The following is a 70,184-nucleotide window of genomic DNA, read 5'->3' as shown; positions in this document are numbered from 1 at the left end:
TGTGTGTGTGTGTGTGTGTCACTTACTCTGACATGATATGTGCAGTCTTGGATTGTTGACAAGGATGACTTCCTTCGGCGGTGGACTCGAGAGTATCGTGGAAGGGATGCGGCCCTAGCGCAGTACCTTTCAAAGCTTTGCGAGTCGCCGATAGTAGTTTTTCACAATTCCATGTCACAAGAGGGTTCAATAGCAACTTACACATTCAAGACACTATCACGCTTCTTGGGTGGACCCGTGCTGCCCAAAAGTGCAGATAAAGTCATTCTTGTGGACAAAGTGTTTGCTAGAGATTGTTTTGGTTACTGCCTGGGCTATACAGGTGGTCGGGCAGCGTATTACTACACTTACACAGCAATGGCACTAGCTCTTGCTAGACAAAACCCAGATGAACTTTTAGAGTATGGCAAACATCTCATGATTCGTTACAAGGGTGATGTGCCAAAAAACAAAATTGAACCTTCAAAATCTTGATACACTTCAAGTAGCAATTGTATAAGATCATGTATTACATAAATTTTGTACAATGTCATCCACTCAGAGTATCCTTCTCCACTTGTGGTTCACATACACCATTGTCTCTCTCCACCTTCGTTGACTTTCACGAGCACCGGAGTTGTTGTATGCCATTGATCTTTTAACTTTTTGTTGTTGTAAATGTCTGATGGCTTGTGCTGTTGCTGAAGAGGCCAAGACTTCTTTTGCCTGCATTCCATGAATGATTCTACGATAGAACCATTCAAATAGTTCTCTCAAACTGTTAGCCTTGATTCGAGAGCCACCATGTCGTGTGTGCCTAAAATAAGCATTTCTCGCCATGTAATGAGACTTTTCCATCCCTTGGGTATTCCATATTGCCGGGTTCCCATACTTTTGTATAAAATATGGTAAATGATTGAAGATGATGTGTTGGATATGAAAACAGATTAGTTAGAATGTTTTACACTCACATAGTTGCACATAAAATAGAATCAAATACACGATAATACCATGTAGTGAGTAATTTGGGTGTCTATCCATGCTGTCTTGAATGATTTTTTGAGAAGGTTGAGATTCTCCTTGAACTTGTTCATATCACCTTGTGACCAGTCATCTTTTTCGCACATCAAAAATAGGATGTCTATTGATCGCCAAACCTCAGCCTTCACGTTACGAGTAGTTGGTTCTTGGTCTTTGACTGCAATATATAGCTTTTTCCAGCTCTGATACTCTACCTTGCTAACATAAGATGTGTTATATATTTTTCCATGTTTTGTTAGCTTCGGATCTCTTGTACCTTGGGGTTTAGATAAAAACCTCCGTGCCTTCACCCCACCGATGGATGGTTTGCATGGGACATCCTTCTCAGCAGTTCATCTCTTTTCATCCCGTTGGATTTTCACATTGCCACCATGAAGCCCTATATCCGACAGTACCAATTCTAAGCACTACAGGGCTACTTGTCGCTCTGCTGAGTTCTTAATCTTCCAAGCAAACCCGATATATAAGTAGACCAATTTCTCCACAAATCTACAAAGGGCATGCATTGTATAGATGTGGACATTCACAAGTGGTGTTTTCAAAACCGGTCGAAAAGCAGGGTCCTCAATGTGACGTGTTGGAGCTTTTCTCCACCACCTCCGGAATATTAGTTCGATGGAACACCCAATATAGAATCTCATGATCTTCTTTCTTTACCTGCAACACAAAATAAATGAGACTGAAGTAGATGTGAACATTTGAGCTTACCTGAGAATCTCGCTTACCTCAAACGCACCAAGACACCATATATTAGATTCTGATTGAACACTAAAGTACAAAGGATCATCATTGGGACACTTTGAGAGGGCTCTATTTCATTAAAGTAATCATAACACGCTCTAGCTTTTTCTCTTTAACAAGTCACACTCATCCAGTTTTAACACAAAAAGTAATACCCCTCGTGACTCTTCAAATGTGATGTTGTAAAACTCCACCATTCTCTTCTGTAACATCTGCAGGTCCATAAAAATATTATTGAACTCATCATATGCCATGTTTGCTCCATGGCCACTGTAAGTTGCTTTAATATGAAAGGGCTGTCCAAGATAGTCTCCCTGTGCCTCGTTAAGCTGAGGATGATGGTAAAAGTTTGGATTTTATACCCTTCTTAACAAAGACGGATGAGACAGATTTTTGTATAGCCGAATATCCTCTTTTGCTTACACCAAGTGAATCAAGTGTGCCTTGTATCTCTTTTGCAGGCACTGAGTTCTCTGAAATAAAGCGGTCCACTACATTTCGTTGTAGGACCTTAAACTTCTTGTCATGTACTATATCTGCTGCTAGGCTTCTACTTATGAGTGGCTTCAATCTCTTTCCTATAGTGGCGTTGGGGTCAATGTTTTACTTGTCAGGATAGATTGAATCTCTACATGAAGACAATGCATAAGTAAATAACAGAAAATTTGCTTCACTAACACTATTTAGGCACATGAAAACAATGCATAACAAGAAAGAAAAAAAAGATTACTTAACTAAGACAATGTAGCCAACCAAGAAGCATCACCTTAATGCTCGGATTCTTTTCTTGAGACCTCTAGATGCAACCTGCAATGTTTCAAGATTGCGCAATTTCTTCTTTCGGATACGACCACCCAAGATGGTGTCCTTCATTTGACAACTTCGTACCTTTCCTTTCAGTTCTTGTACCTCTGTTTTGTGTTGAAAAATGGTAACCTGATCTGTAGAATGTAAATGTGAAAGGCGAACAATCTCACATTGTTGAGCTTGGAGAATGCCCTTATAAGTTTCAGCTTCTCTTGTAAGAGATTTACAATAACCCAGAAGGCCCTTTTCTCCATCACTAGCAAAGGTCAATAAGCTTGTAGGATTGACAAACGGTGGAGACGCATTAGTCATTGGATTCTTAGGGTAGAGAGAGCCTCTCGTCCAGATATCTATGTGTTTAGCTCCCTGAGCTCTGAGCGTGTCTATGGAAGCGGGAGGTATATGTGTGTTTGTTTTACTACGCTTAATCAATGGTTGGTACTCATTGTCCAAATCAATGTGAAGGTGATATTTGGCTCGTTTCTGGGTAACATTTGTGCCATTTGAGGAGTGCGCCATTAGCCAAATGTGCAGGTTTAATGGAAAGTGAATAGCGGCTGCGCCTTCGTCCCTCCATGTTAGCCTCATTCCCTCCATGTGGACGAGGTTCATTCAATGCAGCTGAAAAGAAGATTATCCCTCAATCATTACGGACGAATGTTCAGAAGAGTAAAGAATCTACTTAAAGTACACTTTTTGAACTTTTACCATGAAAGACCCACCTCTATTATTCGCCATATTTTCTAGAGAGAGAGAGTGCGAAAAATACATTTTCTTAGAAGGCCCTCCAAATGACCTCCGAAATTTCCTAATGATAGATTGCTCCTTTGAGTACCTACAAAACCATTTGCAACAGTATGAGGCAGTCACTTGTGACAATTCCATGACAGTTGATGGCATGAGATATGTGCACCCTGCCGACCTTGACCCTGACAAGAGTGCTTCAAGGAGACTGAATCGCTGTCTTGAAAAGTGTCCCCCCAATGCACTGCTTGTACAAGACAGGTGTATGAAGCACTTAAAAAAATGTCGCTTATTGAAATTCTACCATGGGTTTGTCTGTTACTTATACTTGCAGACGGATGGTGAGTCAGAGACTTCGCAGTCAACAACTTTCGATAGTTGTCCATTGGCGCCGGAGGAAGAGGTAGAGGATGTGGAGGTGCAATTCAACCCAGAAGAAGAGCGGGAAGAGGTACAAAAGGAAACATTTGATGTGGGCTTAACTGTTGTTTCTCTTGCGGATGCAACAATAGGGTGCAAGCAAGAAAGCCCAAGTATGGAAGCGACTTTGCCTCTGAATTGTGCTCCCAGCTTTGCTATGGTGGGCGACACCCACTATGTTCTGCTCACAGATATCATGCATGAGCTCAATATACGGGAGGACTACTGCCTAGCGGAAATTGTAAATTTTTGTGAGGCAAACATGGGGTTTGTGGACGATGATGGAGTGGACCAACATCTTATTGCTGACACAGCTGTCCGCGACTCACAGTTCACTTCAGGGTCACAACTGATTAAAGATACGTTCAATGAGGCGAAGTCCGGAGAGGCCAATTTGCCAACAGATGAGCAGTTTGAGTTGACAACAAAACAACTCGGCTTGGAAAACATGGGTAGACACGTGGCACCCGAATATCATGTAATGAATAGTCAGTCTATTCACTTGTGGGGGAGGTCGATGCTGGAAATGGACGAGAATCAGATGTAACTTTTGTCGTGCATTCAGATGGTATTAGAGATGGCCGAGTGATAAAATATCACGAACATTTTTTTTTGCTGCCAGGTGCTAGTGTATGACGATAGTTTCCTTAGAACGGGAGGCTCACGGCAAGGGCTTGTCAATGGAGTCGAAGGCAAGGATGCGGCGTTGTCTCACTACATCGGGCGTTTCAACCACAAAGAGGTTTGTAGAAACAATTCAAGTACTTGACAATTGTACTCATCTCACTTACGGTCCATAAATTCATTGCAATTATTATGTAGATCATAATATACCACAAGGAATACTCCGATGACAATGCAAAGTTCCCACTGTTTGCAATGAAAGTTATTACAAGATTGTGTGGTGGGCACCCCCTCCCACGAAACGTAGAAAGAGTAATTCTAATTGAAAAACAGGTTGCTCTACGTGTATTTGGCATTGGGTATGGGTGCCAGGCACTCAGAGCCCCCTATTTCATGTTCTACACAGCTCAGGCTCTAGCTGCAGGGGTTGAAGACCCGGAAAGCTTAGATCCATACAATAAGCGGCTGTTTCTGAGGGAAAGAAGACGCATGATGCCCGAGGGGATGCTGCCATCAACAGAGGAACGAGCTCGTCTACAGAGCTTGCACATCGAAGAGGTACAAAGTGAGGAGGAAGGAGGTGCATCGAAGAGGATAAAAACGACGGGCTCAGGTCCATCTTCTCCCGTTCCTGACTCGTGACCGGTGCCACCTCGCATGGCGCTCCGCTGCATTTGGAGCTCCCCAAGCCATTTGTTTCTTCTCTTTGCGGATGTGTTGTAAAGACCGTGTAATTTCTGAACTCTTAAGAAGTTCCTTCTGCCTTGCTCTATGAATTAGGCGTCTTTAAGTCCATTGGTGTAACTCTAATAGGCTATTGACCTTTTCTTTTCCTCCCCCATGTCGAGTGTGCTTAAAATAACTTATTCTTGCCATGTAGTGGGTTTTTCCATGCCTTGTGTGGACCATATTGATAGTGAGCCATATGTCTTGGCAAAATATGGACCATGGTTGAACAATATGTGCTGCATTGAAATAAAACAAAATGGTCAGTTGAGTACAATTTAAAATTTTGTTTTGTATACGTAGAATGCCAACCTACCATGTAATGTGTGATATGTTTCCCACCCCACCCTGTAAGGTAAGCCTTTTTTCAATCCAGCAAGGCTGCTTGAAATGATGTGAGCTTACTTTGGTCCCAAGAATGTTGCTCAAGGTAGTGGAAAATTTTATCTAGTGATTTCCACACGTTCGCCTTGTGATTCTGGATTGCTCCACCACCAGCATTGTCTTTAACCACTTTATGTAACTGTTTCAATTTGTTGAACATGATTCTCCTTTCTTCTCTATCTGAATCTTTGAGGCTAAACCCAAGAAACCTTCTTGCCTTCACTCCGCCTATCGATGCTTTCCTCAGTACCTTGTACCAACTTTGAGACATCTTAGGGTCCTCTTCGATTTTGACATTGCCTCCATGCAAAGCAATGTCTGAGAGTACTCCCTCTAATGCTTTGATCACTCTTTTCGACTCGCTCTCTGGCTTTAATGTCCATGCGAAACATATGTACAAATGAACCACCTTTTCAATTATTCGACAGAGTGCATGAAGTGTACATATGTGAACTCTACTCAGAGGAATATCAAGCACTGGTTTAAAAGTTTTATCTTGAAGATGTTTGTTGGGAGCTCTAATCCATTGCACACTCTCAAGTGATTGTGCATCTGCCATGCAATATAAGCATGGATTTGCCACAGCTGCTCCGTGTGTTATGTTGTACATACACTTAAGAGTCTTTAAGTCACCTGCCATGTGCCATTCCACTGTGTAGTCGCCAAATCCTTCCACTGAAAGAACGGCTCCGTTTCTTTGTTCACTGATGATAGAAGGAATTTGGGTTTGACTAAAAACCCAATCGAGGATTTCAAAATTTTCCTTATCACCCTGCAACAGTGAAAAATGAAAACACAAAATCAACAACCAAATAATCAATATTTTTGTTATCAGAGATTGAACGAAGTATACCTAAAATGATCCTAGAGATAGAATGTTGTTTTCTGATTGCACGCTGAAGTATCGTGGATCCTCTTTCGTTATTGATGGATCCAGAGCTCCGTTTGTGAGGGTAAGGGTGACTCTCTCCAACTTCTTGTTCTTCAGGACCTCGCACTCATCGAGCTTCAAAGAAAACTTGAGAACCCCACCGCACTCTTCTCGACTGATGTCAAAGAAGTGAACTGCATACCTTTGCAATGCTTCAAGATCAACGAAGAGGTTGTTGTGCTCGTTAAACTGTACCTCTCTGCCGCCCTTGCCTAAGAACGTTGCTTCAATATGGAATGGTGACCCAAGTTTCTCAAACACCTCATCGTTCACGTGCCGACGAGCAGCCTTTACATGTGATGGCTTTGGCAGCAATGATCCTCTCTGTAGTTTATTTTGAGATTTTTTAGCTAATGCTTTGAAGAGTGCCCTGTATCCCATCTGCGAGATGCCACTCTCATCAAGTATTGCTTGCACTTCCATTGGTTCCAACTGATTCTCGTTCATGAAGGAGGTAAGTAGCCTCCCTTTCAACTTACGAAATTTTTTCTGAGTTATCATCTCTTCAACTACTTCTTTTGGAACTAGACGACTGTAATGCACTCTGGCATTGAAGCCTGCACCGTTCGAGTTTGGATGCAGTAAAGACCTGCCAAAAAAGCATAATGCGTTATGATCATGTATAGGAAAGTAAGTGTATCCACTTCTTAATGAAGCACATTGAAGAAACAAACTTCGAGTTACCTTAAAGCTCGTATTCGTTTTTCCAAGCCACCACTACCAACCTTCATGTTCTCAAGGTTGCACAGATATCGTTTTCTTTTCCAACTACCAAGCACGGTGTCTTTCTCTCGCAAACTTGTGATCTTCTTCTCAAGGCCTTGGATTGTCTCTTTGTTTGATGAAATCTTTTGAGAGCATGCTTCATTTAGTTTCTTAAGCTGCATGTTCTCCATTGCCAGGAAGTTTCTTGGCCTTTCCGCATTCAATCCTCTCATTTCCAAATGTTCGGTGTATCCCAATAGCCCATCCTTGCAATCGCTTGTGAAATGTAAGAGGTTAGTGATATTAGCAAAGGGAGGTGGCGCATTTGTCGTAGGATCCTTTGGATAAATAGACCCATCGGTCCACAAATCCAGATGATGTTCCTTGTTTGTCCTTCTAAGTTCTTTCTCCCGTTGAGATAAGAAAGACTCCCTCCTACGTTTCTGCAACGGTGCGTACTCTTGCAATACATCAACATGAAGATGATGTGTGTTGTTTCTTTGGGTAAGTAATAAAGATGAAGGGGCCGAGGATTGTAAGTTCAAATTAGTGTTTTCATCAGGAAAAGATGCGTTCTCCATTCCTAGAGTTGATAGAGAAGAAGACGGAGAAATGTCTCAGGTTTTGGGAGGAAAAGCCATATTCAGAGTTGATAGAGTTCGTGTGGCTTATGTTTCTGGAGGGAACGCTTGTAAGTTGGCATTTCAAATCATTAGTCATACGGTTAGTTGGATTCCTGACAAGAGAACGAAGGATAAGAATGATAAAGACGGCGGCTACCTACCAAAGAATGTCATTTTGGCTTTTTGTTGCGCAGAAAAGTATCACATAAAATGCACAAGTTAACATTTTCATTTTCTCTCTCTAAGCCGACGTGGCACTTCTTACAAGGCCCAAAAGTGAGTCCAACTTTCTCCTAATGCTTTGGATCCATGGAGATTCCCTTTTCAAAAATTACATAACCAAGAAATTCCACCTTAGATTGATGAAAAGAGCACTTCTCCAACTTTGCATATAACCCTGATGCACAAAGCTTTTCAAGCACTAATCGTACATAGTGCTCATGCTCTTCTTGATCCTTGGAAAATATCAAGATATCATCCAAATATATTACCACAAAATAATCCAAATACTCCCGAAAGATATCGTTCATTAAATGTTGAAAAACAGCTAGGACATTTGTGAGACCAAATGGCATGACGGTATATTCAAAGTGGCCATACCTTGTCCGAAAGGCTGTCTTCCATTCATCACCTTCTTTGATTCTGACTAGGTTGTAAGCACCACGAAGATCTATTTTTGTAAATATTCTTGCCTTGCCAAGGCGCTCAAGAAGCTCTGGGATCAAGGGAAGGGGATAGTGATTCTTGACGGTGATCTTGTTTAGGCCCCTATAATCCACGCACATCCGGAGAGTTCCGTCCTTCTTTTTTACAAAGAGTATTGGAGCTCCTGCTAGGGACTTTGAATGCCGTATGAACCCCTTATCAAGATTCTCATCAATATTTTTTCGTAATTGTACCAATTCATCTTTAGATAGCTTGTATATGGGGCCAAAAGGGGGTTTGGTTCCCTCCTGAAGCTCTATAGCACAATCATAGGGTTGATGCTTCGGTAAGAGGTCTGCATTCTTCTTCTCAAAAACATCATTGTAATCTTGATATTGACGTGGCAATGCGTCCATGTTTTTTGTTGTCGACGTGTCGGTTGGTGTTGCAAATATCAGAAAAGTTGGATACTTTTTGGCTACACGCATGAAGACCTTGGCTCCAAGATATATAGGCCTATCATGCCTTCCCTTCTTCTTTTGGACTTTTAGTGGTTCAATTCTCTGAGCCCTCCAATCGATGTCAGGATTATGTAATTCAAGCCACGGTAGCCCAATATCATTTGGATTGCTTGGGCTTTGTATAATATTGAACGCTATTCTTGAAACATGCTCGTGTAATGTTACTTCTATGGGGCGAGTTTCATACCTGACATCCCCTGAAGCGAGGGGACGACGATCAATGACTTCTACAGTTGCTGGATTAGACTTCTCCACAAGTGGTATGCCTTGTTCTTTTGCAAATTCTTTGTCCATGAAGCACACCGTTGCACCTGAATCTAGTAATGCTTCACAATCCATGTGCCTACCCGGCATATGGATCTTGATTGGTAGCATAAAACTTGAAGTGGAGTCAGCGGGAAGAAAGAGACCTTTTTTTGCTTGTCTTTTGTCCAACCGGTCGGTCTCTATTGGGGTTGGAAACCATGTTTTACAAACACGTTGAGGCCATTGCACCATGAACCTTCATCCTTCTCTTCCTTGGACACTGTTGAACTAAGTGCCCCTGCTCTCCACAATACATACATAAGCCATTAATGCGTCGCCTTTGCTTCTCCTGGGCCAAGAGAGGTTGAAACTGTGCTGAATCAATTTTCATGGGCTCAATGCTTGATTCATGGCCCTGTTGAGGTGTGTAGCCATTATGTGTCACTTCTATTTGGGGTCGCAATGGTGCCCCAAGACGCCTGTCTTGTCGCCTCTCAAATAGTCGATTATCACATTCTATTGCTTGAGAGATGAACTCCCTTAGTGTGTGCGCCTTTGGCATAGTCAATAAAAGATCTTTTACGTCATCCTTTAATCCCCACCAAAATTGGCTAATGAAATATTCCTCATGCCAAGTCAGATCACAAGTGAGCTGTTGAAATTCGGATGCATAGACGGTGTTAACCCTCACGGCTCACGGACACCCCATCACCTACGACGGACGTGTTTTATGTATTTGGTAGAGTCAGGTACCGGGCTTGTCGGTCCAATAGGGAAAGGTAGAGTGATCGCCGATGAGAGGCGCACTCTAACACGAACATGCTAGGGATTAGTTGGCTAAGCATGGGCGCCCAAGTGTGAATGGGGTGAGCTCCTATAAAAGCCAACTAAACCTAATTTTTACTCATTCTCTCATTTGTGCAATAGAAGAGTGCTCTTGCTCCATCTCCATCTTCTTCTTCTTCACCTCCTTGTGTGTGTGTGTGAGAGAGAGAGAGAGAGAGGGAGAGTGTGTGTGCGATCGAGCATTACGAAGGCACGACGGCGGCGAAGCGGTTGAGCGCGGCACGACTGCAGCTTCTTCTTCATCGCGGCGAGGAATCCACCACGAAGGCGAGCGTAGAGCGGTGAGTGACACACCCTTTGTTCTCTTGAGCTTGCTAGTTTAGGTTTGTTGTGTGCTTGGAGCCGTTTGTGGCTCGCACACGGTGTATTGGCAAGTCCCTTGCTTCGACAGTGCGGCAAGGAGCGCACATTTTTGGCGCCGCTGCCGGGGATATGCCCTACACTAAGCTCGGTTAGCACTTTACGCTTCCTTGTGGTGCAATTTCTATCATAGGAAAGGCAGGGAAGGAGTGTGTGGAGATTTTTGTTTTTTGCGTTTTCTGCATTTTCTGTCAAGTTTCAATTTCTGCTATTGTCTGTGCTTTTTCAATTTTCTGCATTTCTTGCGTTTTTTCAATTTTTTGCATTTCTGCATTTTCAATTTCTGTAATTTTCTGCGTTTTTTTAATTTTCTGTATTTCTGCGTTTTCAATTTCTGCAATTTTCTGCATTTCTGCGTTTTTTCAATTTTCTGCATTTCTGCATTTTCAATTTCTGCGTTTTCAATTTCTGTATTTTCAGCATTTAAAAAAAAAAAAGTAATTTTTTTTAAAAAAAAAACCGGAAAATAAAAACGCGAGTGAGCGGGCGGTTAAATTTTTTGAAAATAAAAAACGTGTCTCTTAAAACGGACGGGTTGGTTTGTATAAAAGATAGATCGGGATCGGGATCATTTCCCCAAGCCCAAGCCCAAGCCCAGGCCTCAGGCCTCAGGCCTCAGTCCTCTGATATATACTAGACTCACTCTTATATATATACCCTACTCCCTCAAGAGAGAATGAGAGCATGTGGGACAAGTCCTCCACTATCCTCCTTTCTCTTCCCACTTGCACCCTTAGACTTTCTAGTTTGGGCCTAGTTCCCTACTGGAAATTGACAGTTTTAGGGATTCCGAGGGCATAGAGTGACCAAACGGAGGGCTGTAAAGCACGGCACGACCCTCTGATCGATACGCTCGTTTCGAGCTATCACACGGTCCATTCCACGACACGCTCTAAAAAATCTAGCAAAAAAACAAACAAAAAACACGCTAAAAACTAGTCACAAGGCCTCCTAGAGCAGCTTTTTGACACCTTAGGGTATCAAAAGCACATGCACTTACGCTCTGGGCGGGTGTTAGAGCACGATCACATTGGTGGTGCCTCTGTTCATACGGACACCCATTACCCATCCACGATAAGCTCTAGACCCTCAGCGGGGACACAAGGTAGCACCACCCAAGACCCTAAAATAGCCGCTAGTGATTCCTCCTCCGACTCAGAAATCATGGAAGCATACCCTACCCAAAACACTGAGAGAGAAGGCCATGCACCTCCCGAAGCTCCACAGCCTAGTACTAGTATGTTTAGCCGTTTCATGGAAACATTAGGTAGAGCTACTCGCTCGGAACCTGATGCAAATGAAGCACACGAAGGGGGTGGGGAAGTGGAATCTCCTTTCACATCGCACGTGGACCCCACACCCCCAAAGAGTGTCCATGTGGATATCCTACCAACTTCTTACCAAGAAGGCCCTGTTGAGCTGCCTCCTTCAGAAGTTCCCTCTAGAGTACCATTGGTGACAAGTAAAACCATGGGGAGCAACATTGCTTCTACCTCACAAGAAACCGTTAACACGTCGACTCTAGAAGGATGGTTCATTAATGATCATTGGACATACGACCTCCACACTGAGGTGTTGACGGATCTACACTCTGGCCACGCCTACCATGTAGGATGGATAGAGATTGTACAATCCACCTCTAGTGCCACGAGCATCGAAGATCAACAGAAAATGATCTGTAATGTTATCCATGGCATTATTCAATCAGAAAGGCAAAACCGAGGGATAAATATACTCTCAACTGGCCCCATGAGATTTCTGGATACGAGCAAGGCTCAACAGCCTACTCTATCACAAATGGAGACTCCTCTAATGAGCCCCATGGACCCATCTTACGTCATTTCACCTGGGGTCTCTATGCAATCTGAGCCTCCGAGCGAAAACTTTAGCTTCCCTAACTTGGCTCAACCCTCTATCAAGGAAAACATAGTGCTCACTCCAGGGATAAGCCTGACAGAGAATGTACCGATGACATCTACGGTTAGCGCAGTGCCACTACCTAGTGTCGTAGTACCTAATATGGGGCCTCGACCATATGTGCCTCTAGCCCCTTATGCACACATGGCCCCCACACCTCCAATGGTACCACTTGCTTATGCTCCTTGAGTGCCGCTCCCTAGCTCTTATCCGAGTGGACCTATGCCCGGTTATGTTCCATATCCTGCATCATCCACACATATGCCAAGACCGGTACCCGTTCCTCTCCCACATATGATTCCAAGAGTACCTCCACCAGCCCTGCCTCCTCACATAGGTGACTTGGCAGCGTTTGCTCAAACCATAGGTCGATCTATCGCGGAAAATATGCGTCACGCATCTGATAGAGAGCCTAGAAGTAAGGCAGTACAAATTTCCAAACTCACGCAAAAATTCAATGGGGACGAAGATGCTAGGAAACACATTGAAGTGTTTGAACAAGTATGTGATTCCTTAGGGGAACGCAACGAACTACATAAGTGCAATGCCTTAAGCTTGACATTAAGTGGGAAGGCTGGAGATTGGTATAGGACCCTAAGGGTGGACGAGAAAACAATCTACCCTACCCTTCGAAGGTTGTTTCTAAAGGAGTACATACGAGAAGGTGTGCTTTGGGGTGTAGCATCTCAGCTACAGAAGGCCGAACGTAAGGAAGGAGAGTCAGTAAGGGACTTCATTAGTCGTCTAAAGCACTTAAACTCTCGCTGCCCTGTAAATGAGCGCTTCAACAATAACCAACTGCTTGATCAATTCATTCGAGGGTTGAGGAATGAAGGAATCTATAATGGACTAGTGATTAGAGGTATCACAACCTGGGAAGATGTCACTGCCAATGCAATCCAATTAGAGGACAACTTGATGATAGCAGGCATGAGGGTGTCTACTGACACGAGATCCACTAGCTCACAAGCCATTGAGTATGAACCCATGACTGCAAAGCCCATTGCCAATGAGCCAAAGGTATTTGAGACATTCTTGACAGACCTCACCAAGGCAATCCAAGAGTCTCTTAAGGATAATCGACCCCCTCAAAATAGTCACATGTATCCAAGAAGGGAGCAACAATGGTGTTCCATTTGCTTAGGTCCACATAGCACTAGTGAGTGCCCTACGTTTAGAGTAAAATTTAATGGAACTTGCAACGCATGTGGTAGGTATGGTCACCGAGCTAAGGATTGTTTAATGATCAAACGTATGATGGCAAATAGACCACCTGTAGCCTGGACGGATGCGCCTCGAGCTCCTGTATTGATGCCTACTCCACCTGTTGAGCAACTACAGCAACACATTGTCCCTAGATCTCAAAATGTTGTACAAGCTACACCGCTACCACCTCCTGTGCTAGGACCGCAGCCCCCGCATCCAAGAGTCGCCCCTATGAACCAAGTGGGTTGCGAGCCATCAAATGCTTATCCAGATGGCTGTGAGGAGGAAATAGACACTAGTATTGCCTACGGACTTGATACATTGGAAGAGTGTCCTATATACTACATGGAAGATTGTTGGGGGCAAGTCAAGCCGGTTTATCAAGCTGCTGCTCTCGCATCCAGAGGTCAAAATATCAACACCCAGGCTAGGAGGCCACCTCTTCAATGCTACGAGTGTGGTGGACCACATCGAGCAGCGGAGTGCCCTATTAGGCTGCAAAAGAATGCTGCACAGATGCAAATGAATCAAGGGAGCACGTCTGCAATGCCAATACTGACATGTAATCGTTGTGGCATAGATCACTTGATTGCCCAATGCCCCTATAACCCAAATGCGCCTAAAATCACACCCCTGAATTTGGTCGAAATTGCTAGTGTGACGTCGCCAATACCACCCGTCGCACCCGCTTATGCGATTACACGGTCCATGCTTCAAGGGCCAGGCCATATCCTTGAAGAGAGAGATGCAAAGAAAAAGAAGACATGAAGGAAGAAGTCGCAGAATACGGAAAATTCAAATCCAAGTTCCAAAACAAACATAGGAACAGGAGATGACCCCGTGTATATGAATGACCTCGAGGATGATTCAGATTCAGTCGAGACAATGGAGACTAGAACCAATACCACAAAGAGAAAGACCGACAAAGAAAACCGTAACATGGAACCAAATGAAAACCAAATAAGAGAAAATCATAAAGAGCCTCTGAAAACACCACAAGTGTTTCCAAATCCAATCCAAGACCCCCAAGATAAACCGCAGGGGCAAAAAGGGAAGAATCGTAAAAAGAAGATTGGGACGTACCCAAACCCAGTAGACGAGATTGAGCAGGTGAAACATCTAAGAGGTTTAGTGGAGGAAACTCAAAGGAAACTAGAACCAGAACCCATGCAGGTCAAAATTCATGACACAGTGTTTCCCACGCAAGTTCATCCACCCCACATGAACCATAGACCGTTAGCCATATCTAGTATCATCCAAGAAGGGAGTGAGGACGGGACATCAGAAAGTGAGCATACACCCTTCTTGTTGGAAAGGATGTTTAACGAAGGAATACCTGATCCCATTGAGGAATATGAGATTCCATCCTCACCAGTTCCTAGTCAAGGACCTACACCCTGCAAAACGCCAATGAATGTTGCCAAACTAGTGGATTCATGTCTTCTGAGGTCCGAACCACGATCATAGCAAAGCTGTATGGAGATCCTGAGTTATTCCTTGCACTTCGAGCATTCCTTAACGGAGAGCTACGAACGGGATTACCGCAGTTTGCGCAACCAAATAGGCCTGACTCGATTATGATTGATGAGGAAAATCATGTGCAATCACTTGACTTAGATGGACACGAGTCTGTGATCGAGGTACCCATTAACGAATTAGGGCAGTATTTTGAAGGCGACGAGTCTAATGCGACCCTACCCATCACTACCAAGGGATTAACTATAAAGGGAATTCTTGATGGTGGTGCGGGAGTTAGCATCGTTACAAAAGATTGTTGGGAATCCATGGGAAAACCCCGCCTCAGTGTTACTAACATTGTGGTAAAGATGGCAAATGGTACCATAGCCAAACCTATGGGGATGCTCAAGGATCTTAAGATCAAAGTTCTAGGACACAAGGTACGACACACGTTCATTGTAATGGATTTCTCTAAACACCTTATGTCATATGAAATGATTTTAGGACGACCATTCATGAGGGAAGCACAAATGGTTCACGATTGGTCTAAAAATCATGTCTATTTGCAATTCCAAGACTCTGTCCTTAGAGTGGATTTGGTGACTAGTAAGGTACACCCCTTAGGGAGTAAAACCATTATTGATCATCGCTCTGACACCACAGTTCACTCGGCCCCACTACAATATTGTTACACTTGTAAGAAGGATACAGACATTGGCCAAGATTCTCCTTATATGGATATCCTACCTGGGATGACTGAGTCGGACAATGTGGATTGGGTCCACCTAGCATCAACCATAGATACTTGGGGAAATAGGGGGACGACCTGGGTAACACCTGAGGGGGATGAAATGCATGTACCCTTAAATATGCTACAAGCAATGCATATCGCTTCTGACAAGACTCATCCTAATGTAACGAAGAAAACATACAAGTGGGTCCCTAAAGCTTCTTTAGTAACCATAGCTAGTGCTAAAAAACAGAAGCCTTGTAAGAAACGTACCACTCGCTCCAAGAAAAGTAAGAAAATGTTGCGATGGATCCCTAAACGACTATTGGAAGCCCAAGGCTACTATCAAGGAAATGATCAAATCTGGGTGCCAAAACGTAGATTGTGCTCTTACCTATCACCTGACCCAAGTGAGCCCAATCCCGTAGCTCCAAAACGAATCAATGATCGTGGAAAGAAAAAAATCACAGAATGCTACACACCCGCTCCCGAGCTAGTTTGGGTACCAAAGAAAGAACGATTTGTTCCACCTAGCTCAGGAAGGGGGGAGTCCCATGAAGCTTCTAGCTCCTCATGTAATACATCCATAGAGGTAAAAGCTTCTACACAGTCTCCATCTATAGTAGTGGACCTCCATGAAGCTACAAAAGAATCCACACCTCCCAGTGTTCAAGAATCACCTGATGAACCACTTCAAGTTCGATCCTGGGAGAGTACCTTATCACCCTTGCAACTCGACAAGGCGCCTAGGGTAATAGAAAACTACTGGCAAAAATCCTCACCTATTACCAACTGGAACAATTGGTTTCAAAGGGTGACAAGCTCATTTCAAATGGTATGATCTACCCAAGGAAGGGGGGAGTGTTTGTGGACATCCATCATTCACTTGTTTCCCTCTCAACCTTTTTCCCTGACCTCTCAATCACCAATCTTAGGGAATGTACATATAAAGCTTTATACTCACAAAAACAAAAAATAAAGAGCAAGAGCAATTAGCAAACGAGTATGCACATTAAAAGTCAAAACATTGACTCAGACCTACACATGTCACATCTGGTACAGTGAAACAGAAACCTATGCCATAAAACACCTTCGATCCTCATCACTTGAGTGATGGAGGGTAGGTAAGATTAGTACGATAGGAGTGTTTCTGTTTTAGAGTTGAGAGATTAGCGAAGTTCTCTTTTCCCACTGATGTGCCTCCTGGAGGTATTCCTTTTGTTTCCTAGTGTGTACAGGAGCGTGTTGCTATTGATAGGATTTGGACCTTCATGGAACCTTTCTCTCGTTCACACTTCAAATCAAGCGCGACCATCGACACAAACAGGTGTTTTATGTCCATTATCATTGCCCCTTATCTTTTTTGCATCTATGTTTGTCTGCTTTGATTGTGATTGGTAGCATAATATTCAACGCATTGGCTTAGTATCAAACATTTAATTCAATGTAATGTTTTGTCATAATCACTTGTCTAGGTTTAAAACTCAAGCAGTCTGACTAAGCTAGTTTGACCAAGCTAGGTATTAGAAATCTTCTCTTAATACCATGGGGAATGCCTTCCTAATAAGCAATGGTTACTTAGGTTCTTAATCCGATTTAGGCAGCATTGTATGAAATGTACTAGGGCTTTCTAGTGGGCTTAACCCTAGTGACCTTTAGCTTAAGTATTATAAAGGGATTTTACTACTGTGATGAGATTGGGGAGGGTAACAGTGTTATATGACCCCCCAAAGTTACAAAATTAAAATGCTGAAAATGAACAAACAAAAAATCAAAGTGCCACACTGTAAAATCTTAAGCTGGAAGAGAAATCTCGGCTTGATTTGGTACTTCACTCACATGTATTGCCTATGGTACTAGAGCCCTAGAGGTTCCCAGTGTGGGCGCTTTTCCTTGAAAAGCAAAAAACCCAAGGCATACAAAATAAGCACACACATCAAAATTGAATCAATGTGAAAAGACTTTGAGGGGTGAAAGAAAAAGTAATCAGTCAGGCGATGATTTCATGAGAAATTCCTTTTATGGTAGCTTAACTACAAGGTTTTCTAGATATAGCCTCTAGTCAGCCCTCGAACATCAATACTTGGCTCTCGCGATTAAACAACTTAATTGACCACAGATAATTAAGAAGCTTACCCATGGTATTAATATTCGATCTCTAGTGCCTTTCCACCGTCAAATTAGCGACCCCAGACTTGTTTAATTTTTTACCTTTACATCTGTTTATGCATTTGATTACATTGCAATTTAATGTTCATTGCTACCAAATTGTTTGAAATTCTTTGACCAATCAATTTGTCTACCTAAAACTGCATATGCTTTTTAAGAGAATGCAATTACTGTGCCAGTGTTGTTTGATTTTGCAGTGACTGAAGAAGGCTAAGGACATTCATCTCAAATGCTCTTCCACCTCCACGAACCAGCTTCAACTCAATAGCTTCCGAGGACGGAATCTACATCAGGAAGGGGGGCATGTTAACCCTCACGGCTCACGGACACCCCATCACCTACGACGGACGTGTATTATGTATTTGGTAGAGTCAGGTACCGGGCTTGTCGGTCCAATAGGGAAAGGTAGAGTGATCGCCGATGAGAGGCGCACTCTAACACGAACATGCTAGGGATTAGTTGGCTAAGCATGGGCGCCCAAGTGTGAATGGGGTGAGCTCCTATAAAAGCCAACTAAACCTAATTTTTACTCATTCTCTCATTTGTGCAATAGAAGAGTGCTCTTGCTCCATCTCCATCTTCTTCTTCTTCACCTCCTTGTGTGTGTGTGTGTGTGAGAGAGAGAGAGAGAGAGAGGGAGAGTGTGTGTGCGATCGAGAATTACGAAGGCACGACGGCGGCGAAGCGGTTGAGCGCGGCACGACTGCAGCTTCTTCTTCATCGCGGCGAGGAATCCACCACGAAGGCGAGCGTAGAGCGGTGAGTGACACACCCTTTGTTCTCTTGAGCTTGCTAGTTTAGGCTTGTTGTGTGCTTGGAGCCGTTTGTGGCTCGCACACGGTGTATTGGCAAGTCCCTTGCTTCGACAGTGCGGCAAGGAGCGCACAGACGGATGCAGGTCTTGATCCTTGGCGGAGATTTCTTAAGTTTGGTTTCATCAACCCTTGCTCTATCAGTATCCCCAAAGGTTGCAGAGAACTCCCGCACAAAAGCTTCAAAGTCATGAAGAAGAGGATATTCTTTTTCAAGTAAGGGAGGAAACCAGGAGAGAGCCGTACCCGAGAGGAGGGTCCCAATAAGGCCTACTTGAGAGGCATCATCTGGATAACGCTCTCGTTGCATTCGAATGAAGAGACACACTTGTTGGAGAAAACCTCTAAACTTTGATCTAGTCCCATCAAATTTTTTAGGCATGCTGACCTTTGGCTCCTTCTTATGTTGTTGAGAACAGCTAGATCTTCCAGCTTGTGCTTGATGTGTGCTTGTCTATTGAAGCTCTTGAATTTGACGTTGAAGATTTTGCAATGCCGGTCCCAAGATTAGGGGTTGCCCTGCTTGAAGTTGAGCGTTACTCTCGCGAAGTTCTTGTAACTGAGCTTGGATGCTTTGCAATGCGTTGATGACACCTTCCATCGTCGGCTCCATGATGGCTTGAGAAGATTAAGAGATGGTGGTCTTGCCAAACTGTTATGAGCGCGTATGGAGCTAGAAGAGAGCAAGAGGAGGTGCTCACAATGTACAAGAAACTTGGGACTTGATAATGAGCTTAATCTTGAGTACAAGGCTTAATACTTTATTAAGAAAGCTTGATACAAGACTTGGATTACATGACTCAAGTACAAGGCAAGGCTTGACTGCAAGGATAAGACTTGAACAGAAGAACTAGGACTGGTGTTGGCAAGACTGAGGGGCTTGTGGCCCAAGACCCCTATTTATTCTAGTGCTTGAAGAGGTTACTTGAGGAGGTTAGGACTTTCTAGGTTCTTCTTGAGGAGGTTATAATCTTCTAGAACCTTCTTGATCTAGAACCTTCTGGATCGTTTTTCAACTTTCTAGAGCTTTCCAGAAACTTCTAGATTCTTTCGAAATCTTCTCCAAGCTTCTAGAAACTTCTTGATCCTTCTAGTTCTTCTAGAACCTTCTAGATCCTTCTTCAACTTCCTAGAGCTTTCCGAAAACTTCTAGATTCTTTCGAAATCTTCTCCATGCTTCTAGAAACTTCTAGAATCTCCTTGATACTTTTAGAACTTCTAGATCCTTCTAGATTCTTCTAGAGCCTTCTAGCGATGATGTAGGCGATGACATAGGTGATGATGCAGGCAGTGACTGACTCTCAAGCATCCATGACAGCAGATAGACTTCTACATTATCGTCACCATTGACTCTAACACCAATCGATGCAAGTGACTTACATATGTTCTTTATCTTTAGCAAATAGTCATTGATGGACAAGCTTTTCTTTTGCACAGTATTCAGCTCAGTCTTCAACTGGAGCTTCCTTGCCTTTGTGTTGGTCACATCCAATGACAATAAAGTGTCCCAAGCCTCCTTAGGAGATTGCACATCGTGTATATGACCAATCATAGTGTCCTGTACACTGGAATAGATCCAGTACATGACTTTCTGCGCTCCCTGGTTCCAATATATAACTGTCTTAATTTGCACATCACTCACACCTTCCTCTGGAAGTCGTGGTGCTACCTCATGCTCTCCATCAATGTAGTCCCAATAACCTTTGTCCATAAGGAAATTGGTCATTTTGAACTTTCAAGCATGGAAGTTGTTCCGATGTCCAGCTTCCCAATGACAACCTGGTTAAGCCCATCATTGTTGGATGACTTGTTTCCAATAGTGTCTGTGCACACTAAAGCCAAGCCAAAGCTTTATGCATCACCTATATGTAGATCTGTAGAATCTCGAACCTTAGCGTTTCTACACGCGAATGCACTCTAACTCCAAAATGAGGGTCAAAATGTGCCGGTGTAGTCATCCAGGAGGCATACATGTTGAGCTTGACATCTCAACGGTTAGGCTCAAAGCATAGAGTATCCATTTCTCTCTCTCTCTCTCTCTCTCTCTCTCTCTCTTTGTGTGTGTGTGGTGCTTATACATTGAAAGATGTGTTCAAGCTGATTTGGATAATGTTTCCCATCTCTCTCTTTGTCTTTCTCTCCCCCCCCCCCCACCCCCAGAATTGTATTGCTCACACTACACAAAAGTACTTCAAATGACACTCATGATATTAGATCCTTTTCTCTCTCTGCTCTCTCCCTATGTGTGTGTTTGTGTGTGTGCTGAGGTTGGTATATCTACACCACTACTCCACAAAGACAACATAAAACACTTCAAGTTGAATAACGCCTTAAAAAAAAAACCATTTCTTGGCCTTAACTTTTGGAGGATGTCCCTCATAGGAAAAATATTTCAACCTTCTAATTTTAGGGTTAGGGCTGAGAGTTTTCTCTAAGTCAAGGCAAGGCTAGCATAAATCACACTGTAGGTAAGTCTATTGGCAATCTTTATCATGGTTAGGCATCCCTCACAATTGTAATGAGTTATTCTACTATGGTGCGCATTGCATTATTGTACTACGTGTTGAAGTTTCTTCTTATATATTGCCATAATGAAAAGAAACAAAGAAAGATGTAAATTTAAGCAAGTATTGTGCTTCAAGCACCTCGCCCTCTCTCTCTCTCTCTCTCTCTCTTCCCCCCCCCCCCCCCCCCCCCCCAAAAAAAAAAAAAAAAAAAAAAACATGTATTCCATATTTGGTTTGAGGGTTTCTTTAAAAATTTACTCTCCTAAATTGCAAGAGAAGGGCATTGCCATTGATGCAATCAATTTGGTTTCATGTGCGTCAAGCATTAGTTACTCATTCTTTTGGATGAGAGCCAAGCACACTGTGATAATGTGAGGAACAAGTACTATTATTTCAACAAACAAAGCACACTTTGGATATAGAGAGTAAAAGCAAGGGCCGCTAATTCGTGATGAAATCATCTATTCTTGTATCTTGAAAGATGAAGGCATGTGGCACTACGTTAAGTGTGGTATATCTACAAAGCACGCAAACGTTCTTGATGATCTTCCTATTCAACATTAATTTTGATCTTTCCGTGTTGTCATAGATAGCACTATCACCGGAGGTGGTAGTAATCTCACTCATATAGTTAACTTGTTTAGGTGAAATTAAACTCACTTTTGTTAACTTGGATAGAAGCCCACAGGGTTTGTGATCTCAACTTTTGCATCTCACTAGATTCCTCTTCAAGAAAACGTTTGGCACACCTCCTTCCTCTTCATTCCATATCCCATGTGATCTAGTGCTAAGACGACCTTTTTTTTTAAAACGAAGTGGAATTAAATTAAAGGAAAGAAAGCTATTGGGTCTCCCCAATCTCAGAAAAATAAAAATTCTTTTAAAACATATTAAGTGCATAAGTCAAGGGTAAGTTTGGGAAATGAAAAGACACATGAAGAAGGAAAGTCAAAAAACAAATGAAGGTGGAAAGCCAAAAGACCTTTTGTGCTCATATAAATAGGTGTTTCTCTTCTCTTTCATTTTTTCTTTAGCGTTTTCTTCTCTTCTCTTTAGCATTTTCTTTGCTCTCTCTCTCTCTCTCTCTCTCTCTCTCTCAATGTTGTATCCGTCCTTTCGAGCTAATACTGTTGGAAATCTATGTGCTTTGTCATTGCCTATTGTTACGTGCTATAAACTAACTCATTGTTTTTCTTTTGTTGAGAAGAATCTTTCAATTAGGAATACCTTTTAGTTTTTTGGCTTTCTAAAAGAAACCCTTAGTGTTGGGTTGGGTTATGATAGTTTTTTGTGCATGATAAAGACTTACTTTTCATTTCATATCATGTCTTTACTTTTCTTGCATTCTCTTGTTTTAGAATGCTAGGCATCATTTATTTTCTCTGCATGCTTGAAAATGACTTTAGAGATCAAAACATTAAACAAAATATTCATAGGAGTTTGATTTTATGATGCAATCTTCGAGAAAGTCCTTTTTGTCTAAGCGGCAAGTTTTCTCCTTATATAAATACAAAATGGAAATACTAGTAGAAATTTTTAAATTTGCAAAATATTCGAACTATTTTCTAATATATTTTATCGGATTTTTTCTCCTTTGCCATCCTTTGCAACCAGTTAATCTCGATTTTCAATCGGCTTAAGCCTAAGATCAGACATCTTTTTCAAATACTGAGATATTGATAAACGATTCTCTCATTTGAGGATTTTTTAAAAAAATCACTTCAGTAAATTGTTTAATTATTTTTTATGTTTATTTGAAAGCATTAAAATATTCTTTTGTTTTGATTTTTAATGTGTCTTTTTATTTTACTTTCTTTTTGTTTTATTTTGTTTCAAAATACTAATGTGCAATGTTTATCTTATTATTGGGGCCCTTTCATAATATATAAGCCATTTGCGAATAACGAGTACCGACGAGAAGAACATAAAAAAATGGCATGATTGAGACTTACCTTAAATTTTATTTGTTTTCTCTCACATAGCCTTAAGTAGATCATAATGAACTTTCACATTGTTTTCCTGGGACTCCATAAATCCATTGTAAAAGGGTTACATTTTGGGTGAAATTGTGGACCATTGGTTAAAAAGCTTGTTGATTAGTGATACATGACAACAAACTATCTTTTTTGGCTTTCTAAAAGAAGCCTAAGAGATGTGTTGCGTTAGGATACTTTCAATGTTTTCAATGATGATTGAAACTTACCTTAAATGTTATTTTTATTTTAAAGTATTAAATGAATATTTTTATTTCATCTTAATTCTAGTAAGTTCTATATTACACACACACACAGACACACATACATACATATATATATATATATATATATATGAGCAAACCATGATAAAGAAAAGAAAAACCGGTGCAATGATGTCAAAACTTAGCTCAAAAATCCTACAAATTTCAAAAAAATTACTACTATACTTGGTTTGCTTCTTTGCGCGAGGAGGACACTCGATTGCTTAATAAAAGAGACATTCTTGAATAGTGCTTCACCTTATATAATTTTAGTTAAACTCAACAATAAGATTTTATTACTTTCTTATTGTTTTAGAAAGCCATTGTGATCCTTTCACTTGTTTAAAGCCATTAGGAATACCTTGTAATTTTTAAAGCTACTAGAGAAGTTTGTTTTGAATCCTCACTCTTCTCCAAAAACCCATGGAATTTTAAAAGCCTTGGTCCTTTTTCTTTTTAATTTTTAAAGCTATTAGAGAAGTTTGTTTTGAATCCTCCCTCTTCTACAGAAACCATGGAATTTCAAAGTCAAAAGCTATTACAGAAGTTTGTTTTGAATCCTCCCTCTTCTACAAAAACCCATGGAATTTTAAAAGCCTTGGTCCTTGTTCTTGTTCTTGATGGTTGCATGATAGGTATTAGACCTGGCAACGGGATCATAACCTCGTTGTAAAGGAGAAATCTTGGCGAATCGGCGATCTTTCAGGACGCTTGGGACAAAATAGCCCTTTGACTCCAGTAATACGTTTAGAGTTTGAACAGATTGCAATACGCAACAAACGAGCGGTGGGAATTCTGAGGAGAACTTGTGTACAAGCCGACAAACATTTGATACCTGCTATATCATAATGCTTCACACAATGCTATATGACTGACTCAATCTATAAGCTTACAGTACGTCTTTTAGAAGCAAAATTAGCTCCAGAGTCCATCTCTCCTTCTTGAGCGAGATAAGTAGAAAATCTAAAATGGCAAGAAAGCATCATGTGTTGGCAGTGCCGTTGCCTGCACAGGGCCACATCAACCCCATGATGCGCTTCTGCATGATGCTGGCCAAGGAGGGCGTCATCGTCACCTTTGTCAATATCGACCCTATCCACTACCGCATTGAAGAGCTTCAGCAGCAGCAGCAGCAGCAGCAGCATGATATTGTGGTTGGTGGCCAGATGAAGCTGGACATACGGCGAGCCCACGTGCCCATCGAGGGCCTCGATCTCAGCCAGAGCTTCGCGCTCTCTCTGGAGACCTTCTTCGAAGCGCAAAAGAGCATCACTCCCCACCTGCGCCAGCTCTTGCAGCAGCTCAATCACTCCGATAACCCCGTAACTTGCCTCGTCTCCGACGTCTGTATGACCACCCCCACTCAGCACTTGGCCGACGCCTTCAGCCTCCCGCGCATTGTATTCTTTCCCTCCAGCCAGAGCAGCCAGCTGTTGTGGCAGCATCTCATAACAGATCCCACCCTTACGACCAAGCGAGGTATCTTCCCCCCCCCCCCCCCCCCCCCCCCTCTCTCTCTCTCTCTCTCTCTCTCAGACAGTAACGTAAACACACAGGGAGACCTTCATAATAATTATAACTTGGCTAATTGACGTACGGCCTGGCGCAGCGCTGGAAGTGGTGGCCAGACAAGCAGCAGCTGAGGCGGATGAGGTCTTTGCCGAGGGATTAGAAGGGCTACCCACGTTCATCCGCGCCGCGGACTTGCCTAACTTCCGCCACGTGGTGGACGACAACGTCTACGTGTTCGAATTCATGGAGCGCGAAATGTTGCAGTGCTTCCACAAGGCGCACAGTGTAGTGGTGAACAGCTTTGACGCCCTGGAGGGTCCCGCATTCAAAGCCTTGTCCGCTCGTGTGAAGATACCTATTTATGGAGTGGGGCCCCTCGTGGAGCCTCTGGAAGAGCATAGCACGACCAGCCTATGGAAGGAAGACCAGACTTGCATGCTTTGGCTTGACAAGCAGCCCCCTCTCTCTGTGCTCTATATCTCATTTGGTAGTGTCACCCTCCTCTCTCCATCTCAATTCGAAGAAATTGTCCATGGCCTTCTCTCTAGCCAACAACGCTTTCTCTGGGTCCTTCGTCCTGACCTTGTTGAAACCACCGGCCATGAGAGCGGGAAGCGTACCTTAGACCTTTTGGCTCAATCACAAGGACAAGGATGCATTGTTGATTGGGTCCCTCAATTGCGGGTCCTTGGGCATTCTTCCATTGGTGGATTTCTCACACATTGTGGGTGGAACTCTACCACAGAAGCCATCTCTAATGGTGTTCCCATGCTTTGTTGGCCTTATTTTGCCGATCAACATCTTGATGCCAAATTTATTGTAGAGGAATGGAGAGCCGGATTGCGATTCAACATGAACAATGAGCGTGGTGTGATCGAGAGGAGCGAGATTGAGAGAGTCATCAAAAAAGTTATGGAAGGAGAGGATGGAAAGATCCTTCGAGAAAATGCTAGAAAACTTAAAGAAGCCAGTACTCGAGCCCTCTCACCACAAGGCACTTCATACATGAACATCCAAGCTTTGTTAAATTCTTTAGATGTATGAAACATCTCTTTATCATTTTACATGTATGAGACATCTCTTTCTTTTTGAAAGAACATAGGATTTACTGAAGCATTTTAAAGGCATCCTTCTTGTGAGTGTAGACTTGTTTTTGTGTATGCACATTGGCATGCATAAATGTAAACATTTGTATACTTACATATACACATATACACATATACATAGAGAGCTAGATCACAACGGCGGGGGGGTTACTTTCTTAACATCCAGGAAAAGTCCCAAGTGAACTCATAGTGCCATTTGACGAATCTTGAACTCAAAACTTGATGTGTGTGTCTATAACACACACACACACACACACAACAAAAAATAGAGAGAGAGAGAGAGAGAGAGAGAGAGAGAGAGAGAGAGGGGCAAACAATTCCAACATCTTAGAGGCATGAGATAGACGATGCAATCACTAACCAAGATAAGGTAAAATGCCATTAAGATATAAGACTTGCAAGAATGGTATTTTCATGGGCGCAATCTTAAAAAAAACTCCATAAGTTAGATAAAGTGGGAAAATCCCATTCCCAGCTTGGACTAATCCAGAGGGAAAATGTGCCAAAATTAAAAGGGAGGCTGACGTGTTAAAGAAATGATGGATACAAACGGCATGGAACGATTGTGTCCCATGTTCTCTTGCTAAGAGTCTTTGTACAACTCTTCTCTATTGCAAATTTTCAAATACTTTGTAAAATATTACTGAATAGGAATCAATTTCTTTATATACATTGAAAAGATTGGATATTTGAAGCTTAAAGCACTCAATTAACTTTTTTCTAGCTTGTGGTAATCATGTGAACACAATAATATATTTCTAGAATGGCGTTGGGATCATTCTTGCCGTCCTTTTGTTCTACTAGGAGGATCTACAAGCTATTTTACTACACTTAATTCTATACATTTCGCCAAAAGGACGAGTAGAACATTGAAGGAACTATAAAATATAATCTTGAGACACAAGAAGTTTCTATCTCTTAGTTTTGACAAAGGGTTGAATAGAATAAGATACTTATTACAACCGTCATGAACCATCCAGTGGCATCTTTTTCTTTTATTAAGAGACTCTATATGACTTTTCACTACAAGACAATTTTTACTTTGTCCAACATGAATGAATAGACTTGTGATCTTTTAAACCATTGAAGTGACTAGATATCGTACCCTTAAGGTACTCAATACAAATAATCCCTAGATTTTCAAAATCATGTGAATATAATAATGTAACAATTATGATAGTCATAAACCATTCCATCCATCATTTTTGTCTATTACGAGGCTCCACATGTTGTTTCATTATAATAAAATAAAAGTCATTTGGCTCCACACATACTAGGGTATATAGGATTGTCAGTCCCTTTTACATTAACTATTTCGTATCTTGTTGGAATCTCTAGATTGTGCAAGGGTAATTGGTTGCAAAACAATGACATGATGCTTGGTCGCAAGTCCATTCTTGAATCCACAAAGTGAGAATGGTGGTAGGGTCTACCAAAATTGATTGGTTCTCTAATGTGCTTTAATTCATGGAGTGAAAGTAGTCGAAAAATCGTTCTTGGATATAAGTTAGATATTCCTAATTTCTAAGTGCTTCCAATAATTCTTGTAGTGAAGAGCTTGATCGAGTTCAAAGAGTGACCATGGTACCTCTAAGGGATCATCAACATGGTCATGCAATCATGCTAGCATGCTAGGATTGAAGAAACCACTAACATTATTGGATGTTAGACCATGCAAGCATGTGAAATGTCAAGGCAATGCTTTACCCAAGCTTGTGCATGATTGCAAAGAGTGTCCTTGATCCTCAAACCATACTAGGATGCTTGGTCCTAGGACCATGCTGGAATGTTTCATTTCACAATGTTCCTACATCCTTTCCATGCTTGGATTTAATTAAAAACAATAAACATGGTCACAAGACCACAACTTGAATGCTAGGTTTGAAGAGCCTAAACACACTCCAGTTAATGTGGTTGCAAGATCAATGTACCATGCAAGGGATCAATACCCAACTTATATTCTAGGTTCCCAGGCAATGTGAAAGTTCCCACATGATCCAAAATGCTTAGAATGGACTTTCAATATGTTATTTGAAGTACAAAATAGATATGACACCCACTCTAGAGTGTATTGGAAGCTTTTTCAAGAATGATTATCATATAGTTGTATGTGTTGACTAGAGAGTTTATTGTACGCTTAGCCCCTTAATGTATGCAATCATAGGAGAGAAAAATACATTGCATACATTATTGGAATTGATTGTTGGTAGCATCCAACACCAACAGTCGTTTACCTCTTCTTCAAGAGCATATTTTTGATTTATTATGTATAGGTTAACAGGCTCTTTACGAGTTCCAGATTGTATCTATTATTTTACTTTATGTGCCTTGGGAGGTTGGCCATTTTTAAAAAAGAGAAATCCCAAAATATGAGTAAATATCTCCGAGCAACCTATTTTTTGTGCGAGCTCAGACAAGAATCATTTCTAAATAATTTGACATATTAAATGAGCTAACTTAGGCAATGTTGAGCAATTTCACTTCTTTGATCACCCCAAAACATAAAAAGCAAGGAACTACTCGAAATCAACAATAATTTGAGCTTCCCCAGACAAAAATGTCGATGGATAATCTGCTGATATATTATGAAATGAGTTGACTTAGGCAACTCTGAGCACATTGACATATAAAGGTGTCCCTAAACACCAAAAGTATGGAAGCAATACCCTCAGATAAATTTATTTTGCAATCATGAATTCAACTACATTCTGTTATTATTGTACTAAATGTCTTGAGCCAAGCAATGTTGAGCAGATTTACATATATGATCACCCCAAAATGTTGAAAGAGAGAAACCACCTCAAATTAGCAATAATTTGGTCCATCTCACAAGAAAATATTAATGAAATTTTGACAAAGGTGCCTCAAAACATTGAAAAGAAGATATAACACAAAACCAACCATTCGGTACATAGTATTACCTTGTGATCCCTTGACAAAAATAAAAACTATTAAAAGTATCATTAAATAGCTTGCACTACAACCACTTTGGTCAAAGCTGCCTGATGGATAAACTCATGGGCCATTGCATCTAACCTCAGCAACAACTGAAGAAACACATAATATATATGCTTGCATGGTATATATCCAAGCTTCTTACTCTCACGCTTCTGAAAATCCTCACATGTGCATCGTGGGAAATCAGACAGCATACTAGAATAGGACACCCCTTTAGCCAATGACCCATCCATATTAGTGTAGAATATGTGTGACTCATTACAAACAATTATTACTTCTTTGACTAGTTCTGCTGACATGGCCCTTCCGAGGTCAATTCTGCATTGGAACTCTTTAGTCAACTTGGACCTCCACTTAACAACCTTGCCCTCTCTGTATAATGGGCAAAAAGCCCTTGGTATGCGGCCTGGAGCTCGAGCACACCTATCATTTTTTACGCCCTCTGTAGTGTCATGAAGCACAAATCCACTAGATTGAAGATGCTTCACTTCGTGTAAACTCAATGTTGTTCCCTGCGCCACATGCCATTCTCCGGGAGCCGGTCCAGGAGGTCCCACAACCATCTCATGAACATTCCATGTGTGCACATTACTGGTATTGCAAAACCAAATATATCCTTCTCTAACTCCACCTACATTTGAGTTGGAGCCGGGGTATTGTCATCGTCCCCAAAAGCAAGGGGCTAGTGTTCCATTTCTAATATTAAAAGAATCATCATTTATGAATCGACCGCATCGATTACTTTCTCCACCAACCACTCCAAAGCATGTGACCTTGGACCCTGGCTCTGTTCGTCTGATGGCCCACATACTCTTGGCAAATGGCATCTCAGACCAAGAATTGGTCACATCACGAGCTCCATCTCTTTTCTAACGAGAACCACCAATGTCAACGGTTTCTGTGACAAATTCTGGCCTGTGGCTGTCCTCATCAAGTTTCACTTCTGCATCAACAAAGATAGGTCTTTTTTTCCTAATGCTCTTTTCTCTTGTGGGAATTCTATTCATTTCAGGACTATTGAAACCCATTTCCTCCATAGAACCAATAGCATAATCAGCTAGTTTTTTTGTGGTTGATACACCAGAAGTATGATGCATGAAGCGCTTCGCCAAGTTTTCCAAGCCTGGACCCACAAAGGTACGGACATTTTTAAGATATGCATTATACTTTACACTTTGCAGCACTGCCATGGCCATGTCCGCACCAGCTGCCTCTTACAAGTTTAGATATTTCTCATATCCAGTAAATGCTCGCATGCTTGCATGCTTTGTCTCTGAAAGATTTGTATTAGGCACAAACATACAAGACTCATCTTGGGACACAAATCTGCCACCTCAATGAAAAACTCTAACATCCCACCAAGCCAGCCATGTTTCTAAACAAGGAATCTCATCATGGATTGCATGACCAACAGTCCAAAATCGACGTAGTTCCCCTTTGCAAATGTCATCTTGATTCTCTGAAGGGGCATTTCTCCACTTGCGGCATAAGATCTTGTGTTCTTCTTGAGAAGAAGGACGTATACACTTGGTTGTGTGTCGTATCATGGACTACTCCCAGTGAAAAGCACAAGATCTTTGTTTATCAGGTGTGACTTTTTTTGCACCTCCAAAATACACTGTACGAACTGCAATCCAGTTAGCATCTGCTTCATCAGCCACCATAAAGCCTTTGAACTCTGGCTTGTCAAAGCCTGCATCCTTAACAACCTTATTAAGCATTTTCCAGAATTCAATTTGAGCAAACTTATTCTCTACAATAAATTCACAAGTAGCAATGGTCATTAATTCACGAACAAATGGGTCGTACACACTTGCAGACATTGTTGGCCATCCATTTACACGATGAACGTGATCAAAATGGACCCACATATTTTCAAGGTTGCCACCTGGTCTCATTCGATTAACCAAGTCAACTCCACTTCCAGGACCTTTCATTGACATCTTGAAAACATGTGGCTGTTGATCTTTCCCAAGCTGTCTTGGAAATAGTACACTTTGAATGTAAGGATACCTACTTTTACTTTTAAGCTCAAGAACAGCCTCCAAACCTTTTGCAGTAATATTCTTTGATTTTTTTGCAATCTCCAATGTTCTTTCAATCCTTTGTTTATTGGATAATGGAGTAATTGTATCCAAGAAGGAAGCAAACTCATCATCACCCATGGCATCTGAGACAGGTTCACCTTCCACAACTAATTTATCCATAATAATGTCCTGTGTTGTCATGCGCTCTAATTACTTTGCAGTTGTGAATGGTTCAATAGTAGCACGTTTCTTCATTAGTGCATCAATTTAATCACTGAGGCTTTACATTTCCCTTCTCTACAAAAATGCTTGTGTTCCCCTAAATGAAGAACACACCTTGTGGAATTCAATTTATCTCTTGGCAAGTAGTAGTAGATCATGGCAGGACAAATAGCAACACACTCTGGCACCTGAGAGCAATGCATACAACTCAAAGTGCCGTATTCTTGGGATACTAATCCACATGGTGGAGATTTTAATAATCGGCCTTTCCAATGAACTTCATTACTTATCTTGAGTCCCGTGTAGTATGGGCAGTCCACATTAACACATCTGAGATGTCTAGAACATCTGCTGAATCTCACATCACCCATAAATGAATCCGAACTACAAGTGACGTACTCTGTCCACATATGGCTATCGTGTCGTTGTTCCATCATCCCTTCATTCCAGAAGAGTCACCAACAACTGGAAACTCAACTGGCACATATCCATCATAATAAGTAGGCAGCTCATTTACTTTGACAATCTCTCTGATCTGATTAAGGGAGTGAAACAATCGACTTTGTCTAGGCAGTGCTCGGATCATTTCTATTACACTTGTGATAGGTTTTGAGGGTTCATCTAGATTTGAATCTAAGGGGATAGGAACATCCGAGCTACCGGCACCAAGAACTTTGTAGAACGGACAGTATTCATGATCAAGCAAATACCCTTCTTCTCCAGTGCTGGTTGCAATCACCTCTAACTTCACCTGCTCACCGGATAGGGTCAATGGATGAAGGCTAAACATTAATGTATCCAATGCAAAATGGCTTCTAATATTAGCAGTGGAAAGTTCAATATGCCTTTTATTAGATATAATGACAAGCTTCTGTGATTTAGAAGGGCCAAAAATAGTAATATGCCTAGAAATTGTGAAGAATACTAACAGTCCTTAGGACAACGCCTCGCTATATTTCAAAGAAGACTAACAAATTTACACTATTTCCAAAACCTTTATCCTTTTCGGCGCATTGAAGACTTGAATTTCTTGAAATGATGAGTAAAGAAAGTTTTTTCAATTCCGAGACCATAATATCTTCTGAAGAGGATTCTCTTATTATTGAGGTTTTATGACATTAACGTTTTTTATTGCGGAAATAAGATTTTTTAGTATAGCTGGCTTTTGATTTTTTTGATTGCGGAAATAAAATTGCAGAAATAAGACTCTAAATTTGAGAGGGATAATCACATTAGAAATTTCATATTGTAACTAAAAACTCCATAACTTGAATCGGCTTGAGAACCTTATTGCTTCAATTTGAGCCGATCATATTTATAAAACATTTGCAAGAAAAAACTAGAAGAAAATGAAATAAAAGTTGGAGCCTAGAAATAAGTTAGGTCCAAGTAAGTTTTGATTTCGAGTTTTTCGCCTCAAAATAAATAACAAGTTAGTTTTGATTTTAAGTGCTGGCGCGGCGAGTGTGGAAAGATCAGGGTTCCCGTGCAATCATAGAGATATTTTGCTAATGCTCAAAAAGTTCAATCGGTGTCAATAGCGCCCCCCTCAACTTGCATCCACTCGAATGTGTCAAATTCAAGCCTAAAAAAGATAAGATGACTTAAAATTGCTTGGAAGATATCGTTACTATCTGGCTATGGCAGTGATAGAGAGAGTGGGAGAGTGTCACAGAAGTGCAAAAGATCACTCCAGAGCTCCTGCCAAGTTGTTGTCCCGTCTTCCGGCATCGTTCAATCGACCACCTCAGTCCGTGTCGCTCTCATGGCAGGTACGCCGCTCACAGCCATGCCTTCCTCTTATACACACAGTCCAGGAGGCAAAGGGGTCCAATGAGAGTTTAGTTTAATTATTAAATTACCTAAAGCTCTCACAAAAGGGGAAAGGGGGACACATGTCAAAAGGCTATCACTTATGCTGCTTAATTGTGATAGGCTAGCCCTGGGGAGGTCCAATGGGATGAGAGCAAGAGCAATTAGCAAGAGGGCTCGCACAAGAGAGAGAGGGGGGCTGATTTTTGCAAGGCATTATCACACACACACTCACACAATCTCATGTGTGAAGAAAGAGAAGACTATCTCTTCCCAAGCTTTAATGGAGAGCTCATCACCTACTCCAAGCTTGTGAGATAGAAGCCTACATCAACACACTCTTGGAATGTGGATGCAAATCCAACCAAGAGCCAAGCTTCAAAGCATGCTCATCTCCTCTACCAAGCTAATTACTAAGCTAAGCTATGCTAATATGAGGGATTATGTGAGGAGATGTACATCTTTCTCGTAAGATACTCCTTCTTCCTCTCAATCTACTCTCATACCCTGCTAGCTCTCACCATCTTCGAAGGTGTGTGAGTTCTTGGGTCTGAGAACGGGGACAATTAAAGTTGTGTTTGCTAAGTGTTTTGCTTAGTGCATGAAGCTTTCATCTTCATTGCACTAGCTAGTCTTGAAGGAACACAAATAATTGTATTGTACAATGTCTCTCTTGATGGGAGAAACCATAATACAAAGCCTTTTGAAGGGGGGACCGGATCCATGCAAATCTGGTCCTCAACTGTTGTCAATAGCTTAATTTCTCTCTCTTTTGAAAGTATTGTGGATGCTATCTAACTAGGTGTTATGATTTTTGTTGCTCTCTCCACCCAAGCACTCTTGTAATTCTCATTAGGAATCTATTCTAATGAAATGCCCACTATGTTCATGCTAATTTCTGCTACACACAAGTTTTTAGGCCATTAAATGTTACATTGGTATCAGAGCACAAGGTTTCTCTTTTCTTGCTCAAGAAGGGAGGTCCTCAAGCTAGCTATAAATGGTTGGTATTATTAATTGCCTGTGAGTAAGTAGAATAGGGATTTTTCAGCCTTGCAGTGCGCCTGCCTTCGTGCAGTTAACGGGGCATCACCGTCGAGAGCTATGGTCTTAATAGTGGAGTCCTACGGGGCTTTCCTACAGCTTAATCACTATTGAGCTATTAGAAGCTTGACAGGAGCCGGTGCTGTTTTGGTGTTGAAAGACCCTCTCTTCATTCCTTGCAATTAATGGTATTCGAGCCGCGGGTACAGTAGCTTGAGTGCTTTTTCTAAAGGGGTAAAGAGGAGTAGCAACTAGGGCTTGAAGTGCCAAAGTACACCTAAAAAGTTTACACCTAAAAGTTGTTAGAATGGCTGACAATAGTAAAGAGAGTGAAATTAATGTTGATAACTTTGATTTTGCTAATGAGCAAGCTACTAATGATGCTCCGATGCTTGTTAACTATCTTATTTCTAGGCTTCAACAAGACATGGGCAATCCATCTCTCCAAAGCGAAGTGCAACGATAGCTCCGTGCTCACGGAATTCTCCAAGCTCATCACCATGACGAGAGAACACCTAGGAAGCCTCCTTGTGAGACTCCCAAAAGAGGTCTCTCTCCGATTCGGGAAGAAGAAGAGAATCCGTACGAAGGGCTCACTTCTTGATGATGCATCTCCTTCCCAAAGGAGAACTCAAGAGCCTCCACCGAAGGAACGAGAAAGAAGTGAGTCTCCCGCCACCTCGGCGGAGATGGCTCCACGAAGACGACGGGCTAAACGCTCTCCATCACCACTAAAGAGGAGAAGACCATCACACTCTTCTCCACGCCATAATTCAAAGAGGGATGATAAAAAGCAAGTGAAGAAAAAGGTGAGAAAGAGGACACCCTCTTCTCCATCTTCTTCATCCTCTTCCTCTTATGAAAGTGATGGTAAAGACGACGAAGATCAAGACAAGAAAAAGGCGAGAAAGAGGTCACCCTCTTCTCCACCTTCTTCAAATTCTTCACCTTCTGAAGAAAGTGATGGTGCAACCTTTGAACCATCAAAAAGAAGAGGCCATAGGAAATCCTATGCTGCATGGAAGAGGTCATCCAAGCTGAAGAAGTTCAAATAGGGAGGGAAGAGCATCTCTTTCCTTACCTATGATGATACCTTTGGTGCTACGGACAATGTCTTGGACTTTATCCAGCAATTCAATGCGGCGTTTGGAGATGAGGTCTTCACGCAGTCCTCTAAGCTATGCCATGTAGCTATTCACTTTCAAAAGTTCGCCAGGCAATGGTGGTCTAGCCTACGAGCCAACGGTGAAGCTCCACGAACATGGAAAGCTTTAAGAGCTTCCATTATGAAGCAGTTTTTGGCCACCGATGCCAAAGACAAAGTACTCACCGAATGGCGAAGCTTAAAGCTCTCTCCCAATGAATCCATCCACAAATATGTAGACATGTTTTGGGACCTACAACTCAAAGCCACTGTCTTCAAAAAGTTGGATTTTGGAGAGAAAAAGCAACAATTTTGTGCGGGCTTAACCGAAGAAATGGCGGAGTATGTCAACTCCCAAAGGCCACGTACCATATCGGCGATAATACACCATACTATGGTGGCCTCTCAAATCAATTTCCAAACGAGGGCTAAAAGAAACAATGAGCCCACGGAAAACAAGGGTTCCAACAAGCCTAAGGGGAAGGACAATGTCCAAAAGTCTCCTAAGGGCAACTTTAACAAAGCTAAAGAGAAGGGAGTTTACAAAGATAAGAACAAACTCTCTCCTAAAGAGCTTGAGCGTTATCGCAAGGATAACCGGTGTTTCAAGTGCGGCGAACAAGGGCATGCGTACCGCGCTTGTCCCCAAAAGAACAACCGCCAATATCCTCCTAGAGCTTCCTTGGTTGAAATCCAATAGGAGGAGACTCACCGAACTCATCACAAAGGATCTCCTCTATGCCATGCTTAGGGAAAGGTAAGAGAACATGATGCTTTTATTCTCTTTGACCCTGGTTCTACTCACAATTTTATATCTATAGAGTTGGCCACTGAGCTAGGCATACAATCCTACGAGATGGGAGATGTCCTACCCGCAGACAGTGCCTTCAAGGGGCAAGAAGCTTCAGTCACTCCCTTAATCGGGAAATTGAGGCTTCATGTCCAAGGCTATGTGGACAAAGAGGACTTCTTTATCTCTCCTCTCAAGCATGAGGATGTAATCCTAGGGGCACCATGGTTTGACCGTCGGGCTGCCGATGTTAAATTTCCTGAAAGGAGAATCTCCTTTAAGTTCAGGGAAAAAGACATGTATATAGATGCTAAGGAAATGGGTAACACTATTCCCATTGTACATACACCAGCTTTCAACAAGTCAATAAAGAGCTCTATTTCTGTGTACATGATTTTTGTTAAAGATTCTCAAAATGAACCTAATGCTTTAGCAAAAGAAAATAAAAGCAAGCAAAAGGAATTAGAGTTATCCAATTTTCTCAAGGGGTTTCAAGATGTTTTTATTGACGACATCCCTTGTGAGCTACCTCCTAAACGAGGTAATGATGACCATGCAATTGAACTTCTTCCAGGAAGTTCACCGCCTAACAAACCTCCTTATAGAGTTTCTCAAGCTCAACAAGAGGAGATTATGCGGCAAGTGCATGAGTTAGTTGAGAAGGGCATGGTTAGGCCTAGCTCATCTCCATTTTGCTCACGGGTGCTACTAGTGCAAAAGAAAGACGGCACATATCGAATGTGTGTTGACTATAGAGCACTAAATAGGATCACTATCAAGAATAGGTTTCCCATTCCACGGGTAGAAGACCTATTTGATAAGCTACAAGGATCGACCTACTTCTGTAGGATTGACCTAGTGGTTATCCTCTCTATGGCAATAGACTATGTGTTACTAACTCACTACGTGAGAAAGTAAGGTATGAATCTCATGCTCCACCTTATGCGGGGCATAGAGGAATTTAGTCTACCTTAAAGGGAATTGAAACATATTTCTATTGGCCTACCATGAAAGTGAACATACAAGAGTATTTTTCGAAATGTGTGGTATGCCAAAAGACAAAATTTGATAGAGGAAAGCAACTTTGATTGCTTCAACCCTTGCCAATCCCTAATTCACCATGGGAGAGCATATCCATGGATTTTATCTTTGGATTGCCTAAGTCTATCCATGGGAATATGGGAATATGGACGATAGTAGACAGGTTCAGTAAACAAGCTCATTCTATACCTGTCAAAAAGACTATCAAAGCCCATCAAATGGCAACCCTCTTCATTTCACAAATTTTCAAGTACCATGGCTTGCCAATGTCCATAGTGTCGGATAGAGATCCTAGAATGACCAGTAATTTCTGGAAGGGTCTCTTTGAGAATTTAGGGACAAGGCTAAACTTCTCTTCGGCCTATCATCCACAAACGGATGGCCAAAGTGAAATAGCTAACCTAACCATTCTCGATCTACTAAAAGCCTATGTAACGGAAGTAGATCAAAGATCCCAATGGGAGAAGTACTTACCCTTAGTGGAGTATGCTTACAATAACACTGTACATACTTCCACGGGAAAAGCACCTTCCGAGGTAATTGAGGGAAGATCAAAAAGTCCCTTGCTACTTAAGGTACATGGGAAGATCTTTGCTGTAGATGAGTATAGCCGAGACCTACAAGAATCTTTTCAAAAGATTAAGGATGCTATCTCTATCTCATAGCAAAGGCAAAAGGCTGCCGCTAACAAGCACAGAAGAGCCCAAACCTTTAAAGAAAATGATTGGGTTTTATTAAAGTTTCGTAAGGCTCAATTCAGGCACACGACGGGCAAGCATCCTACGGGCCACCAAAAGTACTATGCTAAACTAGAAAAAAAGTACTATGGTCCCTTCCAGATTCTTAGGCCAATCAATGAGATGGCCTATCAACTCAAGTTTCCCAATCATTGGCTCATACACAATGCTTTCCATGTGAGCCTATTAAAGCCTTATAAAGGAGAGCCACCTCAAGAACCAACTATTGAAGACCCACCAGAGATCGAGGACCAAGAGGAGGTGCTGCAGCCCGAGTCCATTCTCCGACATGAAGACAAGGTATTAAGAGGCGGTAAGACTATCCGACGATATCTTATTAAGTTTAAGAATTATCCTTTTGAAGATGCTAGATGGATGCAAGGCATACAATTAAAGGATAACCTAAACCTTGTCAATGCTTACAATGCTTCGCAAGAGTAAGCAAATGTACAAAATGTTAAAAATGAACAAAGTTTTTGTCTTATAAGACTCTTTTTTTCTTTATTGTGCACAAAAGTGAAGTAGTATGCATGCTTAGATCAAGTTTGCGGAGACGACGTCTCCCAAACACCAAGTAGAGCTTGTCACTCTACTATGGAAGACTGATAGGACTAATGTGCAGACATGCTTGCGGCAGCCTCAGGCTCTCAAGCGCCAAATGGACTAGTCTTCCATTCTGGAATGATGTCGTAGGGTAACATAGGGATCCTCTACCTGCTAAGAAAAGGACTCATGAATATGCTTTATCTTCATAGTCGAGGACGACTGTGATTTCAAGAGAGAGGTAATGTCATAATAATCAATATCCTAAATTACCTAAAGCTCTCACAAAAGGGGAAAGGGGGACACATGTCAGAAGGCTATCACTTATGCTGCTTAATTGTGATAGGCTAGCCATGGGGAGGTCCAATGGGATGAGAGCAAGAGCAATTAGCAAGAGGGCTCGCCCAAGAGAGAGAGGGGGGCTGATTTTTGCAAGGCATTATCACACACACACTCACACAATCTCATGTGTGAAGAAAGAGAAGACTATCTCTTCCCAAGCTTTAATGGAGAGCTCATCACCTACTCCAAGCTTGTGAGATAGAAGCCTACATCAACACACTCTTGGCATGTGGATGCAAATCCAACCAAGAGCCAAGCTTCAAAGCATGCTCATCTCCCTACCAAGCTAATTACTAAGCTAAGATATGCTAATATGAGTGATTATGTGAGGAGATGTACATCTTTCTCGTAAGATACTCCTTCTTCCTCTCAATCTACTCTCATACCCTGCTAGCTCTCACCATCTTCGAAGGTGTGTGAGGTCTTGGGTCTGAGAACGGGGATAATTAAAGTTGTTTTTGCTAAGTGTTTTGCTTAGTGCATGAAGATTTCATCTTCATTGCACTAGCTAGTCTTGAAGGAACACAAAGAATTGTATTGTACAATGTCTCTCTTGATGGGAGAAACCATAATACAAAGCCTTTTGGAGGGGGGACCGGATCCATGCAAATCCGGTCCTCAACTGTTGTCAATAGCTTAATTTCTCTCTCTTTTGAAAGTATTGTTGATGCTATCTAACTAGGTGTTATGCTTTTTGTTGCTCTCTCCACCCAAGCACTCTTGTAATTCTCATTAGGAATCTATTCTAATGAAATGCCCACTATGTTCATGCTAATTTTCGCTACACATAAGTTTTTAGAACATTAAATGTTACAGGAAACATTAGAGAAGATTAACTTAATTGCTATTGTGGATGCTCCAATACAGAACAAGCTGTTATGGTTATCTCTTTTAGAGGCGGACAATCTCACTAAGACAGCATATGGCATTAAAAAAGGAGATGTTGCTTATGGAACGTGAGACTTTTCCTTTCACTACTCTTAATGCTTTGAATCAAGTATTAAATTGTTCTTCAATTTGTTTTTGTGTCCACTCAAGCTGGCTTCGTAGGGAGGGTCTCTTGGCTAGGGTCTATGATAGAGCCTCACAGTTGGTGACAAATATGTTGGGTACATGTGGAGATATTGTATTGTCAGCTGATTGTACCCTTATGTTCTACTTTGAGGAGATAAAGCTTGAGGCTAGGCCACATCTCTTTCCTTTGGAGGTATCTTTGGAAATGAGAACAGAAGATGTTGATAAACAAGCCCTCAAAAAGCTTGACACTTTGCGTATGGCTGCACAAAGATTGGCATACAAGTATTTTTGTTTCCAAGGCATCATGTAAATAAATAAATTTTATTTATAGAAGTTTAGGAATGATGTATCTATTGTCGTTTTTGTCAAGATTCTTGAACTTTTTGGTGTCATGAAAGATTCTTCCTTCGATTCCACTACTTGCTAGAAAGTGGACATAAGTAAAGATACCCAATTCATGTATGTATTCAAAGAAGTTACATAAGCTTTCTTCATGGGGGATTGAAGCTTGCCCTTGGTGGATAGACATGGAGAAAGGCCATGTTTTAGCTTGTGAGAGAGATCTCAGAGATGCAATTGGAGGTAGTTTTGTGTCAGTTTTATTGAGAGCCGTAGGTGCAGGATTTCCTCCTAGAACGGCTACACAAGTACGAGTACCATCTTCAGGTAGAGATACAGAACTTTGTCCACATCTTTAACCTTGAAATGTATAAACTTGGTAATTCTAAAGTATTTTCATTGAGAAGGGATTTCTTGAAAAGGAAAGGAAGCTATAGCAGACACTATTGTAGATGAGTTGATGGAGAAGGCTATGCCATCCTCACATGGTAGTACTTCTCATACTTAATAACATCATTACACTTTATAGTCAATTATTATGTTTCTTTGTCTAATTTTGTGCTGTTACTTTCTCAGATATTGGTGGATCTTGTCAATTGCGTCGTGTCTTTTCATTTGATTATCCAGATAATGTCTCGATGCATGGTCATATTAGACATGATTTTGTTGTCACCGGGGACTACATTGCCATTTCTCGAGATTTTTCATTGGAAGTAAGGTCTCCATCTTGGGCTATGATTCATGAGCATATGCTCAAGGCCCGGCCAAGTGATCTTGTTTATAGGCGAAACAACAAGTCAGTTGCTTGGGCTGTAGATTTTATTTTCCTCGACCTTCCATATGGAGGATTGATGAGTGGCTATGGTGTCCCGCCCATGAGGGATACGATCACAGAGGATCATGTCCGTGCGGGAATTCATCTCGCATGGAACACGTTATCGGACTTGGGTTGGTTGTTAATCATGGCCTCTTTTGCAGGTTTGTAGTCTCTAACCACTTTAAAGTTTGTATTTGAGGTTCACATTTGAAGTATACAAATCACTCATGTGTTGTTTTGCAATTAAGGTGATACACCTCGATGGGTGGAAAGGTTCTGCATTTCTTCTGACATGCATATTTATCGACGAACAGTAGTGCTTCATCACACTCCCTACGGCTTCATGGAAGCAAGAGGAGACAAAGTTCAGGTAGCTTGTATTTCTCTTTTGTAGTTGATGTAAGGTGTGTTCCTTTTTAAAAAAATAACTTTTTTGGTATTATATGTGTGTAGTTTGACACCTCGATGTTTTACTTGGTGCAATCGACGGGGTTCCACACCGCCTATTTGCATAGCAGAGAGTATGTCTTCTTTTCAAGCACTTGGCATGAGGCCTACAGATTCTATCATGTAGCACTATATTCCCAATACCTCGATATCCATTGCCACCGATGGAGTGCCTTGGCGTGGAACATTGTAGAGGAGCTCTACATTTTTGGGTGCATTTGTGGAGTTGTTATGCAGGAGTAGAGGCATTTGCTTGGAGTTTGGATGCGGGACTACACCTGTGTTGGCGGCATGTGCAGCTTCGGGTCGAGTGTGTGGTTCTTTGGATTATGATGATAGTATTATTACAGGTTTTGTGCAGTCTATGTTTCATCACAAAAAGCAGAGCAGGGAGGAGGCTTCAACCCCTATTGATTTGGAGGATGAGGGTGATAGACCTATGGGCGGGAACCCTTTTGATGACTAGTGAGACTCCCATTCCATAGTTGGACCTTTTACATACTTTTTGCTATCATATATGTGTTTTGGTATTCCTATGCCATTGTGTGTCTAATAATCTATCACTATGTCTTGTTGGTTTTAAAAAGCTGCCATTAGACTCATTGGCTAGTTTATAATTTTTTGTTTTTTTATGAAGTATATTACCCATGTATATGAAGAGGAGGCGAGACGGATGGCGTCAGATGGTCGCTTTGATTTGCAGCTTCATGAGCAACCTCGTATACGCAACATATTTATTGACGATGAACGTGACTCTTCATAGGAGTTTTCGTTTGCAAATTTTGCAATGTACTCTTTTGATAATAAAGAATGAATTGGGTCTATAAAATTCTTGCACGGTTCAAGGTTGCAAGATTAATGAAATTGTCTTTTTTTGCATTATATCTGTCTATTTTAAATCTATTTGTTGTGCTACAAAGTTAGAACTAGGAGTGTCAGTTTATAGATTTTGCAATGTACTCTTTTGATAATAAAAATTGTTTTGGGTCTATAAAATTCTTGCACGGTTCAAGGTTGCAAGATTAATGGTCTTGTCGATGGCATATTAGGCCTTGTCGATGGCAAGCTTGTCAGGTTGGAATCTCTCTCTCTCTCTCTCTCTCTCTCTCTCTCTCTCTCTCTCTCTCTCTCTCTCCCCCCCCCCCCCCCCCCCCCCCCCCCCCCCCCCCCCCCCCCCCCCCAAATAGTTGAGGGGAAAAAGCCTGAGGACAATAGGGGTTGAGAGTATAAAGAGAAAACCCTTAAAACGGATCCTTACCCCGGATGAGGCATCATGCTCAAGCAGGGCCAACAATACTATGAATGAGTATGCCATATATTTCACCCCCATCTTTCTTCTTATGTGTTGTTAATGATTAATGAGCTTGCCAACATCAAGGACCCTTATTCTATAAGAAAACCTCTCCTCTTTCCATCGCATTTTGACACTCCCTCTCTCTCTCTCTCTCTCTCTCTCTAGTTTCCCACGACGTAAAAATTCTCTTCTTTTTCTTCTAAGTCCTTTACTAATTTTCCCTTTTTGTTTCTCTCTCTCTAGCAATCCATGCGGACATGGAGTTCTAGATCTAGCAGTTTCGTCCCAATGAGGAGCAATATAGGAACCAACCAACAAATATATGCAAAATTTTTAAGTGTATCTTATGTAAACAACATTTGTCACACATTCGGCAAAGTCATAGATTTTGAAGTTTTTCTTATGTAAACAACGTTTGTCACAAGTTCTTGTCACAGATTCAACAAAGTCATAGTTTTTAGCCGGTTACAAATATATTAAACCTTTATTTTTGTGAACACTAGCCAATGGTTTATGTTACTTCCTACTTACCAGGGTGGAGGTAATCGAGTAGCACTATAAGAGGATCATCACTATCATTTTGAAGTTATGGTCTTTGGAAAGAAGATAAAGAATATCACATTACAAACCATGAATAATGGGAGCTTAGTTACGGTTCATTCAGATTACCTTGCTTTCACAAATTATCTTGCTCGGATTTTGGTTTGCTCGGATGTTTTTGCTCGGGGTTTGGTAGGACTCGTTTTTAAAACCCTAGGCATATAAGTGAATTGTAGGTCATGTGAAAGGGGAGATATCATTTTTGCGAGAAAACCTAGAGTAGAGAGGAGGAACAAGGAGGCTATGGAGGTGGAGGCTTGGAGCCGCATGTACTCTCTTTCCTAAACCGGTTAAACATGCAATGAAGTTGAATCCTATTGCTTCTCTCTTTGATTTTCATTCAAGTTGAGTATTAGTGTCTTGATTTGTGTGTGTGTGTGTGTGTGTTAAGAACTAATCGCTCCCTAATTGTTTGATTGCCTATTGTGTGTTTGATTATGGTGTTGTGTGCATGATTAGATTAGTGTGTAGATTAGGATTTGTGCATGCATTCCCCTAATTGTAACCCCATGAGCTTGGGTGAGCTTGTGATTAGGATGTGATTACAAAAATTAGTAGGGAATGAAAAAAAATCAATGTGTGATTAGCATGAGGTTTAGCGTGTATGCAACACTAAGCTTTTTCATTAGTTCTCTCTTCTTTCTAATCTAGATGGACTCTCATGCTTTCCCCACTCCATTCTTACTTATTAATACTCTCACAAACTTACCCATGTGTGATGCTTCCCTGCTCTAGCCGGGTCGCTACCATCCACGGATTGTAATTTGGTTGATTTGTTGGAGCTATGCTACAAAGGGAATCAACATTTGACGTCGTTTTGTTGGGGATTGTAGCCTAAGCTAAACAATATTTTCTGAGAAAGGTTGAGTGTTTAGGTGTAAAAAATCTTTCTTTTTCACTACTTGATCATTAACTTGTGACTAATCTACAACAATTTATGTGCTAAACATGTCTGTATACCTAATTAGAGGATTGTTAATCACTCTTTTGAAAGAAAATTACAAATTTTCATGTGGATTTGAGTGATTTTTAGTGTGTAATTAAGAGAATTTTCACTAATTATCATCTCTAATTACTCACTAATTGCATGTGATTATAATGCAATGTATAGATAAATCAAGCATTAGATGTGTGTTCATTGTTAAAATGTGTTTAATTTTCATGAATTAGATGCTACACATTAGTTTTTTGTGATTGGTTGTGTGAAGGTGAATTGCGGTTAACCGCTTGCTAAGTACACCCATGTGTGTGGGCATCATTGGAGTTGGATTCGACTCAATTCTTGACGTAAATGTGAGTGCACTAACCCACTCAATTGATGATTTGTGTGCAGGTTTTAATTGAATAGGCACATCAAAATTGGTGCAATTTTGTGTGTATTTATGTGTGCCTATGTGTAGGCAAAGTGCATAAAATTGAGTGCAATTGTATGGAAATTTTGATGCCAAATGATTGATTTGAAGTAATCAAATATTTATAGTTATTGAATTGATTATGGTGAATGATTTTGAGTATGCACATTGCATTGTTATGTTATCAAAATTGCTCCAAAATTATGTGTGTGTAAGCTTGTAAGTGTGTTAATTGTGCATATTTACACACTTTCAAATTAATTTTAATCATTGAAGTAATGTGAAAATGAGATGGTGAAAATGTTGATTTGATTATGAGTGTTGGGCCAATGTGCAAAAGATTTTTAATTAGACCACTAATGAGACGACTTTTCGATCAAATTTGAGTAGAAAACAACAAAACACGATCCAAAACCGTATTCAAATTTGAGTGACATATTGATGATTGATTGATTGGATGATGTTAAATTTTCAAGTGCTACAAATTGAGTTCAATTGGTCGGATAGATGTTTTTTAAAAAAGGTAATGTTTTGGATGTTTTTTCCAAAAGTTTAGCATTTTTGCTAATTTATTGCTTAAAATTGCTAAATTTTATCCGAAAATAATGAAAATGAAAAAACATGATGCAAATTGCAGATTTGAGATGTGCTTTGTAAGTTTGTGATTTTTTTCTAAATTTTTGAATTATTTTTGGTATTTTGAGCATTTTTTGTGTAATTTTTGAGTATTGGTAATTTTTTTAACTTTTTGCATTTCTTTCTACTTTTGACTTAAAAAAAAAAAAAAACACACCCACCCCCCACATCAACTCATCTCTTTCTCTCTATTTATCCCTTTTCAATGTAATTTTTTGACTCTTTTTTCTAATTTTTTCTCATTTTCTAGTTTTATTTTTATTTTTACTTGTGTGGCCAACGGCCTCGGCCGCCTCTCCTTCTCTCTCTCTCTCTCTCTCTCTCTCTCTCTCTCTCTCTCTCTCTCTCTCTCTCATGCGAGCACTCAGTCCAAATTTTGTTGTGCAATTGGGAGGCATAGGGCACACTCGTTGGAGCAATTTGCTTCCGCCATGTGTCGGGGGGGGGGGGGGGGTAGAATCCCTCCCCCTTTTATTATAGTATAGATTTCCAATTTTCTTTTGACCATAGTCATTTTAAAAAAACATAAAAAAAGATCTTCCTTAAAAAGCATTTTCAAACAAAAAAAATGTAAAAAAAGAAAACAAACAAAAAAAAACATTTAAAATAAAAAACACGCACACACACACACACACACACACACACACACACACTCACAAGCATACATCAAGTGCCCACTCATACACACATGTTTACACACTCGTATGCACGCACTCCTACACACACACACACACATATAAATGACAAAAAAAGAAAGATTTCTATGCCGTCTCTCTCTCTCTCTCTCTCTCTCTCTCTCTCTCTCTCTCTCTCTCTCTCCATCCTTTGCGCGCCACCCGGGTCCACCCCAATCTCTCTCACCTTCCTTGATGCGCGTCGACAGGCCGTCTCCCTATTTTTCTTCACAACCTACACGCAGTCATCACCATCTCTAGCCTTCATATTTTTATTTTTTTTTAATCTTTGTTTCATTGAATTTATTCAATTTCTCTAGCCAGATATGGCTATAACATTGATTGTAGCAAAATTAAAGTAACAATAGTGAGCATTTCGTTAAGAGACTTCTTAAAGAACATAAGGAGAGTACTTGCTTAAAGGTAGCAAAATGAAAATTATACCGAGTTAGGTTGGCATAAACAATACTTGTAAAAGAGAGAGATAATTAGAGAAATTGACAAAAGTTGAGGACCAGATTTACTTGGAGCTGGTCCCCCTACCAAATGGCTTTTGTATTATAGATTTTCCCATGAAGAGAGACTTGGTACTATACATGCTTTGTGTTCCTTGTGTTAATGCAATGAAGATGGTAAATTTCATGCACCAAAGCTATGCACATAACTACCTTGCAAAAACATTAACTTGTCCTCGGCCTCAATCCCAAGACCTCAAACAACTTCAAAGGTGGAGAGAGCTAGTAGGGAGTGAGGGAAAGGAAGAGGAAGAAGATGTAGCATACAAGGAAGAAGTAGTTTCCTCTCATATCATTACTTATAGAGCATAGCATAGCATAGTAATGAAGATGAAGAAGATGGTAAGCATTGCTTTGAAGCATGACTCTTGGTTGGATTTGCATTCCATAGGCAAGAGGTGTTGGTGTAGGCTCTCTACTTTTCAAGCTTGGAGAAGGAGATGGAGTTCTTGCTCAACACAATGAGAGAGTGTGTGAGTGTGTGAATGAGCCAAAATGAGAGCCCTAGCCTTGCCTTGGTCGACCCCTCTCTCTCTTGACTCTAGCTTGATCTCTATTAGCCCTTGCCAGGCTTGGCCAATCACAGGCTATGGTCATTTCAAGCAATTGGGGTAGCATTTGAACAAGTGTCCTTCTTTCCCCCTTTGAGAGAGAGAGAGAGAGAGAGAGAGAGAGCTTAATTAATTAATTACATGCATCTAAATTCTCATTTGGACCTCCCAAACGGCCATCCAATAGGATTCAAGCACACCATGAGGGCAACATGAGTAGGTGCTTGACATGTGTCCTTATTGCCTCTTGCATCTTGGGCTTGCCTTGAGAGTGTGTGTTTGTGTGTTTGTGTTCTCTCTCATGCTCCTAGATTTAGGGCTCGCTCCCTCCTTTGTAAGACACAACTTTGACTTGAACATCTCAAGGACCTTGGGTATCAAGCATGACAGGCATCTCAAGCACCTTGGTCATCAAGCACAACAAGCACCTTAGTCTGCTCAAGCACGGCAAGCACCTCAAGCACCTTAGTCAAATCAAGCACCACAAGCACCTCAAGCACATGCCCAGCTTTCCTAAGGCTAAAGTACCTAAAGGTCCTAGGTCTAAGGACTTTTAACACTAACCTTTGGAAGTCTTTAATGAAGCTAATCCTCCCTTTGGTCCCATATCGGGATATGTCTAAAATCACATATCTATATTCTAACTCTTGTTCCCATTTCTTTGCCCACATTAAATGATTAGTTCAATATGGGAAAATCATTTGAAATACTTAGTTATTAGATTTTATGACACTACCTCTCTCTTGACTATGAGGTAGAAAAGATAAAGCCTTAGTCATTAGTCTATGTTTCTTAGCGGGTAGATGATCTTTTTTACCCTACAACATCATTCCAAAATGGATGACTAGTCCATTTGGTACTTAGGAGACTTAGCTACCACAAGCATGTCTGCTCTTTAGTCCATATCATACTCCCAAAGTAGAGTGAAAAATTCTTCTTGGTGTTTGGGAGACATCGTCATCACAAACAAGATTCTAAGCGTGAATACTACTTAATTTTGTGCACAATAAAAAGAGAACAAGTCTTATAAGAAAAAAAAATTGTTCATTTAAAAAAACATTTACATTTACTTACTGTAGTGTAGTATTGTAAGCATTGACAAGGTTCGTACTATCCTTAAGCTTTGTTCCTGGCATCCATCTAGCATCTCCAAACGGATAATTTTTTAGCGTAATAAGATACCATCAGATAATCTTACCATGTCTTAGTACCTTGTCTTCATGTTGAAGGATGGATTCGGGTTGAAGCACCTCTTCCCGATTCTCAATCTCCGGTGGGTACTAAATTATTGGCTCTCTTGGTGGCTCTCCTTTGTAAGACTTAAGTAGGCTCACATGGAAAGCATTGTGTATGGGCCAATGATTGGGAAACTTTAGTTGATAGGCCATCTCGTTGATTGGTTTTAGGATTTGAAAAGGACCATAGTATCTTTTTCCTAGTTTAGCATAATCTCGGGGGGAGGGTGGGGAGGGGGGTCATCATGTAAAAATTATATATATCATGTGTGTTCAAGGATTATTTTTAAAACTCTTTATTAGTGAATTTTTGACGAATAAAATACGCCCTTTTTCTATTCAATTTGTAAATTTTTCTCTCGATTTCATTTTACGATTCCCTTTTGTATATAAAAATGTGAGAAAATGGAAATTGACCAACCCCTTCTATTGCACTCACGTGATAGTCACATAATTATTAAGTGACCCCCCCCAGAGCATAATACTTTTGGTGGCCCGTAGGATTTTTGCCCGTCGTTTGCCTCAATCGAGCTTGGGGAAACTTGAGTAGGACCCAATCATTCTCCTTGAAAGTTAAGGCCCTTTTGTTCTTGTTAGCAACAACTTTTTGTCTTTGTTGTGAGATGGATATAGCCTCCTTAATCTTTTGGAAAGATTCTTGTAGTTCTTGGCTATACTCATCAACAAACAAAGATCTTCCCATGTACCTTAAGAAGTAGCAAGGGACTTTTTAACCTACCCTCAATGAATTCAAAGGGTGCCTTCCCTGTGGTAATATGGACAGTGTTATTGTATGCATACTCTACAAGAGGTAGGTACTTCCCCCATTGTGAGCATCGATCTACTTCCATGACATAGGTCTAGAGTATCTCTAGAATTGTAAGGTGTTTGAATTAGGGCTGCAAGCAAACACACACAGCTTGGAGAAGATGAAGGAAGCTCAAGGCACACTATAGAGAGTTTATTACTTAGTGTGCAATGGAAAATATAGATAGCTCTAGAGTGATGGGCGTATATACAATGCACGGGGGAAAAAACCTCCTAAAGAGGGAAAAAATGCCCCAGCGATCCTAGTGTGTTCACACACATCACTACCACATGTATAGGGTAACAAATCCCCCCTGGAGTGATGCAGTGAACAAGAGATGGCACATGAGTAAAGGGAAGTGACATGCCTTGAGGACATGATCAGTCCACAAAGGGGAGTAAGCCCAAAGCTTTTTGGAAACCTTCTCACTTCTCACGAGACAATGCCTTTGTGAAAAGATTTACAAGGTTGTCTTGTAATGGCACATAAGCCAAGCTGATCTCTCCTGCTGAGAGCCTCTCCCTGACATAGTGGTAATGCACCTCAATGTGCTTTGTGCAAGCATAAAAAGCTGGGTTCCTCGCAACTGCCAATGGTCTCTGAGTGTCAGTGTAGATAGTGTTGGAAGTGTCCTGTTCAACACCCAAATCAACCATAAGGCGTATGAGCCATACACACTCAACCGTAGCTGTGAAGACTGCCCTGTACTCAGCCTCACAACTAGAAGTGGCCAGGATAGGTTGCTTCTTGCTCAACCATGATATACATGAACTTCCAAGCATGAAACAAAAGTCACTTGTGGACACTCGCATGTTAAAACAACCAGCCCAATCTGAGTTCAAAACAACATGTAAGTCTGGCGGCAATGATCCCCCCTTGGGATAGAACAAGCCAAGGTGTAAAGTGCCACTAAGGTAGTAGAAAATCCTCTTGACATCCTGCCAATGCTTAGACCCTAGGCTATGCATAAATCTGCTGACTTGTGAGACTACAAACAAAATATCCGGCCTCGTGTTGCATACATAAATGAGGCATCCAACAACATTCTGGTAAAGAGTGTTTCCATGGGATTGGAAATAGGTTTGCAATCCTCAAGTCCAAACTTACATAGCAATGTCTCTATGTAACTTTTCTGACACAAGGCAATACCACCATCACACTGCTTAAACTGTATAATGATGCAACAACCCCAAATCTTTCATCTTGAAAGTAGCTTTCTCATACCAAGCATGAGGAGATTGCTTCAACCCATACAAAGCCTTCTTACATATCTGCACACTTTGTCCTCTTGTCCTTTCTTGACAAAACCGCGAGGTTGCATTACATAAACTTCCTCAAATATGTCACCATTCAAGAAATCAGTAACAATGTCTGATTGATGTACATTCCAACCAAAATGAGCTGCCAATGCACATAGAAAATGCACACTAGCCATATGACAAGTGGGAGCAAAAGTCTCTTCATAATCTATGCCTTTTTGCTGTGCATAACCCTTTGCACCAAGCTGAGCCTTATGGCGATTGATCCCACCATTCTGCTTGCGTTTGAACTTGTAAACCCACTTTGCACCAATGGCCTTTTTGCTAGGAGGAAAATCACATAAAGTCCATGTGTCATTTTTTATAAGTGCATCATATTTTGATTCCAGGCAGCCATCCATTTTTTTGAATTTTGTATTTCATCAAAAGCAGAGGTTCCTCAACGTCATGTAAGCTAGACACAGCCAAAGCACAACAATCTGATGCATAAGATGCATGGCAAGATCCTGAACAAGTACAACTAGACAAAGGTGCAACCAATTTATTGTCACACATTGTATGCACCAGCCATTTTGGCATACCTCTAGCCTGCTCATTTTCAGCCCTTTCCTCATCAACTACATCATGTACATATGCTTTAGTAATAGGCTGATATGTAACCTTTTTGAAAACCCCAATAGGCTGTACATTTGCCTCATTGGAATTTACATTCAAACTTCCACCACTGAAAAGAGGCAACAAAGTGTCATAAATGTCATGTGAGCTTACATTACTGTCTCTAGTACATGATAGCAAGGGCTAAACAAAATCTTCCACAAACACTACATCCCTTGAAACCAGAATACGCTTTGTTTGCGGATGATACAACCTGCAACCTTTGCTTTCAGCACTATAACCAACAAAAATACATTTGACAACCTTATCATCCAATTTTCTGCGCTGTGCTTGTGGCACCAAAGCATATGCCAAATAGCCAAAAACATGCATGTGCTCAATAGAAGGCTTTCTGTCATGCCATGCTTCATATGGAGTAATAGACTGCAAATCTTTCATAGGACACCTGTTAAGTACATAAGTGGCATACATGATGGCCTCAAGCCAAAAAGAATGCGTAAAAGCTTGACTTTTGACCATACATCATGCCATTTCCATAAGTGACCTATTTTTCCTCTCAGCAACACCATTTTGCTGAAGCATATAAGGCACTGCACATTGGTGTTTTATCACAGGACTAGCCAAAAATGCATTAAATTCATGAGACATATACTCCCCCCCTCGATCGGAACGGAGGGTACCCATACTACATTTCGAGACATTTTCAGCCATAGCCAGAAATTGTTTGAAGCACATAAAAACTTCGGACTTTGCTTTAAGCAAAAATACCCATGCATGCCTAGAGTAATCATCAATGAAAGTCACGAAGTAAAGGTAATTGCCCAAGGATGGAGTTTGCATGGGCCCACAAACATCACTATGCACAAGCTGCAACCTGCATGTGGCTCTAACTAAACCATCCTTTGGAAACTTCAAGCGCTGCATCTTACCCAAAATACAACCTTCACAAACATGTTTGACAGGTGCTTCAAGAGGCGGCAAAGAAGCAACCATATTAGATTTCTGCAAACGTAGCAAACTGGCAAAATTGAGATGACCAAAACGTGCGTACCAAAGTTTTGCATCTGAAATAGCCTTGAATTTGCAACTGCATTTGCAAAATTTTGTCTACAATTGTCATCCAAAGTGAGTTTATATAGCCCACGGCACAAAAGGCCAGATGCAACAATTTCATCACCAAAACTGAGATCATAAACTGTACATCTGTCATCCACAAATTTGACTACAAGTTGAAGTCTAGCAAGTCCAGATACAGACAAAAGATTCTTCTTGATCCCAGGTACATAAAGTGCATCAACAAGTGTGAAAGAACTTCCATTTACAACAGTAATCACTATCTTTCCAACTTCTTGAACCGGATAAGAGGCATTGTTGGCACAAGTGACTGAATTTCCATGTGGGACAGACTCGAGAGAGGTGAACAATTCACAATGTGAGGTAATGTGCTTTGTAGCACCACTGTCAAAATACCACACATGTGAATCTGCAGCATTTGACATGCATGCATCATGGACAACATGATTGTAAGTGGACTCTGCACTAAAAGCCCATTCTGCATCAACATGCATAATCCATATCACTTTCCTCATGCATAATCTTTGACTCCAGCTCTTTACGCAGCAATTCAATTTTTGCCTCATTGCGTAAAGACCAGCCAGAATATCCCAAGCCTGTTTTGCAAATTTCACTGAACGAATGTGAGGAGTAATGGTGAGCTTCACAAACAACACAATCAATGCATGAGCATGCGCATCCTTTACATCCCAATGAGCTTGTTCTGTTGTAGGCAAAACAAATCTAATAGCAACAATCCTTGCAGCAAGACTTGCCACATCCTTAACATCTCCTACATCCTCAAAACCAGGACGTACATCAATGCCCTGCACAATATTCCAAATGACCTTTGATAGAAGAACATGTTGCATCATGTAAGCCCACATAGGGTAATTGTCCCCATCTAATATTTCCTTAGCAGCAAACATCTTGAACACATCTGTGTTGTTGTCAGCCATGGAAAATGCTGCACCTAATGTGAAAACTGCCCGAAATGAGGAGAAACTATGTGAGACCAGCATGTGCCATATAGCACAACTCGCAGTAGACTATATGGGACCTGTTATACAGTATTTGACACTGAAATTTGTTTTGCACAAAATAACGAAATTGCCTGTGTAGGCCTGGCTATAGTGGAAAAGCCCGAATCAAAAATATGAGATTTGAGCTCGCCAAAGCTCACTAAAATTGGAGAAAATGAGTAGGCGTGTGCTGGAGCTGCTGACGACTAAGCCCGGGAGGACACAACCTGCTCTGATACCAATTGTTGGAATTAGGGTTGCAGGAAAACACACACAGCTTGGAGAAGACAAAGGAAGCTCAAGGCACACAACAGAGAGTGTATTACTTAGTGTGCAATGGAAAAGATAGATATCCCTAGAGTGATGGACTTATATACAATGCACGGGGGAAAAAACCTCATAAAGAGGAAAAAATGCCCCGGCGGTCCTAGTGTGTTCACACACATCACTACCACATGTATATGGTAACATAAGGTAATAGGTCGGAGAGAGATTTAGCCTTGTACCTAGATTCTCAAAGAGACCCTTCCAAAAATTAATGGTCATTCGAGGATCTCTGTTTGAAACTATGTGATATGAAGAGGGTTGCCATATGATGTGCCTCAATAGTCTTTTTGACAAGTATAAAATGTGCTTGTTTGCTAAACTTGTCAACTATTGTCCATATTCCCATATTCCCATGGATAGACTTGGGTAATCCAAAGATAAAATCCATAAATATACTCTCCTATGGAAAATTGAGAATTGGCAATGGCTCCAGTAATCTAGGTTGCTTCCCTCTATCATACTTGGTATTTTGGAGTACAACACATTTTGAAACATACTCTTGTACGTCTAGCTTCATGGTAGGCCAATAGAAATACGTCTCTACTACTTGAAGAGTAGGTTGAATCCCTCTATGCCCCACATAGGGAGGATCATGGGATTCATACATTACTTTCTCATGAAGGGAGTTAGTAACACATAGCCTATTGCTATGGAGAAGATAACCACCTTGAAAAGTGAACGGTTCTCATTTCTTCCCTAAGGCAAGGACTGACATTATATCCTTGAAACAAAGTCAGTAGCATACTCATCTATCATAGAAGATATATCATTGCGAGTTTCTATAGAAACTGCATTTACTTTTGGTCGTCGTGATAGTGCATCAACCACTTGATTGTACTTGCCTGCAATATGAGCAATATGGAAATCAAAAATTAGGAAGAGGATGGGGTCTAGGAGGGCCTCTTTATTTACCATGAGATTGTGGAGGTGATTAACATTTTGATGAATAGGAGTACGACATGTGTAACATTTAATGGCCTAAAAACTTGTGTGTAGTGGAAATTAGCATGAACATAGTGGGCATGTCATTAGAATAGATTCCTAATGAGAATAACAAGAGTGCTTGGGTGGAGAGAGCAACAAAAAGCATAACACCTAGTTAGATAGCATGAACAATACTTTCAAAAGAGAGAGAAATTAAGCTATTGACAACAGTTGAGGACCGGATTTACATGGAGCCGGTCCCCCCTCCAAAAGGCTTTGTATTATGGTTTCTCCCATCAAGAGAGACATTGTACAATACAATTCTTTGTGTTCCTTCAAGACTAGCTAGTGCAATGAAGATGAAAGCTTCATGCACTAAGCAAAACACTTATCAAACACAACATCAATTCTCCCCGGTCTCAAACCCAAGACCTCACACACCTTCGAAGATGGTGAGAGCTAGCAGGGTATGAGAGTAGATTGAGAGGAAGAAGGAGTAGTCTTACGAGAAAGATGTACATCTCCTCACATAATCACTCATATTATCATAGCTTAGCTTAGTAATTAGCATGGTAGACGAGATGAGCATGCATTGAATCTTTGGTTGGATTTGCATCACAAAGCCAAGAGTCGTTGGTGTAGGCCTCCCTTCTCACAAGCTTGGAGTAGGTGGTAGGCTTTCCATTAAAGCTTGAGAAGGAGAGAGAGTCTTCTTTACTTCACACATGAGATTGTGTGAGTGTATGTGTGTGATAATGCCTTGCAAAAATCAGCCCCCTCTCTCTCTTGGTCGACCCCTCTTGCTATTTGCTCATGCTCTACTCTCATTGGACCTCCCCATGCCTAGCCAATGGTAATTAAGCAGTATAAGTGATAGCCTTCTGACATGTGTCCCCCTTTCCCCTTTTGTGAGAGCTTTAGGTAATTTAATAATTAAACTAAACTCTCATTGGACCCCTTTGCCTCCTGGCCAATAGGAATCATGCAAGCCATTGGGCTGCTGAATGCTCATTGGACCCCTTGGGAGACTGTCCAATAGTCTTCTAGAGAACTTAATTCTCATTAGTTCTTTTATTAAGTGTTTTTAAATTAATTAAACTAGATTTACTCTAGCCTAATTCTCATTGGTCCACCTCCAAGGCCATCCAATAGGAATTGGGTACACCTTGTGGGCATTTGGGCTAGGGAGCTGACATGTGTCCCTCATTCCCTTTGTGTAAAGGGAGCTTGTGTGTGTGTGTGTGTGTGAATTTCTCTCTCATCTCCTACAAGCAAGGCTCACCCCCTCCTAAGTAGGGATTTGTAAAGACTTTTTTGACACACACAAAGCATCCAATTCCCCCATGGTTGACCTTTGGACACAACCTTTGAATTTTGGAACCTTAGCATTTTGGAAGTCTTAATGGGCTGAACCTTAGGGTCTTTTTAGCCCATTGTTGCACGTGGCTCTTTTGCAGATGGCCCCCCCTTTGGATCCCTATTTTCCCTCCTTTGGATCCCTACTGTGGCCGGTCTGCTAGCTTAACCAGTATTCTAGCTTTTTCTCCCTTGGCACTTCCCCATATTAACTGATCAGTTTAACATGAGAAAATTATTTCGGAGAATTAGATATTGATTATTATGACATAACCTCTCTCTTGAAATCATAGTCGTCCTCGACTATGGTGTAGAGAAGATAAAGCATATTCATGAGTCCTTTTCTTTGCGGGGGTAGAGGATCCCTATGTTACCCTACGACATCATTCCACAATGGATGACTAGTCCATTTGGTGCTTGAGAGCCTGAGGCTGCCGCAAGCATGTCTGCACATTAGTCCTATCAATCTTCCATAGTAGAGTGTTAAGCTCTACTTGGTGTTTGGGAGACGTCGTCTCCGCAAACTTGATCTAAGCATGCATACTACTTCATTTTTGTGCACAATAGAGAAAAAGAGAGTCTTATAAGACAAAAACTTTGTTCATTTTTAACATTTTGTACATTTGCTTACTCTTGGGAAGCATTGTAAGCATTGACAAGGTTTAGGTTATCCTTTAATTGTATGCCTTGCATCCATCTAGCATCTTCAAAAGGATAATTCTAAGATATCGTCAGATAGTCTTACCGCCTCTTAGTACCTTGACTTCATGTCAGAGAATGGACTCGGGATGCAACACCTCCTCTTGGTCCTCGATCTCCGGTGGGTCTTCAATAGTTGGTTCTTGAGGTGGCTCTCCTTTGTAAGGCTTTAATAGACTCACATGGAAAGCATTGTGTATGAGCCAGTGATTGGGCAACTTGAGTTGATAGGCCATCTCATTGATTGGCCTAAGAATCTGGAAGGGACCATAGTACCTTTTTGCTAGTTTAGCATAGTACTTTTGGTGTCCCGTAGGATTCTTGCCCGTCGTGTGCCTTAATCGAGCCTCGGGGAATTTTAATAAGACCCAATCATTTTCTTTAAAGGATTGGGCTCTTATGTTCTTGTCAGCAGTAGCCTTTTGCCTTTGTTGTGAGATAGAGATAGCATCCTTAATCTTTTGAAAAGATTCTTGTAGGTCTCGACTATACTCATCTACAGCGAAGATCTTCCCATGTACCTTAAGTACCAAGGGACTTTCTGATCTTCCCTCAATTACCTCGGAAGGTGCTTTTCCCGTGGAAGTATGTACAATGTTATTGTAGGCATACTCCACTAAGGGTAAGTAATTCTCCCATTGGGATCTTTGATCTACTTCCGTTACATAGGCTTTTAGTAGATCGAGAATTGTTAGGTTAGCTATTTCATTTTGGCCATCCGTTTAAGGATGATAGGCCGAAGAGAAGTTTAGCCTTGTCCCTAAATTCTCAAAGAGACCCTTCCAGAAATTACTGGTCATTCTAGGATCTCTATCCAACACTATGGACATTGGCAAGCCATGGTACTTGACAATTTGTGAAATGAAGAGGGTTGCCATTTGATGGGCTTTGATAGTCTTTTTGACAGGTATAAAATGAGCTTGTTTACTGAACCTGTCTACTATCGTCCATATTCCCGTATTCACATAAATAGACTTAGGCAATCCAAAGATAAAATCCATGGATATGCTCTCCCATGGTGAATTAGGGATTGGCAAGGGTTGAAGCAATCCAAGTTGCTTCCCTCTAACAAATTTTGTCTTTTGGCATACCACACATTTCGAAACATACTCTTGTATGTTCACTTTCATGGTAGGCCAATAGAAATATGTTTCAATTCCCTTTAAGGTAGACCGAATCCCTCTATGCCCCGCATAAGGTGGAGCATGAGATTCATACATTACTTTCTAACGTAGTGAGTTCTTCTTTCTTCCCTAATTCAAGGGCTGAAATCACATCTCTAAAATCGGGATCAATAGCATACTCATCTATCATTGAAGTTAGATCATTGTGAGTTGCTATGGAAACCGCATTCACTCTCGGACATCTTGAGAGTGCATCAGCTACTTGATTATGCTTGCCAGCAATGTGAGCAATATGAAAATGAAATTGCGAAAGGAAATTTGCCCACCTCATTTGTTTGTCGGAGAGCTTGGTCTGCGTCATGAAGTACTTAAGACTTTGGTGATCCGTTCGCGCAGAATGAAAGGAGCCCCCAATAAATAGTGCTTCCATGAGTCTAAGGCATGTAGAATTGCAAGGAGTTCCTTTTCATATATGCCTAGAGCTTGCTCAATAGGGTCGAGCCTTCGACTTTCATAGCCTATGGCGTGCCCTTCTTGGAGCAAAACAGCTCCAAGGCAATCACCACAAGCATCACATTGGACCTCAAATGGTTTTGAGAGATCCGGAGTGTAAGCATAGGTTGAGAGATAAGCTTTTCGAAAGCATTGTTCTCCTTAGCAGACCATGTATACCTAACACTTTTCTTTGTTAGGTCATGTAATGGTCCCGCAATTTGTGAGAACTTTTCTATGAAGCATCTATAGTATGCACACATACCTATAAAGCTTCTTAGTTCATGAAGATTCTTTGGTTTAGGCCATCCTTTTATTACCTCTAACTTTGATGGATCCATTTGGATGCCATCTTGAGAGATAATGTGACCTAAATACTGAATCTCTTGCAAGAAAAATTCACTTTTCTTTCGATTAACATAAAGTTTATTCTCTCTTAAAACTTGAAATATTACCTGGAGGTGTTGCTTGTGTTCGTCTAATGAATTAGAGTAGATAATATCATCAAAGAACACTCCAGTGAAGGTTCGATGAGGCCTGAACAACTTCTCCATCAAGCGGTTGAATGTGGCTGGTGCATTGGTCAAGCCAAAAGGCATGACAATGTATTCGTAAAGACCAAATGTGGTGCGAAATGCGGTCTTTACAATGTCTTGATCAACTATCCTTATTTGATGATAGCCACTTTTTAGGTCAGTAGGTCGATCCTTGTAGCCTATCAAATAGGTCTTCTACCCGTGGAACGGGAAACCTATTCTTGATAGTGATCCTATTTAGTTCTCTATAGTCGACACACATACGATATGTGCCGTCTTTCTTTTGCACTAATAGCACAGGTGAGCAAAATGGAGATGAGCTAGGCCTAACCATGCCCTTCTCAACTAACTCATGCACTTGCCGCATAATCTCCTCTTGTTGAGATTGAGAAACTCTATAAGGAGGTTTGTTAGGCGGTGAACTTCCTGGAAGAAGCTCAATTGCATGGTCATCATTACCTCGCTTAGGAGGTAGCTCACAAGGGATGTCGTCAATAAAAACATCTTGAAACCCCTTGAGAAAATTGGATAACTCTAATTCCTTTTGGTTGCTTTTATTTTCTTTTGCTAAAGCATTAGGTTCATTTTGAGAATCTTTACCACAAATCATGTACACGGAAATAGAGCTCTTTATTGACTTGTTGAAAGCTGGTGTATGTACAATGGGGATAGTGTTACCCATTTCCTTAGCATCTATATACATGTCTTTTTCCCTGAACTTAAAGGAGATTCTCCTTTCAGGGAATTTATCATTGGCAGCCAGGCGATCAAACCATGGTGCCCCTAGGATTACATCCTCATGCTTGAGAGGAGAGATAAAGAAGTCCTCTTTGTCCACATAGCTTTGGACATGAAGCCTCAATTTCCCGATTAAGGGAGTGACTAAAGCTTCTTGCCTCTTGAAAGCACTGTCTGCAGGTAGGACATCTCCCATCTCGTAGGCTTGTATGCCTAGCTTGGTGGCCAACTCTATAGATATAAAATTGTGAGTAGAACCAGGGTCAAAGAGAATAAAAGAATCATGTTCTCTTACCTTTCCCCAAGCATGGCATAGAGGAGATCCTTTGTGGTGAGTTTGGTGAGTCTCCTCCTCTTGGATTTCAACCAAGGTAGCTCTAGGAGGATCTTGACGGTTGTTCTTTTGGGGACAAGCGCGATACGCATGCCCTTGTTTGCCGCGCTTGAAACACCGGTTATCCTTGTGATAATGCTCAAGCTCTTCAGGAGAGAGTTTGTTTTTACCTTTGTAAACTCCCTTCTCTTTGACTTTGTTGGAGTTGCCCTTAGGAGACTTTTGGACATTGTCCTTCCCCTAAGGCTCATTGGAACCCTTGTTTTCCATGGGCTTATTATTTCTTTTAGCCCCCGTTTGGAAATTGGTTCGAGAGGCCACCATCGTATGGTGTATTACCGCCGATATGGTACGTGGCCTTTGGGAGTTGACATACTCGGCCATTTCTTCGGTTAAGCCCGCACAAAATTGTTGCTTTCGCTCTCCAAAATCCAACTTTTTGAAGACAGTGGCTTTGAGTTGTAGGTCCCAAAACTTGTCTACATATTTGTGGATGGATTCATAGGGAGAGAGCTTTAAGCTTCGCCATTCGGTGAGTACTTTGTGTTTGGCATCGATGGCCAAAAACTGCTTCATAATGGAAGCTCTTAAAGCTTTCCATGTTCGTGGAGCTTCACCGTTGGCTCGTAGGCTAGACCACCATTGTCTGGCGGACTTTTGAAAGTGCATAGCTACATGGCGTAGCTTAGAGGACTCCGTGAAGCCCTCATCTCCAAACGCTGCATCAAACTGTTGGATAAAGGCCAAGACTTTGTCCGTAGCACCAAAGGTGCCATCATAGGTAAGGAAAGAGATACTCTTCCCTCCCTCTTTGAACTTCTTCAGCTTGGACGACGTCTTCCATGTGACATAGGATTTCCTATGGCCTCTTTTTTTTGATGGTTCAAAGGTTGCACCATCACTTTCTTCAGAAGGTGAAGAATTTGAAGAAGGTGGAGGAGAGGGTGACCTCTTTCTCACCTTTTTCTTGTCTTGATCTTCATCGTCTTCACCATCACTTTCATAAGAGGAAGAGGACGAAGAAGATGGAGAAGAGGGTGTCCTCTTTCTCGCCTTTTTCTTCTCTTGCTTTTTATCATCCCTCTATTAATTATGGTGTGGAGAAGGGTGCGTTGGTCTTCTCCACTTTGGTGGTGATGGAGAGCATTTATCCCGCCGTCTTCGTGGAGCCATCTCCGCCGAGGTGGCAGGAGACTCACTTCTTTCTCGTTCCTTCGGTGGAGGCTCTTGAGCTCTCCTTTGGGAAGGAGATGCATCATCAATAAGTAAATTCTTAAGTAATAAGCATCACATTGGACCTCAAATGGTTTTGAGAGATCCAAAAGTGTAAGCATAGGTTGAGAGGAAACCTTTTCTTTGATCTTGTCAAAAACATTTTTCTCTTTTGCAGTCTATGTATACTTAATGTTCTTCTTTGTTAAGTCATATAATGGTCATGTTTTTTTAGAGAATTATTCTATGAAGCATCTATCATAGGCACACATACGAATAAAGCTTCGTAGTTCATGTAGATTCCTTAGATTAGGCCATCCTTTTATTACCTCTAACTTTGTTGGATCCATACAAATACCATTTTGAGAGATAATGTGGCCTAAGTATTGAATCTCTTGAAGGAAAATTCACTCTCTTTTGATTAATGAAAAGTTTATTCTCCCCCAAAGCTTGAAAGATTACATGGAGAAATTTGCTTATGCTCCTCAAGAGAATTGGAGTAGATGATGATATCATCAAAGAACACTCTAGTAAACTTGTAGTGGGGTCTAAAAAATTTCTCCATTAGGTGGTTGAATGTGGCTAGAGCATTTGTCAAACCAAAAGGCATGACAAGATATTCATAAAGACCAAATGTTGTGCAAAAAGAGGTCTTTACAATATCTTCATTCACTATCCTTAATTGATGAGAGCTACTTTTAAGGTCAATCATATTGAAGTATGTAGAGCCTTTGTAGCTTATCAAATAGATCTTCTATCCATGGTACAAGAAATATGTTCTTGATAGTAGTCTGATTTAGTGCTCTATAGTCAACACACATATGGTATGTGTCATCTCTTTATTTTGCACTAATAGGATGGATGAAAAAAAGAGAGGAACTAGGATTCACCATTCCCTTGCCTTGTCTACAAGTTCATGCACTTGTCTCATAATCTCCTCTTGTTGAGATTGAGAAACTCTATAAGGAGGCTTATTGGGTGATGAGCTCCCAGGTAGAAGCTCTATCTTATGGTCATCATCCCCTCATTTTGGAGGTAACTATGCTCCAGGGATGTCATCGATAAAAAAATCTTGAAATCTATTTAGAAATCAGACAAATGTAATTCCTTTTTATTCCTACCAGTTTGATTTGGTAGAACATTAGGATCATTTATGGACTCTAAAAATCATGTACGCAGAAATTGAGCTTTTCATCACTTATCAAAAGTAGGTGAATTTACAAAAGGTATACTACGACCCGACTCATTAGCATCTATATACATGTTCTTTTCCCTATAGGTGAAATAAATTCTACTTTTAGGGAATTCATATTGGCAGCCATGCGGTTGAACCATGGTTCCCTTAGGATAACATCCTCATGTTGGAGAGGGGAGATGAAAAAGTCCTCTTTGTCGACATAAATTTGGACATAACTTAATTTCCAATCAAGGGAGTAACAGAGTCTGGTAGTCCCTTGGAATCTCCATCAATAGTCACAATATCTCCCATCTCAAAATCTGGTATGCCCAGCTTAGTGGCCAACTTCCTTGATATGAAGTTGTGAGTAGAGCCATGGTCAGAAAGGATAAAGAAATCATGCTCCCTAAACTTTCTCCAAGCATAGGAAAGGAATGATCCCTTGCAATGAGTATTCTCTTTCGGAGCTTCAACCATGGAAGCTCTAGGAGTTTCATCGCGTGCATTTCTTTTGGGGCAAGAACGATAGCCATGTCCTTGCTCCCCACACTTGAAACATTTATGGTCTTTGCAAAAAGCTTCTAACTCTTTAGGAGAGTTTATTTTTACCTTTGTAAACTCCTTTCTCCTTGGTCTTCTTCTTCTTCTTCTTCTTGTTCTTGGAGGGTGCACTTTTAAGAAACTATTCATATAACATGCGTTGAAATGGTATTAAAAAAATCCCTTTATTTATATACTTAAGGTAATAAAATGACCTCTTTTTCTTCAAAAGGCTTACAAGTTTTTCTCTAAAATGTATTAAAGAACCCCTTCTATTAATATAATCCTGTAAAATTTTTAAAATTTTGGCAATTAAAAAACCCATTTATTTGAATTCACATGGTAACTTACATGTCTAAGAGGTGTACCCCCCGAGTTGTTGTTGCTAGAATTGCCTTGGGAAGAGTTTTGAGCATTGTTCTTCCCTCTAGGTTTATTTCGGTCTTTAGTTTCCATGGGCTAAAATTCCTTTTAGCCCCTTGTTGGAAACTTATTCGTCATGAAACGACCATAGTATGGTGTATCACTTCAGTGATAGTCCTATGCCTTTAAGAGTTGACATACTTGGCCATATCTTCAGATAGTCTTGCACAAAATTGTTGCTTTTGTTCAACAAAGTCTATCTTTTGGTAGACAGTAGCTTTGAGATGTAAATCCCAAAACTTGTCCACATACTTGTGGATAGACTCATTGAGAGATAGCTTCAGACTTTGCCATTCCGTAAGCACGTTGTCTTTGGTGTCGCTTGCAAGAAATTGCTTCATTATAGAAACCCATAGAGTTTTTCATGTCTTGGGAGATTTTCCATTACCTCGTAGACTAGCCACCATTGTCGGGTAGACTTTTGAAAATGCATAGCTACATGACATAGCTTGGAGGACTCTGTGAAGCCCTCATCTCCAAAGGCCGCATCAAATTTCTAGATAAAGGCCAGGACTTTGTTTGTAGCACCAAAAGTGCCATCATAGGTGAGAAAAGAGATGCTCTTTTCTCCCTCCTTGAACTTCTTAAGATTGTGAGGAGTTGGGGAATGTCGAGACCCCCGTCTTTGTGGAGCCACATCCTTTGAAGAATTTGGAGATTCACTTCTTTCTCTTTCATAGGGTTTCTCCTCTTCTCTCACTGGAGAGAGTCTTCTTTTGGAAGTCTCTACAAGAGGATTCCTAAGCTCTCTCCTCAAATCCCATGAGTGCAAAGTTGTTGGTTAACTTCACCTTGCAAGACAGGGTTGCCCATCATAGCTTGTTCCAACCTAGTAACAAGATAGTTCAAAAACATGGGGACATCATTACTGCACCTTCATGTGCAAAATCAAAGTTTTCAATATTCATTCTACTCTCTTTATTATTGTCAGATATGCTAACTAATTTTATATCTATTGTACTTTATACTTTGGCAACTTAAAAACTTTAGTTGCTACTCTTCTTAACTTTTGAAAATTAGCTCTCAAGCAGCCACACCCATGGTTTAGAGACTGTTGATTGCAAAGAGGAGTAGAGAGGGTCTAACGTTGCTCGATTGATTATGGTTCATGTTAAGCTTGCTAGGAGCTCAATAATGTTAAGCCAAAGGCAAGCCCCAAAAGACTCCATTATTAAGTCTATAGTTCCCAATGGTGTATCTTGAATAAATTCTTTTCAACCGGGATAATAAATCCCCATCCCACCTACCCTCTTTCAATGAACAGGTCCAACGTTTCATGGAAAACTCCTTTCTTAAGCAAGAAAATAGAAACCAATAGCTTCGATACCAATGTAACCAAATATGGCTATAACATTGATTGTAGTGGAATTAAAGAAACAATAGTGAGCATTTCCTTAAGAGAATTATTAACAAGAGAGTACTTGCTTAAAGGTAGAAAAATGGACATTATACCTAGTTAGCTTGGCATGAACAATACTTGTAAAAGAGAGAGAGAATTAGAGAAATTGACAATAGTTGAGGACCGGATTTACTTGGAGTCGGCGGTCCCCCCTTTAAAAGGCTTTTGCATTATAGATTCTCCCATGAAGAGAGAATTATATACAATACATGCTTTGTGTTCCTTAAAACCTTGTTGATGCAATGAAGATGGTAAAATTCATGTACCAAAGTTATGTCCGTAACTACCTTGCAAAAAGATTAACTTGTCCCCGGCCTCAATCCCAAGACCTCAAACACCTTCAAAGGTGGAGAGAGCTATCAAGGAGTGATGTAGCATACAAGAAAGAAGTAGTTTCCTCTCTTATCATTACTCATAGAGAATAGGATAGCATATTAATGAAGATGAAGAACATGGTAATCTTTGCTTTGAAGCATGACTCTTGGTTGGATTTGCATTCCATAGCCAAGAGGTGTTGGTGTAGGCTCTCTACTTTTGAAGATTGGAGAAGGAGATGAAGTTCGTGCTCAACACAATGAGAGAGTGTGTGAGTGTGCGAATGAGCCAAAATGAGAGCCCTAGCCTTGCCTAGGTTGACCCCTCTCTCTCTTGACTCTAGCTTGATTCCTATTGGCTCTTGCCAAGCTTGGCCACATTAGGGCCAATTTGGATGAAAAAGGGGCTGTGTAAGGATCTAAAAAGAGGAAACCTAAAAAAGACCATGAAATCTTACCAAAGCTATTCAACATTGATACTCATTGGATAGAGCTCATCAAGCGCCACCCATGGACCATTTGAGCGCTAAATTTGGAGTTCATATGCAAAAGTTATGGCTAAAATAGTGCAAAATATCCCAAATTAAAGCAAGTGAAGGAGATCTTGACATGTGTACAAAAGTGCCATACTTTTGGAAATGTGGCTCCTCCTTGACCCTTAGATCAAGAATAGAGAAACCCTAAACAACCCTTATTTCATCCAAATTGGCCCTAATGAATCACAGGCTATGGTCATTTCAAGCAATAGGGGTAGCATTTGGACAAGTGTCCTTCTTTCCCCCTTTGAGAGAGAGAGATTAATTAATTAATTAAATGCATCTAAATTCTCATTGGAACTCCCTAAAAGCCATCCAATAGGATTCAGGTAAACCATGAGGGCAGCATGAGTAGGTGCTTGACATGTGTCCTTATTGCCTCTTGAGTCTTGGGCGTGCCTTGAGTTTGTGTGTGTGTGCGTGTGTGTGTTCTCTCTCATGCTCCTAGCTTTAGGGCTTGCCCCCTCCTTTGTAGGACACAACTTTGACTTGAATACCTCAAGAACCTTGAAAATCAAGCCTGACAAGCACCTCAAGCACCTTGGTCATCAAGCACGGCAAGCACCTCAAGAACCTTAGTCAACTCAAGCATGACAAGAACCTCAAGCACCTTAGTCAACTCAAGCACGACAAGCACCTCAAGCACATGCCTAGCTTGCTTGAGGTCTAAAGTACCTAAAGGTCCTAGGTCTAAGAACTCAACCTTTGGAGGTCTTTCATGAAGCTAACCCTAAGGTCTTTTTGGCTCCATTACCTGCTCATTGGCCTTTGGTAGACCATCTCCCTTTTGGACCCTTCATGAGATGTAGCCTTCTCTCCCTTCGGTCCCGTACTAGGATAGGTCTAAAAGCACATATCTATATTCTAACTCTTGTTCCCATTTATTTTCCCACATTAAGTGATCACTTCATTATGAGAAAGTCATTTGGGATAGTTAGATATTAGATTTTATGAAAATTTTCATTTCATTTTATTTTGTTTATTTAGAAATTTCATCTTGTTTTATTTCTTTTCATTGGATTTTAGTTTTGTTTGATCTTACTTGATTTTATTTCATTTGAATATCTATTTCACTTTATTTAGTTTCATTTGATTTTAAATTTCATTTGTTTTTAATTTCATTTACTTTTGATTTTATTTTTACATTTAGTCAATTAAAAGAAAAAACCAAAAAGTCATCTTATTATATTCTAATACTCCTTGCATTGTCATGTGCCATGTGGCACAAGCTAATGCAAGGAGCATTCTTGAAGAGAGAAGTGAAGTCCAAGATATTTGAATTTTCCCCCTCCCACTCCCTTCTCTCTCTCTCTCTCTCTCTCTCTCTCTCTCTCTCTCTCTCTCTCTCTCTCTCTCTCTCTCTCTCTCTCTCTCTCTCCGCTGTTCTAATTCCATCCGTTGACATTGCACCTTTCCCTCCCTCTCTCCACTGCTATCCCTCTTTGCCGAGTGCATATTGTCACCCCACACTTGCCAACCTTGTACATTGTCCCTCGCACTTGAACGCTAGGTCGTCGAGGTTCGACACACTGTATGGCAGCCAACATGGTGATGGGGGCTTTTCACAAGCCAAGCTCCCATACCCCTCTTCTCTCGTCCCCACCCCATGAAAACCCCCTCTTAGGGAGGGAGTGATAAAAGACATTGGAAAAAGTAAGAAAAAAATAAAGTATGATTATGTAAATATATGAGAAAGGTAAAATAGGCCACCTCATGCCTGCGGGGCAGCCCATCCCCACCTTGCCTCCTTTTTCTTCACTGTTGCCCCGCCGTGTGTCCCTTTTCCTCTCCTCCACTCAAAAGGTCAACCCCCTCTCTCTTCCCCTTGTCCTTTTTTCTTTCTCTCTCCCCTCAAGCTACCCCACCTCTCACCAATAATGCACCCTAACTCACATGCAACTTACCCTATCTTCCAAAATAGTATACCCCACCCCCCCTTTCTCTCTCCTATCATATCCCATGACCCAAATACCCCCCCCTCTCTCTAAAGGGCGCCATGTCTCTTGTCTTGTAGCTAAATAACCTCCCCCACACTCACACACACTCAATTTCACTAAAAAAGGTGCCCACAGACCCATCCCCACCCGGTGGTTACCTGATTTTTCTTGTGTTCACACATATCTGCACACAGATTCACCTCTGAACACACTCCTCTCTCTCCCCTCTTGTAATTACTTTATTCTCCATGTCACCTCTCACTTTTTTTCATCAACCCATCTCTCTCTCTTAGTCTCTCTCTCATGAGACTGCTGTTCTGGCACATATACACACAGCCAGACAAGTGGGGCCCATAGTCACATGGCCTATGTAGATAATGATTTCTTCATTTCTAAATTCTAGAATTTCTCCCCCCCCTCCTCCCCTATATAAAGAGGGGTCACCATCACACAAAAACACACAACATCACCAAAGAACACACTATGCACTGTGTGTGCCTAGTGCACACACACACACACCCACACCATCACCATCACCGCAATCACCATGCTTGTCTTGAGCATGACCTCTACACCCTTGGCTATGGAAGATAAAGGGCAACTAAATGAAGGATGATGGCCATAATCCTCGTGTGAGTCTTCGCCATCAACTCCCACCTATCCGCCATGTGCTCTACCATTCTCTCCCTTCTCATTCCCCTACCCTATGCTCCCCATTTCATCGCCTAATTCTCTAAATAAAGCTTGAGGTTTTGTGAGTATGTTTTCTTGCAATGTTTTGCCCATGTGAGGTGTGCGGAATCGCCACCTAGTCTTGTGTTTTGGAGTGAGCTTGTGTATGTGTGAAGGGTGTGCGGATTCGTCATCCTTTTGTGATGCCTAAGTACTAAGCTGCTATACCCCCTCCCTCACTCTCTCTCTCTCTCTCTCTCTCTCTCTCACTTGATCTCATTCCCTTTCCTTTTCATCATTACTCCCAAGCATCCATCTCTCTTGGATGAAAACTTTGTTATGGTGGTGTGTTGTTTGCGTCCTAGCCGCTGAAGCTAGGTGGTGCCCCCCTGTTTGCTTTACCATGACAGGCTCGAGGCGTGCCGTTCGGTCCCCGGTGTTTTAGAGGCCGTCGGGGTTCGGGGTTCGCTTTGCTCCCGTCATTTGGTGCCCCCAGTGAGGATCTTTTCATGAAACCCTTCAGTTTACAAGACTGAAACCCTTAAACTATTGTGAATGGATGAATGGCTAGCAGGATTTGCTAATTGGACGACAGAAGAAGAAGAGCTCCAAGCAGAACTAGACGAACTCCGCATCTCCATCGAAGCTCGAGTGCCAGGCGTAACGGTAATTGATTTGCAGTGGGAGAGTCAACCAACACGCCAAACCCAGTGGATATACATAGGCCAAGTGCCAAGAAGAAGAAGGAGAAGGTCGAAACCATGTCCGCAACCTACGACCAACCCACAACAACAAAATGGAAGGAGCTCTACACAATAGAGAATCAACACTATTCTACTTTGAGAATCGGGTAACTCAAGTCACCGAGGTAATTATCACAGTCAGTTTTCAAGTCGCACCTGATGCTGCAGCACAGATAACGGAAGCATTGGCTCACACTCTCACTAGAGAAACTAGGGATCTACTGAGTTTGTTTCAGGAAAGAACACCACCCTCTCCCACAAGCTTGGACAGTGACTAAGCACCTCTAAGCTTCACATGAATCAGTACAACCTACCTCAAGACAGATCACACATACCAACACGTGTACGCTCAATCAAGGTAATACTGGATTTGAAGGCTCACTACCAGCACGTCATTGACACCATGCTGGGTGGGGAGCGATTTTTTGAGGTTCTGGCATCAGATCAACCATTTGTCCTACCTTTGGTACAAGGCAATGTACCGTTTGAAGTTTTAATCTATGTCCTAGTATAAGAGGGTATACACGCCTCCTTGTAAAGAAGAAAAAAACTTTTGCAAGTTAAGCAGTGTGTCTTTCTAGCTCTCTCTCAGTAATCATGGCAAGTGTAGCATTTCCAACATTTAAAGGAAAGAAGGGGGAGGATTTGGTAACAGACTTCCTAGATGACTTTGAAGTAGCATGTGTAGTGAGCAACAAAGATACGGATGAATCCCGGGTTAGAATCTTTAAGCATCTCATGAAGCTAGAAGCTAGATCATGGTACAATGCACTTCCACAAGCAACCAAGGATGACTGGGAACCCTTAAAAACCGCTTTTAAGAGGCGCTTTGGGGGAGGTACCACTTCAGAAAAGTTGTGGGACAAGTTGAGAGACTTGAAGCAGGAGGGTCTTTTAGAATATGCCACCTATGAGTCTAAATTTGTGGATTTGTGGGAACGGTGGGTTGAGTCACTGGCAAGGGGGGAAGCTGCACCCGATTTCCTAAGAAAAGATCGGTTCACGCATGGCTTATGGCCGCTTCTCAAGGAGAAGGTGAAAGGTAGATTCCCGGCTACGTACGAGTTAGCTGTTGAGATTGCTCGCCTTAAGGACAAGAAGCTGTGAATGAAAGCCAAAGAAACCGAGTCAATAGAAACAGAAACATCACGTCGACCAGCAACTATGACAACCACCATTCCACCACCACCACCGGCTCTTGGGGTAAGAGATGACCAACAAGATATGTTGGCCCATATTACTGACCAACTGCAGAATTTGTCTGTCCACTTAATACAACAAGGGAGGAGTCAAGAAAGAGATCAAGACCCTGGAAGAGCACGACAACAAAACAAGGAGTATCATTGCTACAACTGCGGAGAAGACGGTCACGGTATGTACTACTGTCCCAAACCACGACAAAACTATAATAGAGGAGGTAGGAGGAACCAATTGTCACCCCCTAGAGAAAGAACACCCCCACCCCGAGCACCACCCCCACCAACACAAATTCTACGTCCACCCCAGACACCACTACAAGCATCCATCCCACCTCTTCCACCAGCCCCACCACCTGATCGCCCTGTAAACATCATAAGGCTAGAAGAGAAAGGAAAAGCCATAGTAGTGGATCCACCCAGAGCAAAGGAGAGGGACAAGGGTAAGGAGAAGGTAACCTTTTTAGAACCACTTGAAGCCATGACTGTGAAAAGAGCTAGGAGGGAGAAAGCTACACAATCAGATGATGAGAGAAGCATGAGAGGAGAAACTAGCAAGAGGCCATCCAGGCCACGACGGAAATTGGGCATCACCGACTTCCAGCTAGGGGAAAG

General features: G+C 41.3%; 2 protein-coding genes across 2 annotated transcripts; both read left to right on the top strand.

Moving 5' to 3' along the window:
• Positions 1-24,247: 24,247 nt before the first annotated feature.
• LOC147449907 (UDP-glycosyltransferase 85A1-like) lies at positions 24,248-26,006 on the top strand. The gene is made up of 2 exons (XM_086522730.1): positions 24,248-24,857; positions 24,988-26,006. Exons 1-2 carry the CDS (start codon positions 24,347-24,349, stop codon positions 25,932-25,934), a joined length of 1,458 nt encoding a protein of 485 aa, XP_086378856.1. The 5' UTR covers positions 24,248-24,346; the 3' UTR covers positions 25,935-26,006.
• A 14,478-nt stretch (positions 26,007-40,484) lies between these two features.
• On the top strand, positions 40,485-41,742 carry LOC147449906 (uncharacterized). Its single transcript, XM_086521646.1, has 6 exons — positions 40,485-40,500; positions 40,589-40,657; positions 40,829-40,990; positions 41,147-41,199; positions 41,283-41,350; positions 41,514-41,742. The coding sequence occupies exons 1-6, from the start codon at positions 40,485-40,487 to the stop codon at positions 41,740-41,742; spliced, it is 597 nt and encodes a 198-aa protein (XP_086377772.1).
• The last annotated feature ends 28,442 nt before the right edge of the window (positions 41,743-70,184 follow it).

This window comes from Adiantum capillus-veneris, chromosome 10, assembly GCF_014529385.1.
Source record: "Adiantum capillus-veneris isolate H3 chromosome 10, ASM1452938v2, whole genome shotgun sequence".
Lineage (NCBI taxonomy): Eukaryota > Viridiplantae > Streptophyta > Polypodiopsida > Polypodiales > Pteridaceae > Adiantum > Adiantum capillus-veneris.
The sequence above is the reverse complement of the archived record's forward strand: the minus strand, read 5'-3'. Positions and strand labels throughout refer to the sequence as shown.

Bases quoted from the DNA above. Each gene is read 5' to 3' on its own strand.
- LOC147449907 (XM_086522730.1), top strand. From the start codon at position 24,347: ATGGCAAGAAAGCATCATGTGTTGGCAGTGCCGTTGCCTGCACAGGGC. The intron at 24,858-24,987 runs GTATCTTCCCCC...GGCCTGGCGCAG, and splicing joins CACCCTTACGACCAAGCGAG to CGCTGGAAGTGGTGGCCAGA.
- LOC147449906 (XM_086521646.1), top strand. The intron at 40,658-40,828 runs GTCATATTAGAC...CTTGGGCTGTAG, and splicing joins AGATAATGTCTCGATGCATG to ATTTTATTTTCCTCGACCTT. The intron at 40,991-41,146 runs GTTTGTAGTCTC...GACGAACAGTAG, and splicing joins AATCATGGCCTCTTTTGCAG to TGCTTCATCACACTCCCTAC.